We start from the raw sequence: 72,089 nt of genomic DNA, 5'->3' as shown, positions 1-72,089 counted from the left end.
CAGGCGCATAAGGGAAAATGCTTGCAAGCGACAAAATCGCTTCTCTTGATTTCAGTGACCCTACCACCGTGAGCCTTCTTCAAAAAAATCATAAAGGTGTGTGTAAGGTTGATTCAAGGGTGAAGTGTGTCCAAGAACAATTGTCTTTGGTTGCAACAAAGTTTCCCGAGATTAAGGAAGATTTGAACGCAATTCAAGCATCTTGGAGTATCTCTGATGAGGAAGAAGGTGAGTAATTTTTGTTCATATTGTTGCCTAGTACGTCTTCTTTTTGGTTTAGTTGGAAGAATAACTAGTGCTTGAATAGCAATGATTGTGACTACACATAGCTATTATGTTTCATCTTCTTGTGTTTTTTTTAGGTTTATTGGTTTAAATTCTAAAAACTTTTTGGAGGATGATGTTTTGAAGTATTTAATCTTTATGATTTGTTATATTGCAATGGGTTATGGGATTGGTGTTTACGTCCGTGAACTATATTTGTCCCATACTTTGTCAAAATTAAAGTCGTTCGTGGTCGATATTCACGCACTGGTAAAAGAATGAATGGACTTTTGACAAATACAAAAGTTAAGTCTATATTGTCAATTATTTGATGGAAGATAGGTTAAAATCTTTTGTTTTCAAGGATTATGTATACTATTGTCGTTATGTAAATAGTGATTGAAGATAGAATGAATCCTTGTGTATTCCGCAGTATTAATCATCCTTGATCCATATTTTACGTATTATTGTGAGGCTCCGTAATCTATCTTATGTTGAGCATTATACAACCAAGTTAATTCTCTTAGCTTAGTTGTTGTTCCGTGAGATATATTATGTCGAACATATTAAAATAAATTAATCATCTTGTTTGGTTATTCAGTTATTGCTCCGTAAGTATTCTTTTGTCGAGCAAAACAAATGACAATTAAATTGATTACTTTGATAATTAGTTTGGTTGTATATTCCAATTAGATTAATTATGGGTTCTCTTGTAATTAATCTAGTTGAGTATTTTCGTGACTCCATAAGGTTTTCTTGTGTTGAGTATATGAACGGTTAAGCTAATCATTATCTTATGGTTAACTTAGTCGTAGCTCCATAAGTATCTTATGTTGAGAACAATCAATTGAATCGATCACTTTTTGTGTTTAATTTGATTGCGTATTCCGATTAAATTAATCATGGGTTTACTAGTGATTAATTTGATTGAGTTTTTGGATATAGAAAATCATTCTCATGGTTTTTGGTGTCCAATAAAAATCCTTCTTTTCTTTTGAAATTAAGGTCGCTCTTGTTGTTCTTTCGGAAATGACATCAAATGGGGGAGAGTTCTTTTGAACTTGTGCTTAATTGTCATATCTTGAGGGGTGTGAGGCTGTGGAATTTTACAGGGGTTATCTTGTATCTTTAAACTCCTTGATGAATGCATTTAGCTTCGGCTTTATGATTGTATCTAAATTAGTTGGTATGTATTTCTTCTGTTAGTCATGAAATGTCTCTTTCGGAAATTTCATTATGATTCCGTTCTTATACCTTTGCCAATTTTATTGACAAAAAGGGGGAGAATTAATATGTAGTTCACACTACAAATACATATGTTTTTCGGACCATTGGGTAAGGGGGAGTGGTTTCCATGTGAGATGGAGTATTGACTAAGGGGGAGTGATACATATCACCATAGTATTATTGTTGAAGTTGTGATACAATTGAAATTTGACGTTGTGTAATAATACTATGACACTGTATAACAATGATCAAGACCGATGCTTTCTCATTGTTATAGCTACGGATCTTCAACAACGATGATTAAACTTACAACCATTGGGATCATTGGAGTACTTGGAAGTGACGAAGATTCCAAGGAATGTTGAAGATTATACATGTGGAATAGGAGATACTAAAGTTTCTTTATCTATTTTGTATTCCATATGTATTGATAGTTTTGTCACTAAAATTGACAAAGGGGGAGATTGTTAGAGAATTTCCCAGTAGAACTCGCATGCGTTGCTATCTCAAGCATGTTTGTCAATGTTAGTGATCAAACTATAAGTCTTGATTTCTAGTCTATTATAGCTAAGTCTCGGACTATGATAGAAAGTGTAGTTGAGCTCAAGGACTTCATGGAGATTCATCATACAAGTAGAAGAACTACTCAAGGAACCGGTGGAACTTCTCGACAAAAAGGTATGTGAAGACTAGAACTTATCTGTCACTCAAAAGTCTATCTAATCTATCTCCTACTGTTTGAGCCAAGAAGTCGTATGCTATATATATATACTTGGATTATACATATTTGGTATTTCGAGCCGAGTATACCTCACCTATCTATATCTCGAAATATGTGTTGGTAATCTTTTCGCTTTAACCGAGTTTATCTTTTCCATGTGACGAAATTCGTAATATGTTTCAATCACTTTAAAATTGCTTTGACGAGAAATGGTGTAACAACTATATAACATCCTCTAAGAATGTTTCAATGATTGAAATGAGAGTTTAGATTACATAACCAATGGTGGACATAAGCATTGTTGTGGAAACACATTTATGTATAAGTTTGCGAACTTTGTTGATCAAAAGAACCGGAAGAATGGCGTGAGCCAAGTCCACGAACTCAGTCCGCGAACTGCCGAAGTTCTCAAACCCGAGAATTTCTGCTGGAGTTGAAAAACTACTTGCGTGAAGCTAAGTCCGCGAACTCCGTCCGCGAACCCAGTTCGTGAACCGGCGAAGTTCTCAAACCTGAGAATTTCTGCTGGAGTTTGTAAATTCTGACCGGTAACTTAAGTCCGCGAACCTAGTCTGCGAACTTTAGAAGGTTACATATCTGAAGATGATTTCAGAACTTAAACTTAAAAAGACTAAGGAATGCAGTTTGCAAACCGTGGCTATAAAAGTTCATGAACCTATTCAAGTGATACAAATCATATTTTCTTCAATCGTTTCTTGTGTAGTACATAAGATTTCCTTGCAATTGAACAACTCTCTAACTAGTTCATTTGAAGTCATTTGAACTAGCAGTTATGGTGAAGAAGAACGTGGTTGATATGAAATGCTCATATGTCTAACCTTTTGGTTAACTATTGTTGAACCAACAAATGCATATGTTTGGGTACGGTTAACAAACCTAGAAGCATGCATTGTCATTTGTATGTAACAAGCTAAGTTTTCGATCTAACGGTTGAGAAATATTAGCTTTAATCTAAATCAGGTTTTCATCTAACGGTGAATATTGATTGCTTTGTTTATAATCTAACATTGATTTCAAACCCTGATTTGAAAGACTACATAAAGGAGACATCTAGTATTGTGCAAAACTAATCCCCACACCTTACGTGTGATACTAGTTTCAGTGCTAGAGTCGATTCTCCTTTAACCTTTGATTTTCTTCTTCTAAAACCAGGTTAACGACTTAAAGACTTCATTGGGTGTGAAGCCAGACCGATACTACTTTTATCGTAGTTGTGTGATCTGATCTTGCATCTTCTATCGTACGAGTACAATCATATTTATTTGCTTGAGATTGATATCTATGATAGGCAAGATATAAAAAGTAATCAAAAATATCTTCGTCCATTGTTTATGATTCCGCAACATTTTGTTTCGCTACCATACGATTAAGATTGTTGTGAGGTGATTGATAACTCTAGGCTTTTCTTCGGGAATATAAGACCGGATTATCAATTGGTTCCTGTTCACCTTGATTATTATCAAAAGACGGAACAGAACCTTTAGGGTTTATCTGTGGGAGACAGATTGATCCTTTGATAGACTTTTCTGTGGGAGACAGATTTGTTTATTGTCAAAGCCTGCGATTTTGGGTCGTAGCAACTCTTAATTGTGGGTGAGATCATCTAAGGGAATCAAGAGCGCAGTAACCTGCTAGGATCAGAGTTCTAGGAGCATAATTGTACCTTGGATCAGTGGGAGATTGATTGGGGTTCAACTACAGTCCAGTCCGAAGTTAGCTTGGAGTAGGTTAGTGTCTGTAGCGGCTTAATACAGTGTGTGTTCAATCTGGACTAGGTCTCGGGTTTTTTCTGCATTTGCGGTTTCCTCGTTAACAAAAATTTTGGTGTCCGTGTTATTTAAATTTTCGCATTATATTGTTTTATCTTTATAATTGAAATAATACAGGTTGTGCGTTAGATCATCAATTAGAGTAATCTAACCTTTGGTTGTTGATTGTCATTGATTGATCATTGGATATTGGTCTTTGGTACCATCCAAGTTATTCCTTGTGTTTGATTAAAGGCTCGTTGATTTCTATTAGCTCGAGTAAATCAAAACAAAAGAGAGATATTAACTCCTTGATATACTTTAAGCTAGATTGAGTCTGACTGTCTAGTTGATTCTCTAGCAAAATATATTGGAGTTAGTCCATACATATTGCTAAGCGAAATATTGGGTGGTGTTGTTAGACCCCCGCATTTCAAGCTTAAAGCTTCGACAAAAGAAAAGAATAAAATAAAACAATCATGGACAGAAGGAACTACAAGGAGAGCAAGCAAAATAATAGAAACACGAGGAAGAAATTTTTTCAAAAACATTACTCCCTCTTTCCCTATTAAATAGGCGGAGAAGTAGTAATTCTATTAAAATAATAAAAATATTAGTTTTCATAAATTTTCTTCTACTTTCCTAATTTGTTCTTCCCTTGTTTCAATACAAATATTATTTTATTTATCTCTATCTCATATATAAAGCTAAATCGTATAATACTCATGCATCATAAATACGGGCGTATGTGAGAAAAATAACTTTGGAACTAGAGCTCCGCATATCTAATGGGACTAGTAAATTTCTAAATTCCGCCTATATAACAGGAACGTATGGAGTATAAGCTAACCGGAGTCAAACATCCACCTTTTTCGATGTTTAATAGAAAAAAATAATTGGACCGACCGAGCGAAGCGAGGGAAGACCTTATATGGCCACTTTTCTGTAAAATCTGAGTGATCATTGACACAAAAATATTGGGTTTCTTTTTGGTAGTGTGAACCTGAAAAAATGCCACTCTCTTATACTCCGATTACTATAACTCCTAATGTAGCTTAATTTTTAGGGATATAATTGGAAAGAAAACATTAATATACATTTAAAAACATGTTCCTTGAAATTTTACAAATTCTATCTCATTGGAAAATTTATAAAAAAAAATACACAATGAGTACAAACAACAATATCAAATTTAGAGTTTTACGAAAAATTCGGAGGTATTTATCATTTTCCAGTGCAACTAATAAAACGATGTACTCCCTCCGTTTCAAGAAAAGTAATACTTTTTCTGAAACAGAGCGAAAATATCACTTTTCCTGAAAACATAGTGAAAGTATCACCTTTTCTGAAACAGAGTGAAAGTATCACTTTTCTTGAAATGGGGCAAAAGTAATCGCAGAAAAACCTCATCTTCAGATTCTTTCTTCGGTCAGCTCTCCCACCGTGGCAACAATTGTACTAGTTATGCATCAATTAATTTTCGGTTGCAACTAATAAAAAGATGTACTTCCTTCGAGTCAAGAAAAGTGATACTCTTTCTGAAACAGAGCGAAAGTATCACTTTTTCTGAAACGGACCGAAAGTATCACATTTCCTGAAATAGGGAGAAAGTATCACTTTTTCAGAAACGGGGTGAAAGTAGTCTCAGACAAACCCATCTTCAGACTCTTTCTTCGGTTGACCCTCGCACCATGTCAACGGTTCAACTAATTATTGGGTATATTGCCATTTTTTTTGTAAAATCTAAGTGATCAATTGACACAAAAAGATTGGATTTTTTTTCTTTGGTACGTAGTGTGCACCTGAAAATCTGAAAATGCGCCTCCCTTTTAATCAAATTACTCTTTGTTATCCTATTTTTTGAGTGGTATAATTGGAATGAAAACTCTAATATAGAATATCTAAAAATCCGTACCTTTGAATTTTACAAATTTTATATCATTGGAAAGGTTATAAAAAAAATCTACGCAATGACTACAAACAACAATATCAAATTTAAAGTTTTTATGAAAAACTCGGTGGTATTTATCATTTTCGGCACAATTTTTGAAAATTAAATGTATACTACATATGTCCCTAATTAGATGACCTAGTTAAAATTTACTAGTAAATTTAGAAATGATTTATCTCTCAAACTATACAACGGATTTTCGTAAACTTTATATCATTGGAAAGCATTTTAAAACACCTACTTAATGAATGTAAATATGGCTATAAAATTTTACATATTTCTTATAATAATGCTAATCTATTACTCCACTTATTTATGGTATATGTCATCTAATTAGGGACGGAGGGAGTATCTATTATACAAAACTGCCATAAAGGATACATAATAGTTTATGTAACCACATTTCGGTTCATGCATCAACTAATTTTCCATTGCAACTAATAAAACGATGTACTCCCTCGTTTCAAGAAAAGTGATACTTTCGATTTAGCATAATTCTCGAAAATTTAATGTATAGACATTATGCAAACCACCACAAAGGATGCATAGCACATCATGCAATCATATTTTGGTTTAGAGATCGACTAATTTTCCGTTTCTGGAAAAGTAATACTTTCACATTTCATTTCAGGAAAAGTGATACTTCCGTTATGTTTCTGAAACGGGGTGAAAGTATCACTTTTTCTGAAACAAGGTGAAAATATCACTTTTTATGAAACAACGTGAAAGTACCTTTTTTTAAAAAAACTGGGCGAAAACAGTCGTAGATAACCCCATCTTCAGGTTCTTCTTTGGTCGGTCCTCCCCAACATGACAACGATTGTACTAGTCATGAAGACCACGAGGGTCGAACATCCCACTTCTAATTCTTCTCTCAGTAGTGATTTATATGATAGATTGCGTACTCTCACTACTCAACCTACCGTCTGGAATAGAACCAATTTCGAATTCTTACATGGAAATGAAGATAAAGCTAAAGAAGCTTTTAATCGAGGCACAAAAATGATTTTATCATAGATCCTTCATTGGCTAATAAAGGTCATGAAGCTCATTTTCAATAGATGTATCTTCCAAGATTTTTTAACAGGGGTAACAAATTATTCGGTGGTCTATCAAAATGCGTATAGAAAAAAAGAGATTGGCACACTCTAAAAAATATAATACCCCCTATTAGGGGCTTTGGTATCTTCACCAACTTAGATTAGAAGAGCTCTTTGGGCTCAAAAGTCTGGAATTCAGTGACTTAAGTATAGTAGTTTGAATACAAGATTTTTTCACCTTTCCATTGTAATTACTGTATAACCCTATAAAATAATAGGGTCGGGATCGATAAAATTTATCATTTATCGCGATATTAAATAACCGCATAAATTAATAATTATTAAATTATATATTTATTAATAATTTATTAATTTATCAAAAGATTGTTTAATTTATTTAAAAAAAAATAATCAACCAAACCAACCACATTCTCGGCTTTAAAATTGAGTTGAATCCGACCTTAAGGGTACAAATTTCACCCAATGTACTTGTAAGGGAAGTTTGTAAAAGATGCGTGCTGCTTCAGCATCCTTTGACATCCTTTTTGTAGCTTTTGGGACCCTAGTCCACATTACTTATATGGATGAGTAGTTTATAAGTCAATGAGATTCCTTAACTTGTAGACCGATTTTTGAATTGAGTTATATTCATGGGACTCATAACGAGATAGGGTCGGTATCCTCAATGACGGACCTACAGCTGGGCTAAAGGGGGCTTTAGCTCGGGTAGGCTTCCCAGTCCACAAGTCATTTCTTTTTTTGCTCGACCAAGATTTCTAGCCCGGGTCTTAAAAGGACATTTATCTTTCCTGGATCCGTCCCTGGGTACCCTATCATTTGGTATTAGAGCCAATCACCACGATCTATACCCGCTCCATAGAAGAAATGACCTATAGGTTGGATTAAGATGTACGTGCACCTATGTATGGGCGTAGTTACCACCGTATTGGGATCCCTCAAATTATAGACCGTTTTTTGAATTAAGTTTTATCCATGAGTTTATGACGAGCTAGGGACAGTACCCTATCAGTAGCCGGAGATGTTGCAAAAGATAAGAGATCCCATCCTCCGGATCTGGTGGATCATCAAGCAATTTTCCTCTTAGATGTGTAATATGTTTCACCCGGCCCCTAGTTAGTAAGTTCGCGAATGATTCGCGAATCATTCGCGAATTTTTCCGTATCACGAATTTTACCGTCTTATTCGCGTACGTTAGCAACTCCGAACCCAAGTCGCGTATTATGTGGCATTCCCGGATTATTCGCGAATCGTTCACGAATTTTACGTATCCCGAATGATACGTCCGCTTAATTCGCCATAAATTCTTTAACTTTTACTTTTCAAAGACTCCACTTTTTGGGCTTTACTGCCTCCCGAACATACACGACCGAATATTAGACGTGTTGTAATTTTTATGAAACAAAAACGACTGAAGAGATTTGAAGGTGAAGGTCAGAGAGATCTCAAACTCACTAACCAAGCATCTAAACCACCATACGACGTCCTTATGGATAACTAATGTTATATATATTATTAATATCATCATATTGAGTTTATTTTTTCCTTAAATAACTCACACATATGCATAAAAATTTGTCTATGACCTTATAAATACAAATTATTTGTTATATATAGATACCGAATTTTCAGAGCCGAACTCACATTTATAAATCGAATTATACACGTACGTATGCCGTTCCGAATTAATGACGAATCACGTCCCGTTGACCGAATTCTGGACCGAATCTGGATTTTACAAAACCGTATAATACTCGTACGTTTGCCGTTCCGTACGTTTGCCGAATCCCGAATTGCTAACTAGGACCCGGCCTGCTCAATATGATTTGCAACTGTAAAAAATTTATTTGTGGCGAAACTTGAATGCTTTCCAGTTTCTTGAGAAATAAAGAGAGGTGTGGAAAAGACACATTTTCCAAAAAAAAAAAATGACAACTTTCCAATTGGCAATCGTAATTGAAGTTGACTTTTCCAGAAGTCGTTTTTCCTTAAGAATCCCCTTCCAAAAAACCCTCTCACAAGAAAGTTTGTAGTTCTAGTACAAATCAAAATTATAAAATTACTAAGAATATATGCATGCATTACAAAATTACCAGGCATATATGCGTGCATTCGTGCGTGGGTTTCTTCAATGGTACATTCGCGCTCTGATTTATACCAGACCTTGTAAGAGTCGGAAAATGTGAACTTTCATCCTAAGAAATTTCTCGAGGTTTAGTAGTTCAAAGATGCAGACATCACCTTCCTTTAGATCATTATCTGAAACAAATTTACGCCAGCCCTGCGATATTCTTCGATAAATTGATGATGAAGAAACATATTTGACTTGCCATGTTCTCCCGTCTGAAACCATAAGAGTGATCATCGCCGTCTCTGTTATGTTTCTCAAATGCGAGGTTGTAAACACCGAAGGAACCCTCTACATAAAAAGATATCAAGATGCACCACAAAAAACAAAGATTAATTTGTTAGACTTTATGTTGGTTTAACAACAATCGGGCTTAGGTTAAGCTAATATATGTTTAGTTCTAATTTAAGATGGATTAAGTATATACCAGATTAAAAATAGATTAGGGTTAAATATATAAATTAGATTAGCTTAATGTTAGCTGGTGTGCCATGTTGACTAAGCATGATTCATCTAGTGAGATGTCATCCAACTAATGATGGTCATGTAGGATGACACACAACTACTTAAGGAATGACTAAGCCCTCTTCTATCCTCTTTCGTATATAACCTGAATTTTTGATCTACCATTGATTGAGTAAGAGTAAAATGAAGTAGAAGCTAAGTCATTGACCTATTCTAATTATGTAATGATTTTATTTTCTTCTACTGAACTTTTATGGTGTCGGTATCATGTTGTTAGCTGTCCTAACTGATGTCGATCAATTCAGAAGCAACCATGTATTGATTGTTCTTATTGATACAACCATATATATGTTATAGATAAGTCAGAACTATGATGGTGATCCATTCCTGTTTAGTATGTGCTAATAGCTCTTCATAAGGTTATTTCTAGCTTGTTGAGCATGCTAATTCTAGGGTTAAGAATGTTCTCATCATAAATATTTATATGATCATGTTTAAGTCTAATAAATGATGATTTTGGGGATGAAATTCCAACATTCTACTTCTATTTCTATTTCACTTTGTTATTTCATGTTCTACAACCAGGGTATATACAGAATTGTGTTTCTGGCTTAGTTACATTTTGAGCTTATTATCATTAAATGTGTAATATTTTCAGTGTGGAAGACATTTAAAAGCTTATTACATGAGATGTAAAGGTGAAAAAGGAATAGAGTGATGACTGCAAATGGGTTACCAGTAGTTCAGGTTGCATTTGAAGATGAAGTAGAGCTTGTTGCACTATGAAAAGGTGTTCTGATACATGGTATATAGAACATATTGACAGAACTAATCATATTATTGGACTAGTTTGTTGATTTATGTATCCATGTTGGTTGTGATTACTGACTCCTATACAAGGTGTTACTTCCTTAAAGTTCTGTCAGCATAGTTCTGTAGAGAGTATATTGGACAACACTGGGAATTGGATAAGATTAACAAACAGACTTTACTGTATACTTATACGTAAGGGTAGTGTTGAGCTTGTTGAGACTATTCTAGAACATGCAAGTGGATGTGGATGTCCTTGACGCATATGGAAGCCAATTGTGTTTATTTTAGTAGCTGGATCTCCAGAATGTGACCATACTCTCATAAGAAGAGCCGTTAAATTCACTTCTAGTTTGTGGGAAGTTTTCAATCCAACACTTGTACATGTCTGTGCTTACGTTCCAGAGTTTCTACAAGCAAGGGCTTACCCAAAAGTAATAGATGGGTGTGTAATGTCCCTTAAGTTCAAGGTTGTTGAAGCTCCGCAAGTTCATCAAGTTCCTGAAATTCTATGCTCAACCCAATGCTCCTTATTATCAAGTTGCTACTAGTTCTGTTAGAAAGTTATTTCTACTGGTTCTGAGGCTAATAGTCATTCATGTCTTGTTAGTTAGGACATTTTTTTCTTACCTAACAGAACGAGTGAAACTAGTGGCATGTCTGATCTGGAAAACTAAGTGGGTATTATGTTGGAGCTGCTTGGAATAGAGTTAACTTAGTAGATTAATTAGGTAATTTACTTTAGAATATTAGTTCCTATGATTGTGACTCTTGGTCTTACTGGAGTATCATTCTGTTGATGCTAATGTTGAAGGAACCATGACTCTAGTTTGTGGAATACAAACAGACGTGAGTAAGAAAATTTGATTGTGGACTTACTAAGAAAAATCACAATACAGAACCTTCAGAACAGATCAAAGATAACAATGAAGTTGTTGGACTTGTTTTGATCCAGGACGTTGTCTCGCAAGTGGTGCACTCTAGTAAAGACAAAGTCATTGGGTTGGCAGAGGAAGAAATGGCTTTAGTTCACCAACCTCTATCCTTGTATAAATTTTGGTGGTACCTATGCCGAGTATAATTCGTAGATCATTGAGACACAACAGCCCTGAATGTTCCTGAGTTTAAGAGTCTGCTGATTGTTAGTCATACCGATAGTTGATTCTTGAATGTGTTTGGGTACTGCCCTGGTTCAGTGGGAGCAAAAGTATTTTCTATGCTCAGGAGTTCCATGGGTTTACGGAAATCATCGGAATCTGGATTAAAATGAAGGCATGTTCAACATCAAGCTTCAGGTATGTTCTCCTTACGGTGCAGATTTGAACTTCATAGTATACTAGTTTGTTGTATCTATGTCGTTTGATTTTCAGTTTTTTGAAAATTGTAATTCTAATGTTATATGTACTTTTTCATTACTCGACTAAGCATGCTGAGATGATGCTTAGAGAGAGATGAAAGAAATTTAATGAGAATAAGCGATGATTGTAGTAGTCTTGGTGTAACTTTTATCGTTTCCATGTGTCTCCAAAGTGATACTTCGGGAGATGATTTACATATTTCGTTATGAAAGGACTATGTAAAATTGCATTTCAGATGTTTATATGATGATACTCAAAAGTTACTTGAAACATCTGTAATTGAGCAAGGTGATGTATTTATACATAATAAATGATAGATATTTTTGACCTAAAGGTTTAAAGGTCCCGTTGAGTACTACATATAAGCTGATTAGTCTTGTTTTTTTGTTTAGACTTGGTATATCACAAGTTTACCCACAGGTGAAGTTGTGGTTATAGTCTGAAATCATAATTTTGCTATCATGGAGTTTAAATGACGGTTGTTAGTTCTGATTTATAGTTATATGAAGTTTTATATGCTAGTATTGTTAATATCATTCATATGGAATACATGTTATTCGTTTTGTATGTATGTACAATTATTTGACTGATAATAAGCATGTATGTTTTAGTTTGATGGTGTAAAATTTTAGATATTTAGTTATAAAATTTGAAATGAATCATATTTCATACACTGGTTTGCTATATGTAAAAGTTTTTACATGGGTTTACCCGAAGATAACTTGTGATGGTATTGTATCTGTTTTAATGTTTAATTTAAATGGTATCATAATCCTAAAGCTGTAAAAGGGGTTGTGTTATATTCCTAAAAAGATGATTCTTACTTTAACAATGTAGTTCATGTCATCTAAATAGAGATAGCTGTTGGTGTAAGAAATTTATACTATCCGAACATAAATAGAATAATGTAGTATGATCAGAATTTTGTAGTGGAAGAATTCTAAATAACAGTGGGATCATGATAACTTTTGTTCTTTTATCACTTACACTTATTCTCACTGTTTATATTTTATTGACAACAGTAAAAAAATGTCTCTTCGGAGATAGCTCTTGAATGAGTGCAGAAAAGTCTATTCGGAGAATATGTCATAATAACAACAGAAAGTACTTAAAGAGGCGGCTCATGTTGAGCACATAAAATTTCTTTGGAGATTAGAAGAAGTCTCATATTGAGTATAGAAAGTCGACACATCTCATATTGCATATAAGACTAATATTGAGCACAGAAACTCTCTGTAGAGACGGCTCGTATAAAGTAAATAAAGTCTATTCGCATATCTCATTAGGAATTTGAGCTTTGAGGTAGTCTCTTAAGTGAAACATTAGCACATCTCAGTTGAGATCGTAAGGAATTTCATTGTAGTCCCTTAAGTGAGACATTAACAGAGCTAAAGTGAAATCATAAAGAGTTCACTGTAGTTTCTTAATTGAGACATTAACAGATCTAAAGTGAAATCATAAAGAGTTCACTGTAGTTTCTTAATTGAGACATAAGTAGACTTTTTGAGGTCAAACAAAATTTCTATTTATCGTACTCTCTTAGTCAAGATATTGGTGTAAATATATTTTGAGATCATAGATAAATTATGTTTGTTGTATAATATCTTAATTGAGACATTGGAGAAAATATTAGTTAATGTTGTAAAGAAATCTTTTAACGGATATATAAACAACTATTTCGACATAAAAGAAGTCTTTTAATAAGACCTAAAAAAATCTCTCCAATAAGATACATTCTCAGTTGAGATCATCAAAGGTCTCATTGGTAAATCTCTTTTCGGATTATGAGAAAATCTCTAGAATGAGTTATAATCATAAAGTTAAGAGAAAAATCTCTTAATTGAGATAATCAATCTCTTCAGAGATCATTTAAAATCCTCAATATCTGAGGTGCAAGGATCTTTGTTGTAAAGATCATAAAGTTACACTTAAGATTCTTGTACGTCTGGATTTCTGATTATAGAAATGGCGTGTGCATCTTCTAAATGGTGTGTAGGTCTTTACATGTGAACGCTAACGTGCTTTTAACTTGAGCTTGTTGTTTTCAGTAAAGAATTTGTTGCTAAACAAAGTGGGAGATGTTAGACTTTATGTTGGTTTAGCAACAATCAGGCTTAGATTAAGCTAATCTGTGTTTAGTTCTAATCTAACCTGGATTAAGTATATACCAGATTAAGAATTGATTAGGGTTAAATATAAGAATTAGATTAGCTTAGTGTTAACTGAGATGTCATGTTTCCTAAGCATGACTCACATAGTGAGGTGTCATCCAACTAATGATGGACATGTTAGATGACACACATCTACTTAAGGAATGACTAAGCCCTCGCCTAGCCTCTTTCATATATAACTACAACTTCTGATTTACCATTGATTGAGTAAGAGGAAACAAAAGTAGAAGCTATGTCATTCACCTATTCTAATTTTGTAATGCTTTTACTTCCTTTTACTGAACTTTTATGGCGTCTGCATCATGTTGTTAGCTGTCTTAACTGATGTCGATTAATTCAGAAGAAACCATGTATTGATTGTTCTTATTGATACAGCCATATGTATGTTATATCTAAGTCAGAACTATCATGGTGATCCATTCATGTTTAGTATGTGCTAATAACTCTTCATAAGGTGATTTCTAGCTTGTTGAGCATGCTTATATACCAGGGTTAAGAATGTTCTCAAAATAAGTGTTTATATGATCATGTTTAAGTCTAATAAATGATGATTGTGAAGCTGAAAATTCCAACATAATTAACAGTTCGGAGTAATTCACCGATAAACAATTCGCAAAGTGAGATAATTTATTGGGATCATTTCATTTTTGTATAGCCATGATTAAAAACTACCAAGACCTTGACTAAAAAATGTCGGAAACCTAATGAGTACCTAAAATGTAACTTACTTAAACGAGACAAGTTAAAAATGTGCGGTTTCGTGTTGGAAATCTTACCACCATTCCTCCTTCAAGATATGAGTTATGCATAATGACCTTGAAGAACGGATTCTCAGATGTAAACTCTTCGGCTGCTTTAAGCGTTGCCTGGAATTCAGGCAAATGTTTCATTTTTGGAGTAACCTTCCGAGCAAATGTTTTTTGCTGATGGAAAATGTGAACATTCATCTCCAATGTTTCCTTATCAACTAGTTCAAAGACACAGGTATCACCTTCCTTCAAATGATTATCTGCAACGAATTTAAACCAGCCCTGAGATAGCCTTCTATTGTATTGTGTTCCAGGAACATATCCGACTTCCCAGCTTCTCCCATCTGAAATCCTAAGAATGATCCCCCTCTGTGTTTTGTTTCTCAAATATGAGTTTGCAAACACATTAGGTACCCGCTGCATTAGAAAGAAATTTAGAAGCACCATAAAAAAATCCCAGATATTTTACAAAAGGAGATAAATAAGTTATTGCTACTGATCCGTCGACGAATGATCACCACTGGTAGTGATCTTGATTAGCAATTTACCACTGAAAGTGGTATGATGTTCTATCTCCGGTTATACACAATTCTCAAAGTGAAATCATACACTGACATCATTTGTGTATCTATAACCCTCTGCCAAAGTTACCAGGATCTTGAAACGAAGGGCCAATAACTAAATGTAAGTGACTTATTCAGAGGCGCGGTTAAAAGAGTTAAGGTTTCATGTTGGAATGCTTACCAAGGGTCCTTTTATATATGAGGCATCATGCATAGTGACCTTGAAGAATGGATTCTCAGGATTAAATCCTTCAACTGCTTCAACTGTTGCGTGCAATGCCTTGTTACGGGATGTTGTAGGAATTGCCATTTTTCGTTTTTGTGATTTCTGGGGAAATTTGTGTTTGCCTACATTATAATCAACTGAAACCATAAGAGGACAAAATCCATGCAACAAGGCAAGAAACCTGAATGTAAGTAAGAGAGACTTACCGAGTTCGGCTTTCAGGTTAAGAGGGGATTCACTTGACATGGAAGGTTCATCGTCGCGTTGGGTACTGTTAGAATGTATTGAAACTACTTCAACTTCATCTGAATGAGCTGAAGTCATTTCAACTTCATGATTGGTGTTGTCGATATGAAATGGGTAATCTATCTCCGTAGCATCCTTGCCAAATATATAAACTTGAAATTTTGAATTTCCGTCATATCTGAAGAGTATAACATGTCCAACACAAATAGAGTAAACCTCCACAAATTCTGGCCAACCGTTCTCAAACAATATTAAACCATCAGCTTTCTTCATTAATCTTATATGCCAGATGCTATTGAGAACCTTAATAATTGCAAGGTCAGACAGTTCCGTCCCGTACTTGTCGGTAAATTCTTTTGGAAGTTCCTGTCATACATTTTGTTATATACGAACTGATTAAAAACAAAACAGGCATTAAAAAAAAAATCTCTTTTTTTCCAATACGATAGCTAGCGAACATTTCCATGGATCTAAAGGACGCTCCCATTCACTGGTTACAAACTGAACTTAATCTGCAGTTGCAGTCACTAAAAGATGTCTCAAGAAAATCGATAGCATCGCTAATGAGTGACTGGCATAAGATTTCGGTGGTGCCTGTCAAAATCCGCCTCATCTGTGGTCTTTCCAGATTACAGTACTGAGTCGGATAATTCAAATAAACTGCGATCTGACTCACTAACCTACTCTAGCTCTTCTTGTCATAACATGTGATTTAATATGATCTGAGTTATCAAAATCAAAATCAAACACCCTAGCTAGAATCAAAAATCAAACTGAAGAGAGGGAGAAAAATATCCCTTACAAATCGTTTGTCTTTATGGCTGGAAGTGTGGAACATCTTGAAAAAATACATTGTTGAAGATGATATCCCTTATTAGAATCTTGCTATCTCTTTTCTTCAAAGCAGCTGAAAAGGAACAAAGTATATTAAGCAAACAAGGAAAAATGCATGCGGCATCTCATTTTGTTTCTTCATGTTGTTCCGGAATTAGTGACACATGTTGTTTCTTCATTTTGTTTCATGTTGTTGCATTCAGAAATTCAGAGCAGTGACAAGAAATAATCTGATATCGTACGCTGTGGTCTAGTCATGTCCGATTTCCAATGTCGTCAAAAACTAGGGACACCGTTGTTAAAGGAACCTATTATATTTATAGGGGAGCCTGGTTTTCCTTTTACGTTAGAATTAAATACTCCCACTCTTGGATTACATTAATTTGGTGGTAGTCTTTGGGACATGAAAAACCTAAAATGTCCACCTATTTAACCTAATTATTATAACTCTTTGTACACCCTATTTTTACAGGGATATAATTGGCAACCAAACTTTAGTATAACATATCTAAAAATATGTGCTTTGGAATTTTAGAAATTTTATGTAAATTTCGAAAGTGACTTTTCAAATCTAATGCATAACGAAAAATATAATAGTGACTTTTCAAATCTACATAACGAAGTATAACATTGATTTAGTGTTTTTACGAAAAATTTAAGAAATCTAGAACGAGTACAAACAACAATATAAGTATTGTTTTTACGAAAACTTCGACAGTGACTTTTCAAGTTTAATGCATAGCCATTATGCAAAGCACCATAAAGGATACATAATACATGGGAAAATTGGTGCAAGCCACCACATAGGTTACATAACATATGGGGTAAATTGAAACCACCACAAAGGATGTATAAAAAAATGGAAAAATTTATGTAAACTATCATAAATTGGATGCATATCAATTTTAACCTTATAACACCATTACGCATAACGGTGTTTCGTTTTTCTTCGATCGGCCCTCCCCACCGTTGGATGCATATCAATTTTAACCTTATAACACCATTACGCATAACGGTGTTTCGTTTTTCTTCGATCGGCCCTCCCCACCGTGGCACCGGTGATCTAGTAAAAAGGAACAATCACTCAAGGTGACCGAGTACATCAAAAAAATCAACCGCTGTCAGGGACGGTTCACAAAAGTATCCCAATTACATATTAATGTCGAAAGACAGAAACCATCAAAAAAAAAAGGTTTGAATGAAGCGACCAATTAAACATAGTACACTTCACTGCCACAATAAGTTGCTTACTATTCCAAGTACAGTTTTGGAGTAAAAAATGGAACTACAGTACTACTTAATACTTCCGGCATCACAACATTACTATGGATTTCTCCGATGTTCATACTCTAGTCTATGCCATATATACCTTGTACGAGTCGGAAAATGTGAACATTCATCACGATTTTTTTCCGAAAATCAATTAGTTCAAAGATACAGACATCGCCCTCCCTCAAATCATTATCTGCAACAAATTTACGCCAGCCCGGAGATATTCTTGGAGATTTTCTTCTTTTTACGGTTGGTGGCCGAGAAATGTATACGACTTCCCAGATTTTGCCATTGGGAACCCTAAGATTAATCACTATCCGTGTTACGTTTTTCAAATGCGAGGTTGCAAAATCCACAGGTACACTCTGCATTGAAAACAAATTAGGATCCGCCATTAAAAGTTCCCGAAGACGAAAATAGTGGGGACGAATCCCTAGATAAATGATCTTGACTCAAAAGGGTCAATACCTAAGAATTACCTAAATCTAACTTACTATGAGATATTGAAAATGTAAGCTTTGGTATTGTAAAGCTTACCAGCAATCCTCCCTTTATATGTCCAGCTCGCATAACAATCTTGAAGAACGGATTCTGAGACGTAAACTCTTCGGCTGCTTCGAGCGTTGCCCGGAATTCCGCAGTATAATAACTTGATTTAGGAGTAAGCTTCTTGGCAAACGGTTCTTGCTGTCTGAAAATGTGAACAATCATCTCTATTTTATTCCTATCAACTAGTTCAAAGACACAAACATCACCTTCCTTCAGATCATTATCTACAACAAAATTACGCCATCCCCGAGTTAGCCATCTGCCAGTTGGTGCTTTAAAAACATATCCGACTTCCCAAGTTCTCCCATCTAAAACCCTAAAAGTGATCACCATCTGTGTTATGTTTGTGAAATATGAGGTTACAAAATCCGCAGGTACCCTCTGCATGGGAAAGATATTAGGATGCACCATTAACAGATATTTATCAAGAAGGTTAATTAATAATTCGGAGTAATCCTTTGATAAATGATTCGCTAAGCGCCATAATTTACTGAGATTATTTTGTTTAGCTATATAGTCCTGCATCAAACTTCCAAGATCTTGATTTAAAAGGCTAAGAGACATGATTAAAGATGCATGGCTTCGTTTTGGAAAGCTTACCCCCCATTGTCCTTCTATATACGAGGCTTGCATAACGATCTTGAAGAATGGATTTTCAGACGTAAACTCTTCGGCTGCTTCAAGCGTTGCCTGGAATTTCGCGGTATAATGCATTATTTTCTCAGATGTGAACTCTTTGGCTGCTTCAAGCATTCCCTGGAACTTTTCAGTGTAATGTCTTATTTTAGGAGTAAGCTTACTGAATGTTTTGTGTTGCCGGAAAATGTGAACATTCATCTTGATGTTTTTCCTATCTACTAGTTCAAATACACAAGCATCTCCTTCCATTAAATGATTATCTGCAACGAATTTGGGCCAGCCCTTAGATAGGGTATTTTCAGTTTTTTCAGTTATTGTTCGAGAAAGATATCCGACTTCCCAGGTTCTCCCATCTGAAATCCTAAGAGTGGTCGCCATCCGTGTTATGTTTCCAAAATATGAGTTTGCAAAAGCAAGAGGCACCCTCTGCATTAGAGAGAAATTCAAGAATCACCATAAAAAAATCACAGATATCTGTCAAGCAAGACGAATTAGTAGTTGCAACTAACCCCTCAATGAATGATTCACCATTGGCTGTGTTCTCAGTATGGTGGATTATAAATGATCCACAAAGTCAAATCATTTACTGAGATCATTTCATTTGTCTATTTAAATTACCCCTCTGTCCAAACTACACATATCTAAAAATGTATGGTTTTGTGTAGGAATGCTTACCATGCATCCTTTTCTTATGTGCGAGGCTTGCAACATGATCTTAAAGGATGGATCTTCAGAGTGAAATGCTTCAGCTGCTTCAAGTGTTGCCTTGAATTCCTTAGTATGAAATCTTTTAAGGATAACCCTTTTTTGTTTTCGTGGTTTCTTGGGAGGTCCTTGTCTGGCTACATTATAATCAAATAAAACCTTAAGACGCGAAATCCATGTAACAAGGGAATCAAACCTGAATTATATCACGAGAACCTTACCGGGATCTGGATTCTGGTTAAGAAAGGATTCACTTGACATGGAAGGTCCATTGTTGCTTTGGGTACTGCCAGAATGTGTTGAAACTACTTTAATATCTTCGTCCGAATGAGCTGAAGTCATTTCAACTTCGTGATTGGTGTTGTCGATATGAGATGGGTAATCTATCTCAGTAGCATCGATGCCAAATATTTGAACTTGAAATTCTGAATTCCCAACATATCTGAAAAGTATAACATGTCCAACACAAATAGAGTAGAACTCCATAAATTCTGGCAAACCACTGTCAAATATTATTACACCTTCAGTATTTCTCAGTCCTATATGCCAGATACGATTGGGAACCTTAATAACTGCATAGTCAGACAGTTCCGTCCCGTACTTGGCCGTAAATTCTTTTGAAAGTTCCTGTCAATGCATTGTGTCAGATAAATATACAAACTGATTAGAATACAAGACAAATTGAACTTAATGTGCAGCTGCAGTCACTAAAGGATGTATCTATAGCATTAGTGTATAGAACAACTGACAGGCACAATTTTTTAGTGATGCTTCAAAATCTGACTCATCTGCATAGTCTTTCTAGATTTCAGTCTTGTTGTTGGATTCCTCAATAATTCAGATGATTGGTGAATCTGACTCAATAAACCACTCACCTTAAGTTAGGCAAGTCACATACACATGGGATTCAAAACGATTTGAGTTCTTATTCGGACGAATTAAATAGAAAAAATCAAGCACCCTCCTCTTGCATAATTAAGAACATCAAACACCTACTCAAATACTCTTGCATGTCTTAATTAAGAATAATACAGAATAACTAGATAGAAGGAATTAAATTAAATTGATGTTATCCCTTACCAGTTGTTTGCCTCCAATGATAGAAGTGTGGAATATCTCATAAAAATGCATTGTTGAAGATGATAGTTATTCACTTAATCTCCTTGTTAGAGTCTTGCTATGGCTGATCCCCAAAGTCAAGTGGAAAAGGAACGAAGCTAACCAGGAAATGCATGTATGTAATATTTCATTTTGTTTCTTCTTGTTGTTGTGGAAACCAAGTGACACATGTTGCTGCATTCAGGAATTCAGCGCCTTGCAGGGAATAGTGGTTTGATTTCGTACGCGCTGGAGTCTGGTGTAAATCATCTCCTGTTTCCAATGTCGCCAAAAACAAGAGGATACCCTTGTTATAGGAAACCTGTTATATTATCTATACGGGGCACCTAGTTTTCTTTGTGTACCCCCTGATAAGGTGTTTGGGATAACAAAAGCCCAAGTCAATTTCTGTGAAGCTTCGTTTTTTTAATATATTTTGCTTTACATTTCCCTAATCTCACAAGCTAATCAAGATTTAATGAGATAGGTATAACCGGTTAATAAATTCGAGAACAGTATTCAAGTAAAATAAAGGTACTATATACAGACTACAGTGGTATTTAGTACTTCCGTCGCAAAATTACTGTACATATATGTGTACATGGAGCTTGTGCGTTTCTCTAGTAGTATGTTCATATATACTCTAGTCTATACTATATTTTAGTCGGAAAATGTAAACATCCATCTCGAAATTTTTCCTCCGATCAATTAGTTCAAAGACACAGACATCGCCTTCCTTCAGATTATTATCTGCAACAAATTCACCCCAGCCCTGACATATCCTTCCATTAGTTGGTGTTTGAGAAACATATAAGACTTCCCATGTTCTTCCATCTGAAACCCTAAGAGTGATCACCATCTGTTTTATATTCGTCAAATGCGATGTTGCAAAAACAGCAGGTACCGTCTGCATTGGATGCACCATGAAAAATTCACAGATATTCGTCAACAAAGATGAATTAATAGTTGGGACTAAACCCTCCATGAATGATTCCGCAAAGTGAAATAATTTACAAAGATCATTTTTCAAAACTACCAAGATCTCGTCTTAGGGTCAATACCTGATAATTACCCAACTTTAACTTGCTAAATTCTATGTTTCGTGTTAAAAAGCTTACCACTGTTCCTCTATTTATATATGCGTTGTGCATAACGACCTTGAAGAACGGATTCTCAGACGTAAACTCTTTGGCTGCTTCAAGCGTTGCCTGGAATCCCGCGGCATAATTTTTTATTTCAGGAGTATTCCTGGCAAATCTTTTTTGTTGTCGGAAAATGTGAACAGTCATCTGGATTTTTTCCCTATCGACTAGTTCAAAGACACAGACATCGCCTTCCTTCAAATGATTATCTGCGACGAATCTACACCAGCCCCGAGATAGCCTGCTTTCAGTCGGTGTTCGGAAAACATATCCAACCTCCCATGTTCTCCCATCTGAGATTCCAAGAGTGATCTCTGACTGTGTTATGTTTCTCAAATATGAGTTTGCAAAATCATTAGGTACCCTCTGCATTACAAAGAAATTCAAAAAGCACCATCAGAAAATCACAGATATTACTTGTCACAAAGATGAAACAGTAATTTCGACTAATCCCTTAATGAATTTCACCATTGGCTGTGATCTTGGTTAATATTTTATCAAATAAGAGTGGTAGGAAGGCCTATCGAGAATTATAAACTTTGAGAAATCGTTTACTGTGGTCATTTCCATTTGTCTATTAATATCCCTGTGTCAATACATGTAAGTAATTTACTAAGAGACGTGATAAAAAATGTACAGTTTCATGTTGGAATGCTTACTACGTATGCCTTTATATATGAGGCTTGCATAATGACCCTGTAGAATGGATTCTCAGACCTAAATGCATCAGCTGCTTTAATTGCTGCTTGGAACGCCTTGGAATGAGATCTTGTAGGAACAAACGTTCTTTGTTTTTGTGATTCCTGGGAAAATTTGTGCCCGCCTGAATTATAATCAAATAAAACCATAAGACAACAAGATCCATGTAACAAGGCAAGAAAACATGAATTTTAATATGAAGAGTTACCAGGTTCGGCTTTCTGATTAAGAGGGGATTCACTTGTCATGGAAGGTTCATAATTGCTCTGGGTACTGCCAGAATGTATTGAAACTACTTCAACTTCATCATCGTCCGAATGGGTTGATGTCATTTCATCTTCGTGATTGGTATTGTCTATATGAGATGGGTAATCTATCTCAGTTGCATCCTTGCCAAATATATGAAGTTGAAATTCTGAATTCCCATCATATCTGAAAAATATAACATGTCCAACACAAATCGAGTAAAACTCCATAAATTCTGGCCAACCATTCTTAAACCATACTGCACCTTGAGCTTTCTTCTTCAATCCTATATGCCAGATACCATTGGGAACCTTAATAATTGCATTGTCAGACATTTTCTTGCCGTACTTGACGGTGAATTCTTTTGGAAGTTCCTGTCATGCAGTGTACACAAACTGATTAGAAACAAAACAGCCAATTAAACAAGAAATATACCCTGCTAGTGCTAGCTAGCGATTCCGTATGTTTATTTGATTAATTATTATCATATGATTCTCCAATTCACTGCTAACAAACTGCAGTCTCTAAAGTATCACGAAAATTCATAGCATGAGTTTTTGGTGATGCGTCAAAATCTGACTCATATGTATAGTCTTAATTTCTAGATTGCAGTCTAGTTGGATTCCTTAAGTCAGATTATTCAAATACATTGTGAATCTGATTAAGGTTAAAATCAAGCACTCTGAAAGAAGCAAAAAATCAAACACCTTAGCTCTTTAATCCTCTGGATATCCTGATGATCAAAACTTAATCCTTGATTCCAAATATAATTAAGGTTAAAGACACACCTACTCAAATAAATACTCTTGCATGTCCTAATAATACACAGAATAAACTAAAGAGAAGGAAATTAAATTAAATTGATATTCATTTCTTACCAGTCGTTTGTCTCTGATGACGGAAGTGTGGATTATCTCATAAAAATGCATTGTTGAAGATGACAGTTATTCTATCTCCTTGTTAGAATCTTGGTATGTGCATTGTTGAATAAGACGATAGAATAACGAGGAACAAAAATGCATGACATGCTACAAGTGGCATCTCATTTGGTTTCGTCATCTTGTTGTCCAAGTGACACATGTTGTTGCAGTGCCCGGAATAATTAGATTCCGCACGCCATGCCTAGTCTAATCATCCAATGGCGTCAAAAACTAGAGAGCACCACTGTTAAAAGGAATCCTCTATATTCATAGGGGCACCGGGTTTTCTTTGTATCCTACGGACTCGGAGCCGGACCTGAGGGTGTGCAGGTGTGCGACTGCACAGGGCCCGGCTCTGACCAGGGCCTTTATTTTTCAAAATCGAATGACCCCTATCCCATAGAAACCTGTTTTGAGGCATACTGAATTTTTTTGAGGAATACTTATTTATTATCCCATCTAGGATGTTTTTATAAGGGATGTTTAAAGGTAGTGCAATTACTTATATATCCTTAAACAATTTAATTACTAGATTGTCCTTATCCTCAAAAACCTAAAATCAAAAATCAAAATAACCTTTAAACTTAAACATCTTGGACTCCAATTCAATCAAGCAATCAATCAATCAAAGGAAACGCAAATCGAAGTGAGCGATGTTGGAGTGCGAAATCCAAATCTCAATTGGTCTTAGATGTATTTTACAATGCATTTGTAACAAACCCATCTTGTTTTTGATTGATTTTATTTTGTTTGATCGATAAAATATGATTTCAAAGATGAAATTAGGGTTTTCAGGAGATCAGTTCGGCTGATCTTGGAATATCAATTTTGAGCCGAACCTAGTCTATGATTTAGAGAAACACTATGTTCGGCTAATGCGATTTTGCTAGAATTTTGTCAAATCAACCGAACCTAAATTCGTTAGTTATAGAGTGAAGTTCGGCTGATAACTTGTCAGCCGAACCTCTGTTCTTTGAAAATACACCTAGGTTCGGCTAGCAACGATTTTTTTCGAATCATCCGAACCTAAATTCGTGAGTTACAGAGTGAAGTTGTCAGCCGAACCTAGGTATATTTTCGAAACACAGAGGTTCGGCTGACAAGTTTTCAGCCGAACTATTCATCTGGTCTGTAGATCTTGGTTTTAAAAATTCAATTTTTTGACAGATTCAACTTATAAAAAGGACATTAAACCTCGTATAGAAGTCTACTTCTGATTTGAATCACACATTTTAGTCACTTCTAATCACTAAAATCTCAAAACCCAAGTTTTTTTTTCACTTCTTCTTCTTCCTCTCAAAAATTCCAACTCTCTCACATAAATTTGATTTCTCTACTAATTTAACACTAATAATTTAATTTTTAATCAATACTTAAAATTCCTAACTAATCAAATCTAATCATAATTATTATCAAAAAGGGTAGTCATGTCATTATCAAAAAGGATGGATAAGGGGTGATGTTTTTTTTTATCTAGTGACCTTATTTTGACATTATTTAGTATGCCTCGTAACAGGTTTCATCCCATAACTTGAATAAAAATATTCCAGTCTTTCGGCCCACATATATGTTTTTTTTCATTTACAAGCAGCCCACATATGTTAAGTCTTCTTCTGTTTTGTTTAGGCCCATTAATTAAGGCTGGTTCACTATTTCACACTTGCCTCTTCTAAAAAAAAAGATGGACTTCCCTCTTTCGTAGGGGTGTGCAGAAAAATCGAAATCGCGGATTTAATCTATAACCGTCCGTAAAATTACGCGTGAAAACCAATTCGCAAGAGTCTATGGATCGGTCACGGTTGAGTTTTCAAATTCGCAAGGTTTAGCGGTTTGGTTGTGGTTGGTTTTGTAAATCCGCAGATTCATCCGCACCACAAGGTAGTAAATAAGAAATGAGAAGGAAAAAAAAACATGATTGCGAGAAGTGGTAGGGGGAAAACCTGGCCCCATATAGGGCATAAGGGGCTCCTCTCCGTCCATTCGAGGATGCAGGAAAGGTAATAGTGATGGTGGCTGTTGGTGGGAAATCTTTGGGTTATCCGATTCATAACCTGCAATTTTACAAGTAGATTGATACTGAAGGATGCAGCAGATATTAAGATGTTGGTTGGTGGTAGTAGTAGTAGTGCACTTACCATAGAAACAAGTAGGGCAATAATTGTTATCGTCAATTAGTGAGTCACATCTCTTGATTTCCTTGGGTGAATCAACTTGGGTTTCATTATGGCAGTCAGTTGCAGGGACTCTATTAGTGGTACTTTTAAGGTTATCAGATAGCTTGAATGTTTGATTCAGACTACCGGCATCAGTTACTGGTAGAAATTGTTGTTGTGGTGGTTGTTGCTGTTAGAGCTGCTGCTGCTCCTGTTGTTGTCGTTCTTGCTCTAGTTGTTGTTGAAGCTGTAGCTGTTCGTTGCTAAAAAAAAGTAATACTATTGTGTGTTAAATTTTAAATTATGAACTTAGTATTTTTTTTTTTTCTTTTAATGACTAAATCCGCGGTTAATCCGTAATCATCCCGTATCACTCGTTGATCCACGGATGTGAAATCCGCGGGTGATTGGATCGGACACAATTGGATTTCCCAAATCCGCAACTTTGACGGATTGGTTACGGATGACCCCTAATCCGCAACCGTCTGTCCGTTGCACACCCCTACTCTCTCGTTATTTCCTACCAACTAGACTTTATTCTTCTGTTTGTATTTTGGTTTTGCTAACAAGTTTAGTCTTTATATGTTTTTCAGGTACAAAGATATATATTGGTTAACTAACTCAAAGTTAAAAGAATGTGAAGTCATTTAAGGACAAGTTTTCAGCCGAACTGTTTATCTGGTCCGTAGATCTGGGTTTTAAAAATTCAATATTTTGACAGATGTCTACCTCTGATTTGAATCACACATTTTGGTCACTTCTAATCACTAAAATCTCAAAACCCAAGTTTTTTTTTCACTTCTTCTTCTTCCTCTCAAAAATTCCAACTCTCTCATATAAATTTGATTTCTCTACTAATTTAACACTAATAGTTTAATTTTTAATCAATACTTAAAATTTCTAAAATCTAATCATAATTATTATCACTAATTATATAAGGGTAGTCATGCCATTATCAAAGCTATATATTGGTTAACTAACTCAAAGCTAAAAGAACGTGAAGTCATTTAAGGAATACGGACAGCAAGTACTAGAAAAACTAGTTGACAATCTTTTGTTCATACTTTTTTGTGTTGAACTAGACATTATGTATAAAATCAATGCTTATAACTGAACTGCTATCTATCTTTATATATACTAGTGTGTAATCCGTGCTACGTACCGGGGCGTCGATTGGTGTGGCGGGGCGAACCCAAATGCCCTTGGAGCATTTAAAAAATTTCTTGATTAATATATTACATTATTTAATTAATAAAAAAGTTTGATAACCTTGGATATTCAATATTTTCTGGAGATATCTAATTTATGTATGTAATATAGTATAATAATAAAAATAAATATTCTCATCATAATTACACTTGTGCACTAAGAAATAGTAAATCTTCTCATTCATAGTAAAACTATGAAAGAACAAAGCAAATCAAAAATGCTAGTTTTACTGTAACACCCGAATCTTAAATTACGGTCACACGAATATCATTGCAAATATGATTTATAAGATTATGGAAATTATATCTTGTTAAATATGGTTTATAAAATTTTACGATTTTCTACATCATTTTTCCCACTAAATAATACTATGCAAAAGTGCATTTGTGCAAGTAAATAACGAATACATATTTATTGTCAGATGCCCAATTAGAACAATTAAAACAACATATAATCATTAGTTTGTTCCGTAAGTTTTAAAAAAAATGAATCCAACATCAAAGATATTTAACAAATAACCAACCAACCAAAACCCGAATAGCCTGAACATGATTTCAAATGATAAAATTAGCAGATGATTGATTTGGCTTTTTATTATTATTTCTCGGGACTTAGTATTTTGTTCAGCCTCTTTTTTTAGGGGCATCTGGAGCCATTTGTTCAGTATCTCTAAGTGCACTTCTTTTACACTCCTTTTTGGATAGCCCCACCTTTAAGTTTCTCAGAAGCATTCCATAGACCTACAATAACTCGAAATAATCTGATAACTTGTTATGTTGCGTTCTAAAATCAATAGATTAATTACGGATGTCTATGTCTCATGCACAAATCAAACACTTTCGTAGCTCTATCCAGGTCGTTCATGTATGGAGTAAATTGTGTAGTCAATGGACATAAGTTCCACAACGCTAAAAAAATGAAAAACCGTTAAATGGGTGAATGATTTTGTTAAATATATGTTTACTCACAAATTATTCCTTGATTTGGTGCATTATGAGGTGAGAGTTTGGTACCCGTATATAATAACTAAATACTTAAACTTAATTTCATTGAGTTAATTTATGGGCATCATGAATTTTAAAATAAGATCGTGCATGTTATACCCAATCACATATCATATACCCGCATCATTATATTGGACAACATGTGTCACTTGAAAAATATCTAAGAGTAAGAGGAAGATGTTCTCTAATATGTGCAAATCATCACATAAACAAATTCTCCTTTCAAGGAATCGATGATTTATAGGGTATGGTTCAGTGAGACATTTTAACCAAGAAAAATCAATAAAACATTAGCTTGAACTCTTTTTTTTTTTTTTTTTTTTTTTTGCAAACTTCGCCACTCATTATATGTCGGTTGAAAAATCATTGAATGTGGGATTCTTCCAGTTCTCCAACGTGCTACGTTGTTGTTGGTTGAGATTTTTGGATAACGGAATCATGTTTTTTTTTTCGCTTTTTGGCTAGGCTAAAGCCGAACCCAGGACCCTATCCAAATCCATCCGGTAGGACTGGCTCTAATGCTAGACCCAGCCCCACAAAATCCTCTATGCGACTAATTTAAATACCCTTTACATTGGAGGATTGAACCCTTGACTCCTCCTTACTAGAATTGATGGAATACCACTGAGTTATGCCCTTGGACCCAAATCACGTATGTTTAAATGATGTATCGATCGCAACTCCTTCATAGGATCCTCCACAAAAAAATAGAGACCTCCCTCGTATTTGTGCATTTCCAAGGTTTGTTTTAGAAAGTGATTATTATGCAGGGTATATTACATGGCTTGAGCAATGGGTTTGGTGCTAATCTATTATCAGAACATAGACCTCGCGTTCCAAACTTGGAATTGCAAAGGGAAGGCTTTTGAAACCTGCATTTTAGCCTCCAATATTTTAACAGTAAATAAGATATTAATTAAACTTTCTAAAAAAATACAGTCCGGAGGTTATAGTATTAACGTTGTACATTTTGTTGTTTTTTCTAATAATCCACGTGATATTACTTAAAATCCTTAAAAAACAACTATAAACATAGAGAATTGAAAAGAAAAGAGTCGTATGTTTAAACATAAACTAAAAATGCAGTCATTTGCATATTTTAAAAATTCATTTACCGCCGCACCAAATAAGAGATCATCAAAATAGCGAAATCTTTCCGCTGCACTTTATATATAAGATCCACAAATGAAACTTGTTAAATAGAATTCTCTTTATCAAATCAGCGTTTATGTTAAAGAACCCAGGTATTATAATTTATTCCTTATTACGCCTTTTTTAAATTTTACATAATTCCATTCTCATTTTTTTTCTTTGTCGAATTACAGATTCCACTAAGTGGGAAGCATCAAATACTTGGCAGGACAGTTGTTGCGCATGCTTATATCGATGACTTTAGCAGAGGTATGCACTATATATCTCTTACATGACTCTTTAATATATAAGCAATTTAAAGCCGAACCCATGAAACTGATGAACGAAAGAGAAAAAAAAAATCATGAGATTTTTTTTGGTTTTTTAGGTTTTTTTTTGTGTGTGTTTTTTTTAGGCTTACGATCATGAAACTAATGTTTGTATGCTTTTAAGTTTGAGAAAATCAAAGGTATGTTCTTTAACCAGAATCAAATTTGATTTCAAGTTGTTACCGATTAATTTGTATCTTCTCATATCGCGAATGAATTATTAAGGAGAAAAAGAACAACTGAGGAAGCTACGTGTTTAGTATGAATTTGAAAACTTTCAAAAATTTTAGAGATGACAATTTCTCGGAATATTTTTCTTTCTCTTCCTCTTTTTTTCTTTTTTTTTGTACATGTTCGTACATGCATGTGCTTTTAGAAAACCACTGGATTTCCAGAGTTATAACTAATCATGTAACTGATATTACATGTGGACACAAAGCAAGATTACTGGTCTTATGGAAATGCCGGAGAAAGAGTTGTATGTGGTAATTCCTTCTAAAACATTTTATTTCTTCCTTTCTTGGATTTGCTTATCCATCTCTTTTCCAGTTATCGTCCAAATTTTCTATATCACAGTATAGTCTCATGGCCTGCTTTAGTTGTGGATAGATGAGAAAAGAATTTTGTTAGATAGAAAACCATAAACGTCAGATATGAAGTCAATCTTTTCATCATATCTAAATTTTTTTTGATTGTTGGTCGGGCCGATAATTATATGTTGACACGTTTTATAAAGTAGAAAAGCATTTCCAAAACAATCGTCCTTACTTTTGTTAACTTCCTACTTTTCTCAAAAAGTAAAACAATAAAGGGATTTGGAGGGGGAAGATTTTTAGGTTATATACGTGTCAAAATGCGTCATATACATTTTGTGCATGGCCAGACCACATCTTAGACGAAGGATTCTTCGCTTGTTAATTTAAATGCCTAACTACCAATCTAGCTTTGTAGTTGTCTACAGAGCCATCATCAGAGTCCTTTTGAGTATCCATTTAACAACTATTGATAAAATTTGTTTTAATGATAAAAATGACCATAGGCAAAGATGAAATGGTTCTTATTATAGAAAGACGTATTATAAAAAGACGTAACCCGTTCTTATTATAAAATGACCATAGGCAAAGATGAAAGGGTTTATGCATACTACATATCTTCCGATTATGACAGATTCAAAACCAACATGCCATAGCTCTAGGTGGTTCCAAAAGCTGTTAAAGAAGGTTTGCCAACACACATTCGGAGATTTTTCAAATGTTATATTGTCTAAATACTACAAGTGCAAAACTAGAAAAATCTCCGAATGTGTGTTGGCAAACCTTCTTTAGAAGCCTTTGGAACCACCTAGAGCTATGGCATGTTGGTTTTGAATCTGTCATAATCGGAAGATATGTAGTATGCATAAACTCCCGAATATACGATGGCCCAAAAATCAAAAATTTCGAAAAACCTAAAATATTCTAGTTTTGCACTTGTAGTATTCGCAAAATAGATCATTTGAATAAATCTCTGAAGGTGTGTTGTCTAACCTTCTATAACGGCCTTTGGAACCACATAGAGTCATGGCATGGTTGGTTTTGAACTTGTCAGTCATGGCATGGTTGGTTTTGAACTTGTCACATTCGGAAGATATGTAATATACATAAACTCCCTAAAATAAGATGGCCCAAAAATCAGAAATTTCGAAAAACCTAAAATTTTCTAGTTTTGCACTTGTAGTATTCGGACAATATATCATCTGAAAAAATCTTTGAATGTTTGTTGGAAAACCTTCTATAACATCCTCTGGAACCACCTAGAGCCATGGCATGTTGGTTTTGAACCTGTCACAATCGGAAGATACATAGTATGCATAAACTCCCGAATATACGATTGCCCAAAAATCAGAAATATCGAAAATCCTAAAATGTTCTAGTTTTTCACTTGTAGTATTCGGAAAATATATCATTTGAATAAATCTCTGAAGGTGTGTATGCTAACCTTCTATAACGTCCTTTGGAACCACCTAGAGCCATAGCATAGTTGGTTTTGAACCTGTCACATTCGGAAGATATGTAATATACATAAACTTCCGAATATACGATGGCCCAAAAATCATAAATTTCGAAAAACATAAAACTTTCTAGTTTTGCACTTGTAGTATTCGGAAGATATATCATTTGTAAAAATCTCCTAATGTGTAATGGCAAACATTCTATAACGGTTTTTGGAACTACCTAGAGCCATGGCATGATTTTTTTTGAACCTGTGACATTCAGAAGATATGAATTATACATAAACTCCCGAGTATACGATGGCCCAAAAATCAGAAATTTCGAAAAACCTAAAACTTGCTACTTTTTCCCTTGTAGTATTCGGAAGATATATCATTTGCAAAAATCTCCGAATGTGTGTTGGCTAACCTTCTAAAACGGTCTTTGGAACCATCTAGAGCCATAATTGCCATTGGTTTTGAACTTGTAATAATCGGAAGATATTGGATTTGCATAAACTTCCGAATGTATGTTGGCTAATCGGAAGACGTTAATAATATTTGCTACCGAATGGTATATGGCCCCAAATATATTTTAGTTTCAACATTTTACAATCGGAAGAATAGAATATTATATTCTCATTCCGAATATATACTGGCCCCAAAATGAGATTTTGCCTAAATCACAATTTTGAGAACTTTTCAAAATAAATATATTCGGTAGTTAGTGCATTTCCAATTATTGTGTCTCTACATCAATATATTCGGAAGTCAAAAATTTCTTTAATCTACCGATTATATCCATTTTGTTCACAGGAATATATGACCAATAATATTAGGAAGTTAATCTATAATTCTATCTCCCGAATACTGTCGACATTCTTGAGAAATGAAGAACACGACTACATTCGGGAGTTAAAAATCATGCATATCTCCCGAATATGGGAAAAAACAGAAAATTCTAGAATTTTTTTTTCGATTCGTCGAATTAATGCGACATAAACCCAAAAAATGATAGAATCTTATCTAATTGGAGCCATTTGAAGTTGTCGGAAGGTTTGGTTATCAGATTCTCCACCACCTACTACATCCGCGGCTTCGTGTTCGTCATCACTTTCAGCAACAATCTCTTTATTTCTTAATAAATTTCAACATTTACGATTCGCGACGACGACGAATCGAAGAAAAAGAGTTGAAATCAGATTTTGGTTTTTATTTTTATTTTTTCTTGAAGGGCATAAAGGTAACTTCATATTCCTATAAGGTGTCCCTTAGCTAGTGTCCTTGTATGGGTATAAATCAATGGCCCCTAAATCCTTTTGGGTGGCCCCTAAAAATGCCAGGAATTAAATCTTTGCTCAATCAACTGTTAATATCAATTTTTTTTAATGAATAAGCACTAAAGCATAAATATATGATTTTAAATGTTAAGAAATTAATTATTTTAGATGTAGCACAATGATTGACTTGGACTTTCATTGATAAATATATCTGGTCCTTGGTACTTTATTCACTACTGATTCTGGAGGTATATTGTTCAGATTCCCATGCAGTGAGAGTGTAGTGAAAGCGTCTTGTTGAGAAACTGGATACGCTTTGGTCGTCCCACCATGGTGTATGTACATAGTTTATAAAGACTTCAATATCCCGAACGAACTTTTTTGTTGGAAATGCTTAAAATACAATGAAATATCAATTCGAGATGCGTATGACTGTTTTGTATACCCTTGACAATGAAAATAACTAAATTTTTGTATATATTGTTCAAAAACTGAAGTCAAGCTAGAAAATAGTTTCAAGAACCAAGTTCACCAATTACAGTTTGATGTGTGGAGATTAAAATCTAAACTGTAGTCCAGAAAAGACTAAACCTAAATCAAATCTTACCATGCATCGAAGCTGAGATTACATTAACCAATGTCGTGTACATATTCTGCAAACAAAAAGAAGTCCATATAAATTACTGAGTGTTTGCAACACGATCAATTGTGAACGCCCCTCACATTCCTAAATATCGGTATATCATAAAACAAAAGGTAACCCTCATCCTGAGATTAATCAAATAACACACATTAAAAAAAAAAAAAAGTTAGATAGGTAAGAGCTATCTTACACTCCAACCATTGTGATTGTTTCCCATAATCCGCATAATATCTGTGAAAGAAGTAAACTCAATATATAGCCCTGCACTACAAAGATTTTGAACCCCAACACACCCACAAAACAAAAGCCTTTGATCCAAACAACAAACCTGGCCTGAAGTTATCAGAGACCAAAATTTCCAATATCCAAGAAATTATCCCTCAGAAATTATCTTGTATATCAGAAATTTCCAAACCTGGCCTGAAGTTATCAGAAATTTCCAATTTCCAATATCTTGTATATCCACCAAAGGCTAGTAAAATTATCGTTCATGAAATGAACCCAGTTCACCGGAATCAATTCAAGAAGAGCAGGTAAGTTCCTTTCCTTTCAGTCGAGTCCCTCCGGTCCACAGAAATAGGGGTCTTCTATTCGGCGTTACCACAAACAAATATATACCAGCTGGATGAAGACATTGAAGTAATGGGGATAGCATGACTTTCTAATTAAAGCTAATACCTCTGCAAACCATATTTCACAACTATTTTATAGTTATAATACAATATAAGAAAGTGAAAATTTGACCAGCATCTTTATTAAACGTAAAAAACAGAAATGTCGATCGATGTTAGTGTGTCATTGCGTAAATTTTTTAGTATAGGCTAAAGCATGTAAGTGGATGCAGCAATAAGAAAAAACTGAACATGTCAATAATTACAACTTAACTGCAAAAATATGTTCAGCTATATTCCTTTCTGCAGTAACTACTTGACCTCCATGTATAGCATGAACACGTGCAGTGCAGTCTCAGCGCCAATGGCATTGCTGCAAAATAAAACCAAAAAGAGCAGTTTCAGTAGATCAAATAGAATTACCTTGATTTAGATTGCCCATACAAAAAGAAAAACCCTGAAATAAGTGTTGAAAAAGAAGAGAAATTCATCATGCTATATACATGCATGATTCTAGAAATTTAACCAGCAAAAATTACTCAATACACGTACTTGAAGAACCTACAAAATGGTGCAAAAAAAATATTCTAGACAAAACAATGTGCACACATAATCAACCCACGGCTACGAATTAAAGTATCTATACAATTTATTAAACCCTTGAACAAAACCACACAACTAAACAATAAAGTTTCACTTTTTCTTGATTGTAGGACCATCAATAAGCAATAGCCCATTCTTTTGTTTCTTACTGCATAATATGCCACATACCTGCACAAAATGATCTTTGATAATGCAAGCCTTAAAAACAGCACTTTAAAACTGAAATCCCTACAACAAATTATCACCTATGGATCAACAAGTTAACAACAAATCTCAACAAATTCTTTTGTTTCAGATAATTAACCAAATTATAAGAAATCGTGTTCGGATATTAGCCACCAAACTCATGGTATATACTACAAGCATCACTTGTCTGTTAATCTCTTTTGCATTTTCTCGTTCAAGTTTTCTAATATTTTTCTGGCAGCTCGTCCCTTTCTTTCCATAGATGTGTAGCAGGAGTTTCCTAATATTTTTCTACAATAGTAACATTATGGTATTTTTTTCAGGTCAGTTGAGCCACACCTTATACTATATTGTAGCCGAAGTCTTAGCGGTAGCCTTATAAGTTACCATAGTCTCTCCCTGCCAACATAACATAAATAAGGTTCTCTTCCAGTTCACATAAGGAAATATAGCGGGTGGAAAAAACCAAAGTTAAATTAGAGAAAACAAACCTAAGCCGCAGGAAAAGGAGAAAAAACTTTACTCGCAAACGTCTTGCTATGTGCAACAATCTTCCAAGGATTGTCAGTTGAATCCCATGGAAACCATTACAACCCCGTCATTTTTTACTTATCCCATGTGCTTTGTTCTGAAAAAACAAAGACAGAGAGATCTATGACAGAGAACTATATATATAAAAAATTGACAGACTTATGTGTTATCTTCTCGAGATGTGAAGGTTTAACTAATTAATACAATAGTAATACAATAGCTTTTGAATTTTCCTTTGGTATGCAGGGTAGTACCAAATTTTTGTCCAATTTTTCGCTTCACCGGCTAAAGTATAGGTTTGAAACATTAATTCACCATGCTTCCAATGCATATCCCACTCAAATAGAAGCACATTCCATATTGGCAGGCTAACACCAATAAGATGCTCTACATTAGATTTGAATCTCCTAATACTTCCATGTTGCCAGGCTAACACCAATAAGATGCTCTACAATAGATTTGAATCTCCTAATACTAAGTGTCATCCCACTAAATTCATCATCATACTCAAACCGGTCTACGTTTGTTTTCTTGGTGGCTTCTTTCGTACTTGTTGCTGCGACAACAAAACATATACCGAAAATTATGATATGAAACAAAATTATGTCTTAAAAGCATAATATGGTATCAACTGATCAAGGATATGGGGACAATGATGATCTGTTTGGACCCTTGAAATAGTGTATTCTGCCTACGGTGTGACTTGAGGCAGAACCATAGTCTCGATATCTCACTTAATCTCTTCTGACATAACATGGCTTCCCTCTAAAGTCCCAACATATTTTAATTTTCCACAACCAATAACAAATTTATCCTCAATCATCAAATCAACATAGAAATTTTTTTGAAGTCAGGTGATAGCGATGTAAATTCTGAAGGACCTAATAATTTCTAAGTAATTTCTAAATTATGGTGAACACGATAGAAATTTTGAAAAAACTATAGTAAATAGTGAAGAAATAAACCTTCATACCATGGTAGTCTGATCAATACACCTTTTCAACATACATACTAAATATGCATTCCATTAATGCTGAAGTCCCTGTCCATCTTTGGTGTTGCTAAGGATGAAGATAGCATTATATCCCGCTCGAGGAACAACTGGTGCTCATTCCATATTGTAGTGAAGAAAAAAAAATCTCCATGACGGTTTTGGAAACAACCTTGTGGATTTCGTCTCCCATGCAACAAATCGAATGCTGTAACATACCAAGAAAGTAAGCAGATGGTGTGTCCTTTCCGCTGTTGATGGTAAAAAATAACTTTAGATAGACATTATTATTGATGGAAAAAATAAACTTTTCTACATAAAAATATTTGGAACCAAACATAAAAAGAAATTGTATGTCAGTTGAGGAGAAAGCCAGACTCTTAAAATCTAAGCCCAAGCATACTGCACATTATCCTAATGCCTTGCATAAAAAAAATTACTGCTCGCTTTAGAGCCACATCCTATATATTGACTACATGGATTGTTATATTCTTTGTCGTTTCTCAAAAGATATACCATGCAAAAATTTAGATCACCTACATATCTATCTATCAAGCACCTGGATTACCGACTTTGATCACCACCTCTACAGCAAAACACAATAGAAAATCAACTCAAAACACAATAGAAAATCAACTCAAAAAATTGAAGAGGACATTTAAGCCAAAACCTTTAACAAAGTTTTTCTTTTCCAAGTATGCAGACAACTTGGCCACACTAAGATGTGCCTTTTTTGATATTTCCAAAAGCGATTGGCTGAGGTATATAATAACATAGATAATAACAACAGATATACCTCAAACAACCTGCACATCCGTAAAGCACCTTTAAATCACTCCCATCAGTAAACAACTACTAAGAAAATCGACTCATTAAATCAACAAAAACTAAATTAGAAATTGAAACTTAAAAATTGAAACCCTAGAAAAAGAAAGGAAGCACAACAGAAAAATAAAATCAAAGAGAGAAGAAGATGGAAAAAACATCACCTCCATATTTGGGAATGGGCATTAGGATTGATCCCTCAAACGAACATTTTTGGTTGTCCGCAATGTTAGCTTGGATTTTCCATCTATTTCATGCGCAATAAATCTTGTATTAGAAATCCTGCATAAAAACATAAAACCTTCTTGTTTACACATGTAAACACAAAAGCACAAAACCAATTTAAAAAGGGAACACAAAAGAAATTTTGCATGCAGTTAAGCTTACCTAAAAAAACAGTGTAGGAAGTCAGAATAGAATACGAAAAGAGAATGTTGATTAAGTTTGCACGGGGTTTCATAAAGCGGCTACAAAAGCAGTACAAACATTCAAGACATATACTCCTTTTGGAAACAAAGATAGGAGGAGCAATAAAGCCACATGGGGAGAAACATTAATGATCCTTGATAGTTGTACCTGTTGATATTAGTATTATCAGAGCTTTTCCATTACCTTCCGTCACATCATTACATCATTAACAACATTTTTCCATTCATCCATAGCGTTATATTCAATATAACTGGTTCAAATCTATGCATGCCCCTTCCTTACTTACTTCATCCTGCACTTAATAACAACGGTATTAGAAAGGTTCGTCAAAAGATATTGGGAGTCTGTAAATAATAACGTTTTGACATCGCAATACATACATATTCTTCCATCAAGTGCATAAGATTCAAATTCATTGTAAAACGACTGTAGACAACACTTTCTCTCTTGGGGTCCCCTTACATTAAACATTTTTCACCATGGTGATGATAGTCCAATTTCACTAATTCACAAATTGACACATCTTATAATTTCACAATAAAAACATTTGAGATAATCAATAGCTATTCATGAAGAAAAAAAAAGCAAGCCAATAAAAAATAACAACATGATGAACGAAACCCTAATTTTTTATTTGGTTGAATTTGGAAACCATTACCTACAAAATCAAAAATACGCGATTTACCTGCTCCAAATGTTGTTTAACGATCAGGACTTGAAAACACAAAAGAAACGGAGTTGAAAAAAGAGATGATGGTTATGATGTAAATCAGCTCAAACTGAGAAAAGAAGTCCATGAAAGTAAGGAAGACCTTACCTGATGTGATACTGTAATCAAAATCTATGCAACCAGTGCCTCGCAATCATCAAGAAAACTCCCAGAAATGGGTTTTACATTGTTACCAAATACCCCATGCTAAGAAATAAAACCCAAACTTCCAAAATTAGCTAAATACTTGTGTAAAATTTAACAAACTTCCTGAAACAGATATTAAGAAAATTTGATGATACATGTGATACTACATATATACAGGCATATATGAATGATTCTAAAAATACCTCATTTGTGTCGCTTGGAAACAGATTTTTCTGAAACTTTTTTCTGGAAATTTCGCCTAAAAATAGCTTTTTATTCTTGAATATCTTGGAATATTTCTCTTCAATAACCTTTTTTTTTTATCAAATTCCTGTTCTAAAAGACAAAAAATACTCCCGAAAAAAAAGCTAAAATTAATCAAAACTGAATAACAAAGAGGAAAATCTTGAACCGAAATTTTAAATAAGGAAGAGACACAGGGAGCGAAAATATACCTCACCTGTAAGAACATGCGTTAACAAAAAATAAAAATAAACCCATAAAAATAAAACCATAACGTAAGTGATTTGCCATTATGAATATTAAACTGACCAACAAAACATGAAAAAAAAAGAAGGAAAAACTTACAGCAAACGATATCGGAACAAGCTAGGAGGAGGCGATGAGAGAATACGAAATAGCGTAGTTTTTATAGATACTCTCGTACTTATCATGACCTGTATTTACCGTATATACATTTCTCACTCCAAGCAGCACACGTGTTAGCGGTAGTTTAAAGGACTATAATATAAGAAATCTTAAATTTTCCAAATTTACATATCTGTATCTATCTGATTCAAGTAAAAATCTTTTGATAAAGATTATATACTTTCATAATGTTAACATATTTATGGTCATTATTATTATATATATGTATCTTTCTTCGGTTTAAAAATGTAGCCTACATATCATAAGCAGATATTCGTCGTATTATAACCCAAGAACCTATGTTAAGAAACAAATCTTAGAATTTTCGGAAGTTCTTAGATTTCATTCTTGATTCTCTATTTTTATATCACGGATTTTTTTCAAAGAATTTCTTTTTTTCTTTATATAAAAGTCAGCGTTTTTTTTTCCGATATAAACATCCACGTTTTTTTTCTTCCATTTTTCGGACAGTCAATCCGAAGGTCCAGATTTTATTAAAATCATGTACACGCGGTGTAAGAATCTACTAAGCTATTACTCGTTTTGGAACGTCAGATCGAGCTAATTTTATTAAAAATTAACGGCCACGAAATATAAGGGGGTATAAGTTGCTTTTCAGCCAATCAGGAGTAAGGGTTTTGTTCACCGGCCAATGAGAGGGGAGGTTACCGCAACTCTCGACGTGGGGGAAAAAACTGTCTTAGTCTTATTTTTTTCATTGTTTTTCGAAACTGTGGGGGAAAAAATTTGACCGTAAAAAGGCCTTGCGATTAAGTTCGCACGGATCGGCTCTGCTTACGGTGTCAAAACTGTAGAAATGAAATTGGAATGTCGTGTTTGAAGTTAAAGCCTAGCGGATTGCTTGTTTTTATCCGACGCAACTGACCCGATTGAATCTGACTCACCAAAATCTGATTTAATTTATTATTTTTGAATCTGATTCACATTATCTACCTCAAATATTATAAAATAGTATGTGTGCCAAAATAAAATGAAATGGGTGCCCTACGATAATTCCAAATTTTAAAAGTGACTAGCGTACCAATCTGAAGTGAAGAAGGTGGGTTCTTTCTCTGCTGAAACAAGGTATGTTCACTCCCAACCTCCTCTATCTGTCGATTTCTCTTCCATGAAGGTGGGGTTCATCTTTGCAGAAAGTTTTGGAGAACACTTAACTTTGATAGGAAACTGTTTGATGAAATGATTGTTAGGACTTCAGTAGTAGAGCCAAATACAGTTGAGTTAGGAATGCACACATACTGTTTGATACAAGTACTCATCTAGAAATACTTATGAGGGTTTGGCAAGGAAGCATGAATATTGTTTTAGTGATTCGTTGAGGACATGATTTTTTAGTGTAATGTTTTTGGAACACTTCAACAAATAATGTCGTTCAAAAAGTTCAATCAGAAATGCCGACGTACTTAACATGATATCTGTTTCTATTCACAGAGCTTAAAAAGGTATGCGTTCTAGAATTTTATATGATAATTTTATCTTCAGTTGTTTCTTTAGTTGTGTGGAACTCATAGTAGTAGCATTCATTGGCAGAGATGAGAACCTTTGCGTTTCATTTGTCATATATACATGTTTTTATCATTGTGCCTGTCAATTGCTAACCTACCAGACATTCGATCTCTTCCGGGATGTGAGTGATGTGATGTAACTCTTTGTTCATAGCTTAGCTTTTTCAGCTAAAGGTGGTCCAGTATTTGTTAATTCTTGTCGAAATTAAGTGTCACCTATTTAAAGGATTACACAAACAATGATATGAATTAACCCGGTTGCAGTGCCAATTTTTTTTTTTTGAATGTCACCTATTCAATTTTGTTAGCATCTTCTTGTAGCGGTCAATTTTACGTTGACATTTGATATAGCTGGAGATTACGGTGTCATCTATTTGTAGCTAATAGAAATTTGGGTTACATGTGGACTTGGAAAACTGGGAAGAATAGGATTTGCTAAAACACTAAGAGTATCTTACTTAATCTGTTAATCAAGAATATGAATGCAAGTTTTAAAACCAGGCCTACACTAGTGGCTTAATTTTGTTTTATTTTCCAGTGGTAGCCCGTTTTAGTACCTGCGTTGGAATTCCATTTTTTGGAATTCAAGCATTTTATATCTTGTTGGATAATGTATTTAAATCTTTACCAGATGCATTTCCTGGTCGATTAGTTCAGTGTCCATTTCACATTCCGGGACCCGAGATCGATTCTGGTGAACCTATAATGTCTAAAAGAATCACTAGAAGTCCATGAATTTCATCAACAGAAGAACATTTAGGGAAATTTCACAATTTGTTATGCTGTCAGATGAGCAATCCATGGGACCTACTATAAATTTACCTTCTAGAATTTTTGATGTACAAAATGAAGCCATTAGCTGTTAGATGTCATAAGTATACAAATCTGAAGATGCCTTTTCCGGCACTTCATAATTGTTACGATAAATCTACTGAAAGTAAAGTAGATGAAGATTTAAGTGGTTCGATCTTAAAGATCTACGCGCACTATGGGTTTGGTGTTTTTCCGTTAACGGAGTTTTAGGTTACAGAGAGTTTACATTATTTCTCATGAGAGAGGAAGTGTACAAGAGGACATAGATCTTTAAGGTTGAACCACTTAAATCTCTGTCTACTTTACTTTCAGTAGCTTTATCTATCTTTCATACTCAAGTTTGTGGGTCGCGGGAATACTGCTGTTTCATAATCTTTGCATGTAAAATCTTGTTTTGCTAAGTGATCATTTCCTCCTGAATGTTTCATGAAGCTAGTCTTTACTTGTTCTTGACTCACATTTTAGTTAAAGTAACTATAAGTACTTAAAGAAATTAATCTCCCGACATTTGTTCAATCACGTCACTGCTTTGTATTGTCTTGTACTTATAAGTTATAACTCTTATTCAGGTTAAATCGTCTATTCAATTAAGGGAGTGTGGTTTAGAAAGTGCAGTCAGACTACTTTGATTGCTTAAAGTTGTTTCTATCAAATTTCTGTTATGTGTCCACTTCTCATTTTTTCCTACTTTCTGTGGCGGGGAGCTATTTGTGGTTGTTCTTAAAAGCTCCATATTTTCATTTTGCACCTGGGTTGAGTTTCTAATATGGAATAGATGCCATTGTGGTACTAGTAGCAGTAGTAGTTTTAATGTTATTATTAGAAGACAATAAGCATAATTCAGTGGCATCTTCTGGGTCTAGTGCTTATTTTCTTCTCCACCTTGTTACTACCGTTATTAGTACTGTCATAGTCTTCCAACTCCATAACTCTGCAGGATGCCTCGGTAAAATCTAGATCATGATGATTACCGTTTCTACTTCTTTGGCCTAAGCAGCTCAGAAGGGATGGGTTTCTTATGGAGCTGATGAACAGATACAGCTGACATATAATGTGCATTGAAATGTGATTCAGTTTGTTGTATTCTTATTAGCAGAAAGTTGCTGAATTTTGTTTGAACGTGGCTCTGATTTTTCAGGTTTTGAAATATGATGAATTCATCTCAAGTAGGAAGTGTTTCAAAATCAGAACTAAGCTCACTTTATAGAATTTCAGATTCCGCAATATACAAAGTCAAGAAGCGAAGTTTTGTTAGGGTTTTGCCATCAGCAAAATCAAGTATGTCTGGGTTTCACATGTTTGACGATGAAGATTTACTACTTTCAATGCTTTTAGTAACTTGGGTTTTGTTGTTTGCAGAATCTTATTCATCAATTCAGTGTAGTGTTAGTTTTCGACCTTGTATTGATATACACAAGGTAAATCCATTCGATTGATTCATTCATTATTTGATGTATTAACACTGGATTCCTGAATTGGTTTGATGATTCTTCGGCTGAAACAAAATTGAAATGTAACAGGGGAAAGTGAAACAAATTGTCGGATCCACTCTTAAAGACACAAAGGAAGGTGCATCTGATATGGTTACAAATTTTGTATCAGATAAGTCAGCAGGGGAGTTTGCAAATTTGTACAAAATGTATGGTCTTACAGGTGGTCATGTAATAATGCTTGGTGCAGATCCCTTGAGCCAATCTGCAGGAATTGAAGCACTACGTGCTTACCCAGGTAAAATCATTGTGTCTTGTTATAGTTTGTGCTCTCTTTTTAATTGAAGTCTTATATTAAACATGTGTATCAGATTCTGTGCTTAAAGATAAAGGTTGTCCGTTGTTTGGTAACTGAGTAACAAATTTGCATTAAAAAAATTGAGTTAGCAGTGAAATTTTTTATTCCCTCTGCACGAATTTAGTTGGTTAAACTTCATGCTAAATTGCTAACTAACTCATGTTAATATCAAGTTTTGCCGCAGCACCCCCTGATAATTACATTTAATCAATGGAATTGTTTTTTTTGGAAATTATGTGCATTAATAAGTTGTTAGACTGTTTCTATCTTTATGAGTTAAGAGTATGTTTAAACTTATAGATTTTTCCTCTGCTGAACTTACTGCGACGAATGGTAACTTCTAGGTGGTCTGCAAATTGGAGGTGGAATCAATTCAGACAATGCTTTGAGTTATTTAGATGAGGGGGCTTCCCATGTTATAGTTACTTCGGTATGTGACCTGTATATGGTGTTAAAACCATTTACTTTCCCTTCAATAATCCAAAGACCATAACCTTTTCTTCTTGTTGGGCAGATAGACTTCATCTTTTTAAGGAAGTTTTCATCCCTTGTTTATACAATTGTTTTCCATTTTTGTGTCAGTATGTCTTCAACAATGGGCAAATGGAACTTGAAAGGCTCAAAGATCTCGTCCGCGTGGTCGGAAAAAAGAGGCTTGTCCTGGATCTAAGCTGCAGAAAGAAGGTATTTCAGTTCTTTATTATGTTCAGTCCATGGATTTTATCTAAATGTCCATTGTGCTCAGCATTCCGAAAGAAACTAGATCTTTTAATTGGAGTCATTCTAATTTAAGCTACCCATGTGCAACAATATCCATGTGCAGAATGGGAAATATGCAGTTGTGACTGACAGATGGCAGAAGTTCAGTGATTTGTATGTCGATCAGCAAACATTGGATTTCCTTGCAACTTACGCTGACGAGTTTCTAGTTCATGGAGTTGATGTTGAGGGGAAAAGGTTAGGTTGTCTTACTTTTACACCTTCTCTTTATATAGCAATATCTCCACTGAAAAGTCCTAGACTGAGGTAACTCTATAAGATGGATCTTGAAAGACGATGCCTGGCCCCTATAAGGAATTCCGTATCTGTATACGTTTCCTCAAAGATGGTTATTGAATCTTCTCAAATAAATTTCAGGCTTGGAATTGATGAAGAGCTGGTTGCCCTGCTTGGACAACACTCACCCGTATGTTACTTTTCATCTCTGATTTTTTCTATAATGTTCATCCTCCCTCAATCCTAAAATGATCTGTGTTCCTTTCGCAATGACCTAAAATGCTGTTAAGATTTTTCTCATACGCATATCTATCGTTGGTTGTAATAATTTTGTGTGCATCTAAGAAATATAATGGTGTACAATACAGATCCCAGTAACTTATGCTGGTGGAGTCACAACAATGGCTGATTTGGAAAGGATAAAAGTGGCAGGGATGGGACGTGTAGATGTTACTGTTGGAAGTGCGTTGGATATTTTCGGAGGTGATATAGCCTACGCAGATGTTGTGGCTTGGCACAAGAAACAGGAAGCTTCTGTTGTTTCGTGAAACCATTTGTATTTGAAATTTCTACGTAAAACGCTTGCTTAGTAGATTTATGTTGGACAAGAATTCTTGCTTGTTTCAAATTTGCAGTAATGTTGGTGTGGATTACATATATTTTTATTGAGAATACTGACCCCTTCAGAATTCAGAATCTCTTCAGAGAAAACTCTCCTTTCTGGGAGATGAGATGATAAACTTCCTTACGGTGCTGCGTTTGGTTCACAGTGAGTAAACGTGGGTAAAGAAAAGAAGGTGACCAACTCATGAGGAATTGCCCCACTTTATGAGAAATATCCTGGCAAAAATGAGTGGATAACGTAGTTCCATACCTCCATGTGGTGTACAAATTGCAGAAGATGTTCAATTGCCATAACAAATTTGACCGGCGAAATTAAAATGATTTTGTGCAACCCATATCTCCCGGCCAATGAGTTGGTCTTTCACGGAACCAGTTCGGCTGCTCTTCCGCGGATGGCTAGAAGAAGGCATACCATTGTTACAGTATCGGCGAGTACTACAAAAACCATGGCAGCTTCAAAGACGAAGATATCTGCCAACGAAGCTCGAATTTCTCTCGTTCTCGCATTAGCTTCTCAGGCTTCATCTCTTTCCCAGCGATGTAAACATTTTTAATTACTAAGCAAATTCATTTATTTATTGTTGCAAGTGTTTTGTTTTTTCTTACCCACAGTGTTTGGTTTTGGTTTTCAGTTGTGTTGGAACTGGCCACAGAATCGGCAAAATATCTATTTCCAAAGAGATTCGGAGCTCAGAACTTAGAAGAAGCTTTGATGTCAGGTTCCATTGCTTGCTCGTCTAATCTTTTATGGAACTTTTTGTACTCTGAATATTCATTTGTTGTTCATCAAAACTCTCCTAATTCTGTTGCTGTTGAATTTTTAGTTCCTGATCTTGAAACTGTCAAGTTTACTGTGCTGACCCGCGCTGAACAATACGAAATAAGAGAAATGGAGGTACTTTCTTGTCCTCTGAGTGCATATGAGATCTTAAATTCTCAATTTGGGTTGGGTTGCATACAAATTAGAGTTTTACATTTTGGTTGTTAACACTCTGGGACAGTCATATTTCATAGCAGAGACGGCAATGCCAGGGAAGAACGGGTTTGATTTCGATGGCTCATCGCGTTCTTTTAATGCCTTGGCTGGGTATATTTTCGGCGAGGTATGGCAACTAAATACAGTACCAAAGAATCTCTATTACTTTAGAAACATGTTTAAACTCTTGCATTGTTAATGTTACTTTCATCAGAATACAACCAACAACAAAATGGAGATGACTACGCCTGTAATTACCCGAAAACCTCAATCTGATGGTGAAAAGATGGCGATGACAACACCAGTAATAACAAAGTTGGTAAGTTACTTCAAATTGGCTTCCTTTCTCAAGACTATATCAAGTTGATATCAACTTCATTTAATTTCGGGTTCTTCTTGTTTGCAGTCGGAAAACAAAGATAAATGGCAAATGTCATTTATCCTGCCCTCCAAGTATGGCGCGGATTTGCCAATACCGAAAGACCCTTCTGTTAGAATCACAAAGGTGCCAAACAAAATTGTTGCAGTATCTGCCTTTTCAGGTATTTCTTCTTCATATACCCCCATCAAATTGACAATTGAAGAATTTTCCTAGAATTGCTGCAGCATTGTCCAACACTTCTCCAAACCAACTTGTTTTCATCTCGTGTCAGGTTTTGTTACCGACGAAGACGTTATTAAGCGTGAATCAAAATTACGTAATGCTTTAAGGAGCAACACTGAATTTCAAGTAAAAGATGACGCAGTCGTGGAAGTTGCACAGGTAAACTCTGACAAACTTAAAAACCTAGTCTTTTATATCCTCTGCCTTAAAAGTCACTTAATCTATTTTATGTGTTGATATACTTACAGTACAACCCGCCTTTCACTCTTCCTTTTGCACGACGGAACGAGATTGCGCTGGAACTTGAAAGGAAGCAGGAATAACTAGTCAACCAGCCCTGCAAATTGAGATTACAATGCACACTGAAGCGAAAGTGAGAAAACTTCCTATGCTATTGAGAACCCTTGGGTCCAGTAAGGTAATGGTGTATATAACTATACGACTCCTCTTATAAGATAGATTTGTACAGAACTGCAGAAAATATATGTTTTCTTTTGCTAATAAGTCTGTGTTTCTCATGTACAAGTATGCAAAATAAAATAACTGATCAACACGAATTTGAAAAGACAACGATACATTTCATATATACTTCCAATTTTCCAGACATGGTGAACACAAAAAGGTGTCAGCAAATACAGTACATCTTGAACCAAAGAATTGTCTACTACAGGAAAAGGTCATCTATTCTATGTTAGAGATACAAACTGACAGATCCTCACAAACAGAAAGATGGGAAAAGTATCAATACGATACAAGAAATGGCATGATCATTGTCATGAATGTTTCGTAGGAGAGTGTTGCTGAACCTGTGTAGCGAGGATCCTTCTCCTTGAACTTCTCAGTTAAACCCTACAAAGAAAACACAACAGGTCAGAACAGAATGCCTATTCAGAAGGAATCAAGCCAAGCAAACCATCTACATCTAAATCCTCATAAGAGGAAACGTCATAGGCAGAACAAAATCATGGAATTTCAATGACTCACCTTCACAATCATCCCACACCTGCACAAACGTCCAGCCAGACGAACTAATTAGATATATGTCAACAACGAAACAACACATATCTTTTAATCAAAAGAACAGACACTTACTCGACAAAGCTGTCAAAATTAAGTTCACCCCTTCTTCCAGAACCGTCATCATACTTTGATATAAGTAATTGAAGAACAGAAGGTGGGACTGCATATCCAAGACTGAGCAGCGCATCCTTTAGTTCCATCGAGTCGATTTTCCCACTTCGATCTCTATCAAATCTCTCAAAAATACCCTAATAAAAGCAACACCAAAAATGAATCAATGTCCATTTCAACCATATCTTAGGTGGCCGAAGGCCATATATGACGCAAGTGTTAAAATTCCATTAACCCTCACCGCTATCACAAACTCTGATTGTTATCCTTCAGGCTAAGCAACCTCTATTCATGAATAACCGGCCCAAATGTCTAATTCTTAGTCAAGTAAAATTTCCGTATTTGGACCATAAGTACAAGCAAATTTTAAGTACAACGACATTCAAAACAACACCAAAAATCAATTCATATTTCCATTTCAAAGCATCCTGATGAGCTGATTAAAGAATACAACTAAGTCTTAGGTGGCCGCCATATTTCACCATAAAGCCTCACCCTTGTCACAAGCTCTGATTGTTATTTTTCAGCTAAGCAACACAACTCATGAATATTCAACTCAAACAGCCTAAATCTTAGTCAATTGGAACTTTTTATTTGGCTCATAAGTAGAAACGATATTAAGTAAGCGGAAACGGGGCAAGGTAATTTTGTGTGTTGTACATTTAGATTGATGAAGTAGTGTCTGATAGGGGGACTGGGGGACTTTTCAAAGGGAAGAAACTTCAGTTTAGTTCCAGTGGCGGGGCTCCCGGAGCATTGTAATTCAGAAGAAGGGTGAGGCTTTGGCAAACATAAATTCAGAGCTAAAAACACAGGTATACCCAAGTAGTTCTAAAATGAATAGTGCTTTGAAGCATTGACAACATTTATAGACTCCTTGACAAACCTATTTCAGTCCCATAAACACAATGCAAACAAAAATTGAAGCAAAAAATCAACTTACTCGCCATTGTCCAAGACAACTCCAAAGTGCAGCAAATTCATTAGGTCCTGCAACATCAACATTCAATAAAAGACCCGTTTTTTCCAATCTCTCCATAACTCAACAATTCACATCAAGAATCAAAAAATTCTTACCAATTCGAAGAGGGTCATAAGTATTTTTGAACAAGAACATAAGCAATCGAACAGTTCTAAGACTAAATTTCTGATACCCAAACGAAAGAGCTTCTTGTAATTCCCTTTCATCAATAAATCCACTTCTATCTTTATCTACTGTATGAAAACTCCTGATAATTTCTGAATTTGTTCCTTGTGGAAAACTCACCCCGCCATAAATCGAAGCTGGTGGTGGTGCTGGAGGATATCCTCCTGATGACCCATACCCATATCCAGAAGAAGATGGGGGATAGCCCAGTTGTTGTCCGTTGTACCTGTGTGAAGTAGAAGATGATTGCTGCTGGTCATATGATTCAGGTAAAGCAGGTGCTGATGGTGGTGCGTAATGAGAAGAAGAGTAAGGACTATTGAAAGACGACATTAATGGCGGCTGAACAAACTCTTTGAGATGGGTTTTTTGAACGATGATACTACAATTTTAAGGTCGGAGGTTTTAAAGAGTTGATTTGTTTAATGGCTAAGCTTTGAGATTTGCGATTGACTTCTGAATTTTTCTGCTTTTTGTCTGTAAATCTTGATTATTAAATAGTAAATCAAAGACAAGAAGAAAAGTACAGAAGAGTAGACTATTTAAATACTGTGAAAACGTAACCGCGTGGCAAAGTCGGAATTTGGATCCTTATCTTAATTATCATACACGTGGTGGCGCCTTCGTAGCGAAGTTACGGAAATAGTACGCGCCATGGGACAACGGTACTTATGTGTCTGATTCGGTGCACACTGTTTTAGAAACCGCCTTGACCATTTGAATTTTTAGCATACATTGCCTAATCAAATGAAAAATCAGATTATGAGACTGCATATATTGGATTCCGGCTCAGGAAAACTGATTTTTCATTTTATTAGTTTCACTAAAAAAAAGGTCAACAATTTTTTTTTTAATTTAAATATCACTATTTTTGAAACAGAACAAATACATCAAAGGGGATGTGATATTTTTATATCAAATAAATATATCGGATGTTCTTGAAACTAACCACTTTAAAATCACTTTGTATCATATGTTGGATTCTATCTTATGTGTACTTTGGTATCTACTTTGTACCCTCCCACATAATCTGGTTTTCCTAATAGTAATTGTTAGAAGTTGTCGATGTAGTTTTAGGAAAGTTCCAGAATTTTCTAGAATCATCTAGGCGTTTTCCTTATTTTGGTATAGCTAGAGGTTTCCTGATTTAGTTAAACTCAAGGTTTTCTTTTGTAGTTATTGTTTAGGTTTCCTAGTATAACTCATATACTTGGAAGACAAGTTTGTAACCTATATAAATAGGTGTACAAGTCCTAAGGAAAAACACACACAACAGTTTAAAGAAGAATTTTCAAAGTTAGAGAATTTTAGGGTTTAGAACGTTTGTTTATAGAGAATTAGTTTGGTGATTGTGAACAACAACCTGCTGCTCATAGTTGTGGTTTAATTCTCTGTAATTTATTCTAATAAGAGTTGATCGTAGCCGTTTGTGGACGCAGGCATATTGCCGAACCACGTTAAATCTTGTGTCTTTCTTTGTTTCGTTTAGTGCATCTTATTTCTGTTTTCTTTAGTTCTACGTTGATCCAAAGAACTATTAGTGCCTTGTGAGGTTAACCCTAAGGTATTAATCCTAACAAGTGGTGCGGTGAGCGTGGAGAGGATCATAGTTGGAAGTGAAGATTTCTAGTTCTGCATCAAGTGGATTTTCGAAGGTGCATGGATTTGATATTATCAAGTTCAATGGGAAGAATAATTTCACATCATGGAAAACTGATGTAAAAGATATTCTTGTTAGTATGAAACAAATCAAAGCAATCAAGGCGAATCCAGCAACGTTACTAAAGGATTGGACTGATGAGAAGTGGGTTGACCTTGATTTGATGACGTGTTCAACTATTCATTTATGTTTGTCGAGGGAGATCACTCGTAACTTTTCGAGTGAAACCTCTGCAAAGGCGTTGTGGGAGAAGTTAGAGAAGCTCTACTTACAAAAGGATTTGACTTCTGAACTTTACTTGAAACGTAGACTCCATGCCTTTAGGATGTCTCCAGGTAAGTCTATGATGGATCATATTAATGAGTTTAATAAGATTTGTTCTGATTTGTCTGATATCAGTGTTCCTATCTCTGATACGGATAAATCCATGATATTATTATGTTCTTTGCCTCCGTCGTATGATGCTTTCGTTGACTATTTGCTGAGTGGTAAAACCGATGAAGACGAAGATAAAGATAAGTTGGTTTTCGATAATGTGGTCTCCGCTTTACAATCTAAGGCGTTAAGGAAGCAAGAGTTCAGCGATGAAGCACAAGTCGAGGGCTTGTTTGTTGCTAGAGGAAAGAATGGTAATAAGAAATCGAAGCCAAAGAATCGTTCCAAAAAGAGCGATATTGAGTGTTATTATTTTCATAAACCATGTCATATTAGGGCTGATTGTCTCAAGCTTAAGGCAAGAGATGAGAAACGTGAGAAATCAGATTCAAAAAATGTCGTTGCTTCGGTTGCTGAAGGAAGTGAATCTTTAGAAGACCCAATGTGTGGTTTTGATGAGGAAGTGTTAACCGTTACATCAAAGAGTTACCTCAATGATGATTAGATGCTTGGTTCCGGTACTTCGTATCATATGTGTCCTTCAAAGGATTGTTTCACTACTTACAGAGAAGTGAATTGTGGTACTGTTATGATGGGAAATTCTAATGCCTGCAAAACAGTTGGAGTTGGTACGGTACAGGTTCGTTCCCATGGTTTTATCACAACACTTTCAGAGGTTAGACATGTTCCAGATTTGAGGAAGAGTTTGATTTCGTTAGGAGTACTACTTGAATCACTTGGATACAAGTATGTTGCTGAATATGGATTCTTGAAGGTATTATACAATGGTAGTTTGAAGATGATTGGTGAAAGACATGGTAATTTATATTTTATACAAGGAGATATAGTTTGTGGTGGAGCTATGGTTTCTCAATCAATTGATGAGAAACAGGTGGAGTGAACACGTTTATGGCATATGCGTCTTGGGCATATGAGTGAGAAAGGTATGTCGGTGTTGAGTAGTAAAGGCTTGCTTGGTGGTGAGAAGACTTGCAAGCTTGATTTCTGTGAGCATTGTATCTTCGGGAAGCAATGTAGGAGCAGTTTTGGTACCGATGTACACCACATGCAGGGTATGTTAGATTACATCCATTCGGATGTTTGGGGTCCCTCGGTGCAAGGTGGTTTGTGACCTTTATCGATGACTTTTCGAGGAGAGTTTTGCTTTACACCATGAAGCATAAGAATGAAGTTACCGAGGTGTTTAAGAAGTGGAAGACCATGGTAGAGAAACAACTTGGTCGTGTGGTTAAGAAGATACGTTCTGATAATGGTGGTGAATACATCGAAGAACCATTGAAGGAGTTTTGTGATGAACAAGGTATCGTTAGGCACTTCATAGTTAAGGGTACACCACATAAAAATGGAGTAGCAGAGAGAATGATTCGAACGTTACTTGAGAGAGCACGGTGCATGCTGTCAACTTCAAGTTTAGACAAGATTTGGTGTGATGAAGCAGTGAATACGACGTGCTATTTAGTGAATCGATCACCATCAAAAACTATTAAGTGTAATCACCTATGGAGGTATGGACCGGTAATTCCGTGAACTATTCTAATTTAAGGGTGTTTGGTTGTCCAGACTATTTTCATGTAAAAGAAGATAAGTTGGTTGATAGGGCCAAGAAAGCAATTTTCTTAGGTTATCCATTAGGTGTGAAAGGATACAGTCTACGGTGTCAAGAATTGAATAAGTTCATAATTAGTCGTGATGTGACCTTCAATGAGAAAGCGATGCTTGATTCAAAGAAGTTCACAGGTTGGGACTCTCAAATTGAAAGTGAGAGTAGTAGCGGTGTTGAAGATGATTCGATGCAGATGGAGCAAGGAGTTCTTAGTTCATGTACTATAGAAGAAGAAAAAGAAACTCTTGTAGAAGATGAAGTTGAGTTTAAGGATCCTAGTGAGGAATCTACACAGCAAGAAGTTAAGAATATTCCGTCCTTGACGTCTCAACGTGAGAGACGTGCACCAGTCCGTTATGGTTTTGATGAGTATGCATCTTACGCATTATCTATTTTTGAGGATGAGTCGTTTACCTTTGAGGAGGAAATGAGTAATACTCATGCCATTGAGTGGAAAACATCCATGGATGAGGAGATGAAGTCTCTTCATAAGAATCACACTTGGGGACTTGTTAAGTTTCCTAAGGGTCGAAAGAGGATTGGGTGCAAGTGGGTATATACGGTAAAGGATGGAATTCCAGATTCCAAGGGTATCGTTAGTGGTGTACGATATTGTTTGAGAGTGAAAACGGTTTCTGCTGATTTCGATAATTTCGGGTGTGTGGGTGAGAAACGAGTCTAAACTCTAAACAATGTACTGCAAGGGAGTACTTTAGATTCAAGAGATCAATCTGTACAAATCCGGCCTAAACCAAGAAATGGCCGTTCCAGACTTGCTTCGGTCACAAATAGGAGGAGAAGGGTTGATTTTGGGGAGGGAAGCGAAGAGAGTGTTGAGACCAGAATAATTGATCCTGGAAGAGTAGTTGTTTTGTGACTTGCATCAGAAAGTGGGAAGCTAATAGATGGGAAAGCTAGCAAACGTTTTCTGAGTGTTGTATGCTCCTGACCAGAACTTGTTGTTCGGTGGAAATAGGTAAGACCTATTTATACAAGTCAAAGTGAAACGTACTCTGGTCTCGTAAGAAATGGAAAACGGATGAGTAAATGGGAGGAGGTGGTAACCGGTAACGCCTGGAATTGATGTTCCATAAAAGAAAGTATTTTAACATTACTCCCTGTATTTACTAACCGCCTCATCCTTATGAAACGGTCTTGTAACGGGCGTAGTGTACGCCGCACGTTGTAAAGCGCCAAACCAATACCCAATGAGCATCCCCCAGTTTGTGACATGTGTTGATATCTCGAGTGTTTTCGTGGAAAACATGTAGCATGTTGTTGTTGTTTGGCAAGTTGAGCTTGGGAGAGTTGCCGGCTCGGTGGTGACATTCGAAGGTCGAGATTTTGCATCTTGAGAGGAAGGGTAGCCGTTGATTATTGCAACCCTTCGTTTGGCATCCAGTGGCATGAAAGCATGGCCAGCATGGCTTTAATATGGCCTAGTTTAGGCGTGGCCAAAGGCTAGGGTTTTAGCATTGTTTGGGCGCGACCAAAACTAGGGCTTGGCGTCGAGCCAAAAGGTTCCCCTGCATTAGCTGGTAACCTTGGACGGATAATATCTGTGTCTTAGATGGAAACGTGGCCGTCGATTGTTGCAAGCCTTCATTTTGGAAGCCGTGAAGGGAAGGCCGGCATGGTATGGTTTAGGCGCAGCAAGGTGGCTGACACAACATGCCATTGGCAATGTGGCATGGTCGGCATGCCTTGGCGCGGTTTAGGCGTGGCCAAAACTAGAGTTTTGGCGTTGGGCCAAAGGTTACCATGCGTTGGTTGGTGACCTTGGACGGCTAAGATTTGCATCTAAGATGGAAGGGTGGTCATTGATTGTCGCACGCCTTCGTTTTGGCAGCCGTTAGGGGAAGGCCGACATGGTATTGTTTAGGCGCGACAAGGTGGCTGGCACGACATGCCATTGGCACATGTGGCATGGTCGGCATGCCTTGGCGCGGTTTAGGCGTGGCCAAAACTAGGATTTTGGCATTGGGCCAAAGGTTACCATGCGTTGGTTGGTGACCTTGGACGGTTAAGATTTGCATCTAAGATGGAAGGGTGGCCATTGATTGTCGCACGCATTCGTTTTGGCAGCCGTGAGGAGAAGGCCCGCATGGTATGGTTTAGGCGCGGCAAGGTGGCTGGCACATCATGCCATTGGTACATGTGGCATGGTCGGCATGCCTTGGCGCGGTTTAGGCGTGGCCAAAACTAGGGTTTTGGCGTTGGGCCAAAGGTTACCATGCGTTGGTTGGTGACCTTGGACGGCTAAGATTTGCATCTAAGATGGAAGGGTGGTCATTGATTGTCGCACGCATTCGTTTTGGAAGCCGTGAGGGGAAGGCCCGCATGGTATGGTTTAGGCGCGGCAAGGTGGCTGGCACGGCATTCCATTGGCACATGTGGCATGGTCGGCATGCCTTGGCGTGGTTTAGGAATGGACAAAACTAGGGTTTGGCGTTGGGCCAAAGGTTACCATGCGTTGGTTGGTATCCTTTGACGGCTAAGATTTGCATCTAAGATGGAATGGTGGCCGTTGATTGTCGCACGCCTTCGTTTTGGCAGCCGTGAAGGGAAGGCCGACATGGTATTGTTTAGGCGTGGCAAGGTGGATGGCACGACATGCCATTGGAACATGTGGAATGGTCGACATGCCTTGTCGCGAAGAGAACGGGTTACATGCCTTCATAACTGTGTTGTTAGCTAGTATTGTGGAGGACTGAGTTAGCTTCCTAGTCTTGTGGATGACTTGCGACTGTATGCTTAACATTTACCATTAATCATTTTAGAATTCAGCGGTAGATTACGACGTCAGTACTCAATCTACTTTTTGCAGCTCTAGACTGCAGTGGATAATGGACTTCAGATCTCAAAGTGAAGTATCAGGCCAGAACTGCTCAAAAAAACACAAATCATGTATGTTAATTTTGATGGCTGAGCAAACAACACCATTATCTTACAGATCTTACCTGATAATAAAAAACAGGTTGATGATGCTGCCTTTGACAAAGTCTTTTGTGTCTCTCTTCTCTTTAATATTCCCACATCAAAGTAAAACTACTTCCATCGAAGTTCCCCATCTGGTTTTAGAAACGGTAGGAGGAACTCCAGTCTCCAGTTACTAGCCGCCTCCCTCTCACTGCTAGCCTCACTCTTTGTATAACTTCTAATGAATTTGTAGGGTTTTGGTGATTTATATGGAAATTTGTTCCATTTACTAAAAGATCCTTAAACAATTCCAATGTTGCAGCCCAGTGTGCAAGCCCAGTTATTACAATCTCTTTAAGTGAAAACTACTGTCACACCCATTTTTTAGATTTTTCCCACTGAGAAACCCACGGCCAAAAAAGTTTAGGCGCACACCCATTTTTGGGAATAAAATTTCTCAGAAACCCATTTTTTCTAAATTATGTATTTCGTTTTTTCATCATATTGATAAAAGCTTAAACACTCTCAATTCTTCGTTCTGTCTAAGAGAGGCGATAACATCGTGTGATTGTAAGTTTCTTTCTCTTTCTCTAGGGTTCGACCTGATTCATGTTCCATTCTGCATGCTATTGGTGTTGGTTAATGATGTTGCTGGTTTAACGATCTGGAATTGGTCTCGAGTGGATTTGGTTATTGGTGTTGGTTAATGATGTGTTTGTAGCATATTTAGACACAAACATAAGATGGCACTTGCAGGAAGATGGATGGTGATTCAATTGATTTGCACCGTGAATTCTTGTTGTTCGATTGAGCAATTGTCAGCGAGCAAAATTGGAGAAATTTCTTGGCCTGAATTGGGTGTTGTAGTTGAATAGAAAATGGTTGTCTGTGTTTGGCATTGCAATACTTCAGAGAAGATGAAGAGGAGTTGATGTTGTGACCTTGATTTGGATGGACAAAAAGTATAATGGTGATAGTGGTAATGTATTTCATCCATCGAGACGGGAATTGCTGGTGTTGGCTCGAGTGGTTTGTACAAAAGAGGAGGAGATGAGCCAGCTGAAGACAACCTTGGGACGCACAAAAAATGCACTTCAGTTGCTCGCAGAATTGCCTGATAGAAGGTGGAATAAGTTTTTTAAACTGTTGGCAGTTGGATGCGTGTTGAATGGAAGAAAGATGGCAGTATTGCGGGATGGTTTTGGTGGAAGTATTGAGGGAAATACTGACTGTTGCAGCAGCTAAGTGGTCTTGTTGAGTAATTACAGGCGACGGTGGCGATTTCCCTCTTGTATTTACAGTGGGTTCTTCCTAGAAATGGTCTTGACTGAATGGTGATTTTACAATAGCAACAACAGTTGAACTGATAGGTTCCGAAGTGATGAATGGAAGGATTAAGATCTTGAAAAGAAAATGTGGTGATTATAACCGAACAGTACTTACAAAGAAAATCGATAATCAGGCGTCCATCACCAAACCGGCCGGTGCCCTCGTGGAAGAACGTACTACCATGGGGCATACAGATATAGACACCAGAGGCAGGTACATATCCACCTGTATCTTCTCCCGTTCCCCCCAAAACTAAATAAAATGGGTGGTGTTTCTTGCAAAGTGTCATGAAACTGAACAAAGAAAATAGACAGTGAAAGAACTCATTTCTAAGCTTCCTGCTGCTTTGGAACTAAGCAGTGACTTCTACTCATTATATCACAGTTCATTAACAGATTTCCGTGTAGCATCAAATATTAAAAAAATTATATTTAATGGTTAAATAATATTGTTAATTGAGTTATTAGCTAAATTAATGGCCTAATTAATTGGGTTTTGGTGTTAATTTCCTGGGAACTTTGTGTCAAGTTGAAGCTAGCTGACAAGTATCTTTTACTATATAATTAGACCTTATAGATGACTTTTAGCTAATTTGTTTATATTTTAGTCTGATATATATTCATCAAAATCACATGGTGCTGGTTCGCTGGACTTCAATAGACTTGGATATATACGGTGCAGATTAGATGAAAGTGTCTTAATGTTGGAGATCACTGAAATTGTACGAGTTCTTGTCATGCAGTTGAGAAAATATCTGCATAATTTGTCATGAAGTTGAGAAAATGTCTGCAAAACATGTTATGCATCTACAAAAGTTGTTGCATAACTTATTATGCAGTCCATAAAACGGTTGCATAACACGTTATGCAACAATTTTTTTGTTACTATTGAAACCAACAAAAATAAGGCTGCATAACTTTTCATGCACCTACAATAATATCTACATAACATGTTATGCAGTCGTGAAAATGGATGCATGACCTGTTATGCATCCGAAAATATGACTGCATAATGCATCGAGAAAATAGATTCATAACATGATATGCATCCGTAAATATGGATGCATACTGCATTATGCATCAATTTTTTTTATGTATGCACTAAAATCAACCAAAACAATGGTTACATAACTTGTTATAGATGCATAACTTTGTTATCCAAATGCATAATTCGTTATGCGTCGGCAGAATGTGTTATGCATCTTTTTTCGTGGCTGCATAATGGTTATGTATCAAGTTTTCGAAAATTTTGCCTAAAATGATGATCACCTCCGATTTTTTCATGAAAAACAAAAATTTGATATTCTTGTTTGTACTCGTTACGTAGCTCTCTTAAAAAGATTTCCAACGATATAAAATTTGTAAAATTCCAAGGCGCGGATTTTTAGATATGTTATATTCAAGTTGTGTTGCCAATTATACCCTGATGCATAACCCGTCATGCAGATATTTTTAATAATTTCATATAATTATGGGTGTCACGGTACCTAAAATTAATTGTGGGCCTGATAATGAGAATATTATTTTTTTTGGGCCTGCGCCTAAGTTTTCCTCTCTAGAACCGCTACTGCTGACTGATGTGTTTGTGAAACTGAATTATGGTGATGATGAGGTTGATGATGGAATGTAACCACCTTCTGGGATGCAATGCACTTCGTCTGCTGGGTTGCAGGCAAAGACGAGAAAGTTGGACTCTATACATGTTGTAACCACCTTTATACATGTTTTTTATTTTTGCTAGCTTGGGTAACTGCAATAGGACATCGCATTTACTTGAGTTTCTCAAGTTCTGTGTTAAATTCTTGGGATTCTATCTTCATGTAATCTATAGTTTTCTTTTTTTCATCTACCTCTGGTAGAAACTATGTACATTCTTCTATTTCTTAATACAACTTCCCTTTTGATCAAAAAAAAAAAAAAAGATTGATTGCCGATGGTTAGATATATCTATTTCTTTCTTTCTTGAATTCTTGGTTGTCGTCGGCAATAGTGGTTTTCTTTCGTTCAAGTTTGTCACTGTTAGTGGAAATTTTTGTTGCAGCTGAAAATGTAGTTCAAGTCAACTCTAACATAGTTAACCAAGTCTCTCTTATACTAACATCCCTACACTTTTTTTTCCTTTTTTTTTGATGCTAAGTAACATCCCTACACTGTCATGTTAATCGGAATGACCATAGACAGCATATAAAAAGAAAATGAAAAATACAACATTAAAAACAAATCTGCACCAATGTAATTAGTTTTCTCAGTATATTGACAAGCATATCATCACCTTGGCTTGGTTTAGTTTGATCAGAAGTTCTATCAATCTAACAATATCAACATTTATACTATACATGAAGTGAACCAAACAAAATATTTGTAAATAATTCGGAGGTAAGCTATGATGTTATCTTTCTATTATCAGATAAGCAACCAAAGTTACAAATGAATACACCCTCAATTCAAATCACTCCAACCAAAACCAATTAATAACTAAATATGAAATACTTAATCAATCAAACAACTTCCAAAATCCCTAATCCAGTGATTACCATTTATCATTTTACATGATACCCAATTTTGGAGGTGATATCAGTACTCAAGAACCGATCTACTAATGCAGCTATAGACTCTGAAGTGGATAATGGCCTTCATATCTAGAAGTGAACAATCAGCCCAGAACTGCTTAGAAAAACACAAAAACATGCATGTTAGTATTGATGGCTAAGACAATGAAAATATCAAATAGCACCAAATTTTTACAGATCTTACCTGATAATCAAACAGACACTCATGCTGGTTCCTGAGAGGATAACAAGGTATGCAAAATACAGACACTGATTCTTCACACCAATTTTTATAGATCTCTGACAAGATAACAAGGTATGCAAAAAAAACTTAGACTTGAGAGGAAAAGTCATTATGACAATTTCAAATATTTGTGTCTTTCTTCTCTTTGATCTCCAAGATAGTATGTGTAAATCTTCCAACATCAAAACAAAACTACTTTCATCATATACAAAGTCAACAAAGGTCAACACTAAGTCTAGGAATACGTGAGTATTTGAGTTAGACATTAGCCACCATATACCAACCGTCTCCGTTGATAACCAACAAATAGGATAATATCCAACTTAGCCTTGGAAATGCCAATGTTTACTTCAATTCTTAGGCTCTGAGAAACATATGCAAGATGTCCAAATTCCATTCCAACTATAAAACCAATGTCAAACAAGATTGATAGAACACGGAGAAAACAAAAGAAGTAAAATGATGACTGCTTAAATAACCATTTGCATCCTCGGCATAGCAATTATACTGCTTTGTACAACTTCTCTGGCGCGTAAGAATGCTCATAGTTTTTTTTAACTGTCTATAAATTTGTCAGCACGAGCTCTATTTAGTATACTCATGATTGAGCATGGTCTGTTTATTTAAAATGTTTTCAGAGGTTGTGAATTTTACTTAGTGGAGAGACTGGTCCGCGGTATTGGAGTCATTTAAGTCCAGCTTATGTTGCATGTTCCAATGGAAGAATTCAATCATCTATAAGCATACGGATGATGCAGAGTCTATAATCAAAAACTCCTACCACTAGTTAGACATTACAATGATGTAAATGCTACTCTGATCATCAACATCTTTAATATACAACTGGTTTGTAATTCTTCTAGTTCGTCGCCCTTATTCTTTCCTTCCCCTTGGAAGTTACGTAAGAAAATTTTGATTGTTACATGCTACATGTAAAATATGAAGGATATCAAACAATTACATATGCAGCTGTAATACGGGAACGGTGTACGTAGGTCGGTCATTATAGACGGAAAGAAGCAATTTATTACAGACACATTGGAATTCTTCTTCTGAACATTACCATTGATGGAATTCAGTTTGCACTATTTACCTTAACTTGAGTTTATTTTCTTCTTTGTTTGTACATTCTTATGTAATTCATTGACGAAGTTTAGGTAGTTATGATTTTACAGCTATTGTGTTCAACTTCATCAAGTTTAGGTATTTACGTGTTTGAGTTTACAGTTGGAGGGTCATTCAAAGAAATTGGGTTCAGAGGCAGAGATTGGTAATCTAGGTTTGCGGTTTCCTGTCGAGCTCATACGAACTGCTGATTTGTCTATCTTACAACTCCACCATGTACTGACAAGGTCACATGGACAATCCTCGAACAGGTATTTTTTACATAGATACATCCTACGCGTATACACAAAATATTATGTACCATGTACGCTTATGAAAGTGTACACACCGATTGATTATGCAGGTGAGAGAGATGTCGAAAGAGCTGTAGTTGCAGGAAATCCTACAACTAACAACCCTTAATAATTCTATAGATCGAAACATCTTTATCACCTAATTATCAATATAAATGCTAAAAATATAAATAGACACAAGGATTTTTACATGGTTCGATCAATGTGATCTACATCCATGGTTCTTCACTATGATTGTTGAGGTTACATTAGTATTACATTTAGAATCTCCATTAACGGGTTTTTGATAGAACTCTAGATCTAGTTTTAGGTGATGGAGGAAGAAGATTAATGGGTTTTTTATAGAACTCTAGATCTAGTTTTAGGTGATGGAGGAAGAAGATGAATACAAAGGATAAGGTCCTCCTCTCTTTACAGATTATGTATCCCTCTTTCTCTCTCTCCTGCCTTTCTCTTTATATAGGTGTTTACATAGTGAATAACAACTACTCCCTCCGTACCTATTATATAGGCGGAGAAATAGTATTCTCTTAGAATAAGAAAATGTTTAATTTTCATAAATTTTCTTCTACTTTCCAAATTTATCCTTACCTTGTTCCAACACAAATATTATTTTATATATCTCTATCTCACATGTAAAACTAGATTGTATGATACCCGTGCATCATTAATAGGGTGTATGTGGAAAAAACAACTTTGGAAGTGGAGCTCCGCCTATCTAATGGTACTACAAAATTTTTAAACTCCACCTATATAATAGGTACGGAGGGAGTAATATGTAGTGGAGTACAGCTAATATTGTCTTATTCTCTTGCTAAGTTCTCTCACGCTCATGCTACGTTCTCTCACGCTCTTAATGTTGATAATGACGCACAACCTTGTGTGAATGACGCATACTTGATATGTTGTGCAATATTTTTTCCCTACATTTTGCCTCTTTTTTCTTGAATATTGCTTGAAGAGCGATCTTTAAGAAAAAAATCCACCTTGTTGTAGTTGTTGGAGGAACGAGCGAAAGAATACTGGACTTGAAAAGTACGTGCTTGCCTCTATTTTTTTTCTAAGTTCCGACTTTGAGGAGTATATATGAAGTATCATTTCTTGAAGTATGTGAAGTATGAAGTATCCATGAAAAAGTATAAGAATTACTAATCCTCAAAATATAAGAAGTATTCGTCCTTGAATGCGAATAAGAAGTATTGCTCCATGTTCTCTGCCTCATGTTGTGCTGTAATACAAATAAGAATTTAGATTAGTATTCAACATTTCTTTTGTCAAAAAATTTCATTTATGTTAAAGTTCAAATCGTTTTATTTGTTTGTTTTGATTTCCTTTGTATGATTTGTTTCGTCTCATTTGATAAATATCTTCCACGGGAATGATTCTAATGAGGTCTTATGCAGCCTTTGTAAAGGTCTTACAAGCCGTGATGAGGTCTTATTTAACCCCCTACTACTCTCCATGTTAAATATCATATCATTTGAAGCAAAGCAAATATTCAAAAGAAATATATAAATTGATCTATGTGTTGTAATTGTAAAATCTTTTGTAATTGTGCGATCCTATCGCGTTGGTAAATTAAATCAAAAATCTTTTTATTTGTTGTAAGTGAAATGTTCAAGGAAAGTGGTACTTAGCTTTCATGTGAAAATACCGCACATCAAAAACAAATGTTTGCAGCAACAAAAATTAATGCATAAGGCGAGATTTGAACACGAGATCTGCCTCTTGCATTCCTGCCTCTTGACCATCTATGCGAACTAATGCTTGAGTTTCATGTAACGTATCTGTGCGAACTAATGCTTGAGTATCATGTACCGTCAGATTTTATTCATCTCTTCACCCTTGGCAGCTGAGGAAAATATGTAAAAAATAAGCGTGATAGGGGATTCGAACGCATGTCTCCAAGCATACTCTTCGTTGTGAACCAACTGTGCAGACTCTCTTTGCGAAATAATCGCACACCGCTAAACTTTGATCTTATCTTCGTCCTTCGCCCTTTTGTATTCCAAAAGTATGTGAAAAATTTGTGTGAAGTTAGGACTCGACCACGAACGCACATAATGTTGTCTTGTCCAACTGTTCAAGCACCAATCACATAACATTTTTCTCTTATTCTTCTATTAGCCCTTGGCATTTCATCAAAAAATATGCGAAAAATATCAGTCGAATGCGTGACCTGTAGCCTGCTTTTTCCACAATGAACCGTCTGTGCTAGAACTGGTTTGCGATAGAATCCGCAGCGCCTTGCCTCTGATCCTTATCTTCGCATGTTTTCATCTTTCACATATTTCTCCCGTAACAGCTCAAGTACGAGAAATTTCTGCCGATCTCATTATTTCGCCCTTCCTTCATCTCGTTGGAAGATTTGCCTCTTTCTCCTGCTATTATTGGATTCTCTAAACTCCAATATCATTTGTCGTTCGGAAGATGAAATTTTTCCGCATAAACTTACATTTTTTCCCCTAAATTTTGTAGATCCAGTAAGATTTGTTGCAGGTAAGATGAAATTCTTTACTCTCTCCCTGTTTCTAGCGCCAAAATGTAGCTGCAGGAAATCCTACAACTAACACCCCTTAATAATTCTATAGATCTAAACATCTTTATCACCTAATTATCAATATAAATGCTAGAAATATAAATAGACACAAGGATTTTTACATGGTTTGATCAATGTGATCTACATCCATGGTTCTTCACTATGATTGTTGAGGTTACATTAGTATTACATTTAGAATCTCTATTAATGGGATTTTGATAGAACTCTAGATCTAGTTTTAGGTGATGGAGGAAGAAGATGAATACACAGGATAAGGTCCTCCTCTCTTTACAAATTATGTATCCCTCTTTTTCTCTCTCCTGCGTTTCTCTTTATATAGGTGTTTACTGTTGCGCCAAAGCCTGCGGAAGCATTTAGGTTTGCACTACTACGAGGTAGCTCAATATTTCTAAGAACACAATCACACAAACAAGAAGAACAAGTATTTAATGAGGTTCAATCCTCGGGAAGGAATAACAATTTTATATATCACCGTATAGGTTGGAATATACAAAGCTTAAGCAGAGAAGAAGAAAACTCTTTCTAGTTCTGGTGTGTTTTCTTTAGTTTTCTCTATGGCTATTTATACACATCCATAGGAGTGGACACATTCCTTAACAAGGATTAGTTTCCTATAAGTATATGGTTTCCTAACTTAGCTCTAAGAGACAAACCTCTTAAGCTTCTATACTTAGGACACAAGTACTTGGTTTCCTTAACCAACTAAATTTCCTAATCTAATCCTTGACCGACCTACCAACAATTCTCCACCTCGGATCATGCATTCATGCATGAGACAATCAATAGATAAAATCACCTCAATCTTCCAACATCGATTGAACCATCACTGCCTGCCTACGTATCCTTAATAGGAATCAAACCCGACCGTAGTTCTCTCAAATGGCCTTGCTAAAAGACCTACACCAGGTTCCTAAGAATCTTTATCCAAAAAGGGCCTTTCACCAAACCGGAAGGATGTGGATCAATTTCGAACAGTGTCTAAATTTGATCCCAGATACTACTTTAGTCAACATATCAGCTGGATTGTCTTTGGTATCGATCTTCACAAGTAGAATGTCTTCTTCTTCAAGAATTTCTCTCACAAAGTGAAGTTGTACGTCTATATGTTTGTTTCTAGCATGATGCGCTTGATTCTTAGCCAAATAAATTGCACTTAGACTATCACAATGCACAGGCAGTTGGTCTTGCACAACTCCTAAATCATCTTGCAAACCTTGTAACCATATAGCCTCCTTAAATGCCTCAGTCACTACCATATACTCCGCCTCCGTAGTTGAAAGCGCCACAGTAGACTGCAAGATTGATCTTCAACTTACTGGTGCCTCTGCTACAGTAAATACATACCCTGTAGTTGAACGTCTCTTGTCCAAATCACCAGCATAGTCAAGATCCGCATACCCAACACACAACTGATTGTTACTTCTATCCTTCACAAACTCCAAGCCAACATCAACTGTACGATAAAGATAACTCAAAATCTATTTCATAGCATGTCAATTTCCCTTACCAGGACAATGCATATAACGGCTGACCATACTAACTGCATGTGAAATGTCCGGCCTTGTACATACCATCGTATACATCAAGCTACCAATAACCTCAGCATATGGGACTTGGGCCATATACTTTCGCTCTTCTTCAGTAGTGGGATACATACGAGCATTCAACTTAAAATGAGCAGCAAGGGGAGTACTTACAGATTTAGTTCCTTCGTAGACACCAAACTTCTGTAACACTTTCTTCAAATATGCCTTCTGAGACAAACAAACCTTACCCTTCTCTCTGTCACGTTGAATCTCCATACCAAGAATCTTCTTAGCCTCTCGCAGATCTTTCATATCAAACTCAGATGACAACTTGCACTTCAAATTATCGATATATTTCTTGTTATTCGATGCAATCAACATATCATCGACATACAAGAGCAAATATATGAAAGATCCATCACGTAGCTTCTTGAAGTATACACAATGGTCATAGTAAATTCTTGTGTATGTTTGGCCAATCATAAACTGATCAAATCGCTTGTACCACTGTCTTGGAGACTGCTTCAGCCCATACAACGATTTTTTCATCTTGCATACACAATCTTCTTTTCCAGCAACTTTGAACCCACCCGGATGAGTCATATAGATCTCCTCTTCTAGATCCCCATGTGAGAACGCCGTCTTAACATCTAGATGAACTAGGTCTAAATAATATTGTGCTACCAAGGCCAACAAAATACGGATTGATGAGTGTTTTACTACCGGGGAGAACACCTCATTGTAGTCAATCCCTTCTCTTTGGGCATAACCTTTTGCAACTAACCTTGCCTTGTAGCGTACTTGATTCACCGAAGATCCTTCTTTCTTAGCATATACCCACTTGCACCCTATGGCCTTCTTACCATTAGGAAAATTCACAAGAATCCATGTGCCATTCCTGTAAAGAGACTCCATCTCGTCCTGCATTGCACCTTCCCATTCTTTACACTCTACACTGCGTACAGCTTCTAAATAAGTAGTAGAAGTACCATCTTCAACAACTGGTAATGCATAATCAATGTAATCATTTATCCAACCAGGATTCCTGGTTGATCTTATCGGTTTGCTGGTTGCTATGGTCTCCGCGACTGTAGCTTCTGTATCTTCTACTGACTCTTGTTACCTATCTTGCAGATCCAATATCTTCAGAAGTATTCTGAACAGATACAGACTTAACTAGAATTGGTGGAATTGCATCAATCTCCACCTGCTACAAAGGCTCACTAGTACTGGTGCTTGTGTCCTCCACCTGCCGAGAACCCCAAGACTTTACCTTAGACATATCATCAAATGTGACATCTCTACCCATGACTATCTTCTTCTCAACTGGATTCCAAATCTTGAACCCTTTTACTCCACTCTTCATACCCACAAAGATTCCTTTTACAGCACGGCTATCAAGCTTGTTTTCACTAACATGATACCATGCAGGACAACCAAAAATATGAATTGAGTCATAATCATAAGCTGGTTTACCAAACCACTTCTCCATAGGAGTTTTACCTTCTAATGCAGCTGATGGCAATCTATTAATGAGGAAGCACGCATACGTAACTGCCTCAGCCCAAAACGCCTTACCTAATCCAGCATTAGATAACATACATCGTACCTTCTCCAGCAAAGTAATATTCATGTGTTCAGCTACCCCATTCTGTTGCGGTGTCTTCTTAACTGTGAAGTGCCTCTTTATCCCCTCATCCTGATATACTTGCAAGAACGAATCACTCTTGTACTCTCCACCATTATCCGAACGTAGTACTTTGATATTTCTGCCAGTTTGAGTCTCAGTTTCCTTTTTACACCTCACAAAGATTTCTAGGACTTCATCCTTATGCCTCATGGTGTACACCCATACGCACCTAGAATAATCATCAATGAACGACAAAAACCAATGTTTCCCTCCCAATGATGCATTCTTGGAAGGACCCCAAACATCTGAGTGAACATAGTCAAGAACTCCACTAGTGTTGTGGATTGTTGTGCCAAAGCTTGTTCTTGTTTTCTTGACCTTAACACAATGTTCAAAAAATGCTAACTTGCAGGCAATAACACCTTTCAACAAATCTTGTTGAATAAACCTATGCAACGACTTCTCACCTAGATGTGCAAGTCTCATGTGCCATAGCTTCGTCTTCTCGGTAGCTGCTCTCTGGATGTGTTCAGAAATAGACACATCCCCTGTTGTACTCTCAATCAAGTAGTACAAGTTATGATGACGTGTGCCCTTCATGATTACCATAGATCCAGATATTACCTTTAGAACACCATTTTCAGCGACTATCTTATAGCCCTTAGCTTCTAAAGTTCCGAGTGAAATCAGATTATTCTTTATGGCAGGTACAAATCTTACCTCCTTGAGATCTCTATCCATACCATCATGCATCTTGATACGAACATTACCAATCCCAATCACCCTGCATGTATGATTGTTTCCCATATGTACTTATCCATCAAGCTCTTCAAAACTTGAGAACTAGTCCCGATATGGACATATATGATATGTTGCTCCAGTATCTAATACCCATGTACCATCTGTAATAGCACAAGCTGATGGTGTAACAGTTAGCGAGAAATTAAAAGCATCATTTGATTCTTCATTACCTTTAGCAATGTTCACCTCAGTATTACCGCTATCTCCTTCTCCCGCCTTACGCTTGGTACAATCCTTAGCCCAATGACCAAATTCATGGCACCAAGCCACACTCATATTTCCGCAGTCTCGTTCTACTCTTAGAACGTCCGCTATCTTTACCATAACCACCAGTCTTCCTTCTTCTGTCTGTTGAACGACCTTTTACAAGAAGCACATCATTATTAGCTTCACCTGCAAGGTCGTTACGGTCCATCTTCCTGAACTCCTCACTACGCAATGCTGTGATGACCTCAGCGTATGTTATCTTATCCTTGACGTGCATTAATGCTTTAATCACGGGTTCATACTTTTCAGGAAGAGAGTTTATCAGACACAAAGCTTGTTCCTCGTCGTCGATTATCTCATCGTAGTTAACCAACTCAGCAAGAAGTTTATTATATGAATCTAGGTGCTCGGTTAGGGTTGCACCTCTCTTCATGTTATAGAGATAAAAATTCCTTTTAAGATGTATCCTATTGGCCACGTTTTTCACAAGGTATTCCTCCTCTAGATTTTCCCAGATATCCTTAGCTGAAGTCTCGTGCTGATAATTAACTCTGACTGTAGTTTCTAAACACCCTCGTATGGAAGCAAGATATAATTTATTCATCTTGTTCCACTGCTTTTCAGACATCTCCACTGGCTGACCTTCTAGAGCTTCTTCTAGGTCAAGATAAACAAGAGCATCCATTACGTCCGTTCTACATAAACCAAAGTTATTGGTTCCTGTAAACTTTACTACCTTGAGTTGTGATCTATGTGAATGAAGTATTTCTTCTTTTGGTTCTTTATCTTTATTTGTGGAATCCGAATGTTCTCCTAAATGATTTTTCGGATCTTCTTCCCCGTCAACCATTGTTCACAAACAACCAAATATAGTTAAAAAACAGAACCTTTGGGATTTGTATTGCCTCAAGAAATCTTCAGAAAAAAATACCTTCACTTCTACTGCAATTCGAGTACCCGTATCCAAGAACGTCTCCTTGCTCTGATACCAGTTGTTGCGCCAAAGCCTGCGGAAGCGTTTAGGTTTGCACTACTACGAGGTAGCTCAATATTGCTAAGAACACAATCATACACACAAGAAGAACAAGTATTTAACGAGGTTGAATCCTCGGGAAGGAATAACAATTTTATATATCAACGTATAGGTTGGAATATACAAAGCTCAAGCAGAGAAGAAGAGAAATCTTTCTAGTTCTGGTGTGTTTTCTCTAGTTCTATCTATGGGTATTTATACACATCCATAGGAGTGGACACATTCCTTAACAAGGATTAGTTTCCTACAAGTATATGGTTTCCTAACTTAGCTCTAAGAGACAAACCTCTTAAGCTTCTATACTTAGGACACAAAGACTTGGTTTCCTTAACCAACTAGATTTCCTAATCTAGTCCTTGACCGACCTACCAACATTTACCTAGTGGATGACAATTAATATGGAGTGGAGTACAACTAATATTATCTTATTCTCGTGCTAAGTTCTCTCATGCTCATGCTACGTTCTCTCACGCTCTTAATGTTGATAATGACGCACAGCCTTGTGTGAATGACGCACACTTGATATGTTGTGCAATATTTTGCCCCTATAAGAGCAAGTAACTTCTCTAAGGGATGTGATGAGTAAAGAAAACAAACTAAATGCAAGACCAACACAGCCATTGAACGGGGGAACGGTGGAGTTGTACGTCCAAAAATGAAGTTTGGATATGCCATTTAGCTTACATCTCTCTGTAACAAATTACTCAATTTCTAGAAAAATAATTCCTAGTGCTGCCCTATCTTTTTCACTCTAATTTATAAAGGAAAAATAAATGAAATTAGTCCCTCTTGCACCAATTTTTTTGGAAAAGAATCAAAGAATATCCGGATTCATCTTTCTTGTTTAAGGAAGAGACCTGATCAAGACCACTGGCGATGTGCTGAAATTATATTTACCTGATCAAGACCACTGGCGATGTGCAGAAATAATTCATCTTACTGGTATTTTCAAGTCCATTGATTCCTATATATCTTTGAAAAAAAAATTCCTGTATGAAGACATGAATATATTGATAGACTAAGTCTCGCAATTAAGCTGTTCAAATGATTTCTTTAGTGGCCGTCATATTTTAATGATATGCTTCAAAGCCACTTTGTAACCAAGACTGAGTACTGGCTGTGACATAATCATAAAGATGTTTTAGTTTGTGATATGATGTTGTGAATTTGAAAAAACTCACATGAACACTCCTTTTCTTCAGCAAAGCTTTTTGAGTTCAATCTCTTTTTCAAATTAAAATATGATTTCTGTCCAGATATTTAAACTCCTGAGAAACATTTAGGAGTAGCAATTTCAGTGATACCCAATATGAGAGCACTATTTGGGGTTTTCAGTGGGTCATAATGTATTTTGAGTCTAGACCATCAAACACTGCCACAAGGCAGCAAGAATGTAAGATAGTACCTCGCAAACAATGGTTGCAGTTTAATAGTCTTTGAGGATCCGCTCAACCAACACAACACAAGGGATGGAGGCTAAAGCAAATATCGTGCCTGTAGCGATAGTAAAAAGCATTTACCTAGACTAATAGGAATTACTTTGGCAGCAAAACAAAATAACGGGGGTGTTATCTGCATAAACAACATATAAAAACAAAATAAAAATAGAAAATCAAAACTTCTCAATATATATGTACAATTGACAAGCATATCATCACTTGGCTTGGTTTAGTCTGAATTAATCTTTCTATGTTCAGGTAAGCAGCAAAAGTAACAGTTCAAGTCAGATACTATTAAGTAATACAACACTATCCGAGTCAGAGATTACACCCTCAATTCAAATCTCCAACCAAAATCAGTTACGTCTTTTGTCCCAGTACTATTACTTAATAATTAGATACAATCAAACAACTTCAAGAATCCCCAATCCAGTGATTAACAATATATGAGATCTTAAACTTTCTGAAGCTTTACCATTAATCCATTTAAAAATCAGCAGTAGATTACGAGACATTATACCCAATTTTGGAGGTGAGGTCAGTGCTCAAGAACCGATCTACGCTTTTGCAGCTTAAGAATCTGTAGTTGTGGTTGGTGAACTTAGGATATCAGATTGAAATTATCAGCCCAACACTGGTTAGAAAGACACAAAGCATGCATGTTAATATTGACGGCAGAGCTAAGACGATGACAATATGTCAAACAACACGATTATTTTACAGATCTTATCAGAAAATAAAAAATTGATGGAGGCGGCTTACCGAATATCCCATGATTGAGCGTATACTAATTAATGTTTTCTTTAAAATGTTTTCAGAAGTTGTGAGCTTTATTGGTTTTGGTGGTCAATGCAATGGCTGTCCAATTAGGCCATTCAGGTACATTATGATTAAAGGCAGAGATTGTTTGCAAATATAAAAGAAGCCAAAATAAAAAAAACTGTCTATGCTATCCTTCCTTAAGGATTTTTGCTGTCAAGATATTCTTGTTTCCTTTTTATTCTAGATTCCAATCTAGTCTTGTTTTATGAACGAACAGATCTTACCTGAAAATGCTCAAGGGACCGTTGCTGCAGTTGACAGATTATTACAGTGGATTAAAATCTTTGATTTTAGAGGAGAAGTCATTATGACAATTTTTTCAAAGATTTGTGTCTCTCTTCTTTTTAATCTCCAAGGTAGTATGTGTAAATATTCAAACATCAAACTAAAACTAATTGCACCATAATTCCCCATCTGATTATTGGAACGGCACGAAGAATTCCGCTAAATGGCCGCCTCACTCTCACCGCCTCACTCATCTGTGCATGAAACTTCTAACGAAATTGTAGGGTTTTGGTGATTTATAGGGAAATTTGTTTGATTTACTAAAATACCCTTCAAAAATTCCAATGTTGCAGTCCAGTGTGCAAGCCCAATTATTACAATCTCTAGAACCTCAACTGACTACTGTGTTTGTGAAACTCGATTATGGTGGTGACTCTTGCTGCAGCCTGCAGCTGAAGACTTAGTTCAAGTTAGGTCTAACATTGTCAACCAAGAGGTCAACGCTAAAGTCTAGGTACTAATTGGAGTTTTGCTGACGGCTTGCCGTAAGCAGGATCCTCAAATGGGACTCTTGAGTAATCGAGTTGGACACCACCATATACCAACTGTCGTAGTTGATAACAAATGAATAGGATATGTATCCAACTTTTCAAGAATATTGTTTTTATAGCTTTGGGAATTCCAAGGTTTACTAAAAAAATTCCAAACTTTACTTCAATTCCAAATTCCATTCCATATTCTCCTGTTCAATGGCTGTCTAGGTCTTGCATTCAGTTTATTTTCTTTACTCATCACAGCTCTTAGAGAAGGTTTCATGCTTTTTAGATATCTCTCTCACCTGCATCATAAATGTATCCAAAGTGTGCGCACTTGCAAATGCATCGTACACGTACATATTAAAAAAAAACGATAATCA

General features: G+C 36.0%; 4 protein-coding genes across 5 annotated transcripts; 2 read left to right on the top strand and 2 right to left on the bottom strand.

Moving 5' to 3' along the window:
- Positions 1 to 21,303: 21,303 nt before the first annotated feature.
- On the bottom strand, positions 21,304 to 22,979 carry LOC113321895 (putative B3 domain-containing protein Os03g0621600). Its single transcript, XM_026569845.1, has 4 exons — positions 22,853 to 22,979; positions 22,605 to 22,768; positions 21,922 to 22,311; positions 21,304 to 21,710 (listed from the first exon to the last, which is right to left on the bottom strand). Exons 1-4 carry the CDS (start codon positions 22,974 to 22,976, stop codon positions 21,447 to 21,449), a joined length of 942 nt encoding a protein of 313 aa, XP_026425630.1. The 5' UTR covers positions 22,977 to 22,979; the 3' UTR covers positions 21,304 to 21,446.
- Positions 22,980 to 40,147: 17,168 nt separating this feature from the next.
- On the top strand, positions 40,148 to 45,024 carry LOC113322068 (1-(5-phosphoribosyl)-5-[(5-phosphoribosylamino)methylideneamino] imidazole-4-carboxamide isomerase, chloroplastic-like). 2 transcript variants are annotated; one of them, XM_026570080.1, is made up of 9 exons: positions 40,148 to 40,294; positions 42,686 to 42,825; positions 42,907 to 42,965; positions 43,068 to 43,275; positions 43,680 to 43,765; positions 43,918 to 44,019; positions 44,159 to 44,292; positions 44,473 to 44,521; positions 44,700 to 45,024. In XM_026570080.1, the coding sequence occupies exons 2-9, from the start codon at positions 42,696 to 42,698 to the stop codon at positions 44,877 to 44,879; spliced, it is 948 nt and encodes a 315-aa protein (XP_026425865.1). In that variant the 5' UTR covers positions 40,148 to 40,294; positions 42,686 to 42,695; the 3' UTR covers positions 44,880 to 45,024. The 2 variants fall into 2 exon arrangements, with proteins under 2 accessions (XP_026425865.1, XP_026425866.1); XM_026570081.1 differs by lacking the exon at positions 40,148 to 40,294 and adding an exon at positions 40,611 to 40,671.
- A 184-nt stretch (positions 45,025 to 45,208) lies between these two features.
- Positions 45,209 to 47,121, top strand: LOC113322067 (heme-binding-like protein At3g10130, chloroplastic). The gene is made up of 8 exons (XM_026570079.1): positions 45,209 to 45,495; positions 45,588 to 45,674; positions 45,780 to 45,850; positions 45,957 to 46,058; positions 46,146 to 46,250; positions 46,338 to 46,473; positions 46,585 to 46,694; positions 46,784 to 47,121. Exons 1-8 carry the CDS (start codon positions 45,210 to 45,212, stop codon positions 46,856 to 46,858), a joined length of 972 nt encoding a protein of 323 aa, XP_026425864.1. The 5' UTR covers position 45,209; the 3' UTR covers positions 46,859 to 47,121.
- On the bottom strand, positions 47,000 to 49,305 carry LOC113322069 (probable calcium-binding protein CML48). Its single transcript, XM_026570083.1, has 5 exons — positions 48,744 to 49,305; positions 48,610 to 48,656; positions 47,628 to 47,803; positions 47,520 to 47,538; positions 47,000 to 47,384 (listed from the first exon to the last, which is right to left on the bottom strand). Exons 1-5 carry the CDS (start codon positions 49,144 to 49,146, stop codon positions 47,277 to 47,279), a joined length of 753 nt encoding a protein of 250 aa, XP_026425868.1. The 5' UTR covers positions 49,147 to 49,305; the 3' UTR covers positions 47,000 to 47,276.
- Between the last annotated feature and the right edge of the window lie 22,784 nt (positions 49,306 to 72,089).

This window comes from Papaver somniferum, chromosome 11 (assembly GCF_003573695.1).
Source record: "Papaver somniferum cultivar HN1 chromosome 11, ASM357369v1, whole genome shotgun sequence".
NCBI classification, from domain to species: domain Eukaryota; kingdom Viridiplantae; phylum Streptophyta; class Magnoliopsida; order Ranunculales; family Papaveraceae; genus Papaver; species Papaver somniferum.
This window is presented reverse-complemented; position numbering and strand designations above follow the sequence as displayed.

Excerpts from the sequence above, each read along its gene's own strand:
- LOC113321895 (XM_026569845.1), bottom strand. The coding sequence starts at position 22,976 with ATGACATCAACCCATTCGGACGATGATGAAGTTGAAGTAGTTTCAATA. Across the intron at positions 22,312-22,604 it reads CATATATAAAGGCATACGTA|AGGGTACCTAATGATTTTGC; the intron begins GTAAGCATTCCA and ends TTTGTAATGCAG. Across the intron at positions 21,711-21,921 it reads ATATAAATAGAGGAACAGTG|ACGGTACCTGCTGTTTTTGC; the intron begins GTAAGCTTTTTA and ends CATCCAATGCAG.
- LOC113322067 (XM_026570079.1), top strand. The coding sequence starts at position 45,210 with ATGTGGTGTACAAATTGCAGAAGATGTTCAATTGCCATAACAAATTTG. Across the intron at positions 46,059-46,145 it reads CTGGGTATATTTTCGGCGAG|AATACAACCAACAACAAAAT; the intron begins GTATGGCAACTA and ends TACTTTCATCAG. Across the intron at positions 46,695-46,783 it reads CAGTCGTGGAAGTTGCACAG|TACAACCCGCCTTTCACTCT; the intron begins GTAAACTCTGAC and ends ATATACTTACAG.
- LOC113322068 (XM_026570080.1), top strand. The coding sequence starts at position 42,696 with ATGATGAATTCATCTCAAGTAGGAAGTGTTTCAAAATCAGAACTAAGC. Across the intron at positions 42,826-42,906 it reads TTTGCCATCAGCAAAATCAA|AATCTTATTCATCAATTCAG; the intron begins GTATGTCTGGGT and ends TGTTGTTTGCAG. Across the intron at positions 44,293-44,472 it reads GTTGATGTTGAGGGGAAAAG|GCTTGGAATTGATGAAGAGC; the intron begins GTTAGGTTGTCT and ends AATAAATTTCAG.
- LOC113322069 (XM_026570083.1), bottom strand. The coding sequence starts at position 49,146 with ATGTCGTCTTTCAATAGTCCTTACTCTTCTTCTCATTACGCACCACCA. Across the intron at positions 48,657-48,743 it reads TTATGACCCTCTTCGAATTG|GACCTAATGAATTTGCTGCA; the intron begins GTAAGAATTTTT and ends TTGATGTTGCAG. Across the intron at positions 47,804-48,609 it reads GTTGTCTTGGACAATGGCGA|GGTATTTTTGAGAGATTTGA; the intron begins GTAAGTTGATTT and ends TGCTTTTATTAG.